The 72089-nt window shown below is 43.2% G+C and overlaps 1 protein-coding gene across 1 annotated transcript; it reads left to right on the top strand.

Annotated features, from left to right (window-relative positions):
* The first annotated feature begins 39719 nt into the window (after positions 1 to 39719).
* On the top strand, positions 39720 to 60647 carry SUCLG1 (succinate-CoA ligase GDP/ADP-forming subunit alpha). The gene is made up of 9 exons (XM_067555206.1): positions 39720 to 39974; positions 48706 to 48809; positions 51110 to 51226; positions 51862 to 52074; positions 52201 to 52258; positions 55295 to 55378; positions 57595 to 57746; positions 58297 to 58485; positions 60416 to 60647. The coding sequence occupies exons 1-9, from the start codon at positions 39926 to 39928 to the stop codon at positions 60440 to 60442; spliced, it is 993 nt and encodes a 330-aa protein (XP_067411307.1). The 5' UTR covers positions 39720 to 39925; the 3' UTR covers positions 60443 to 60647.
* Positions 60648 to 72089: the final 11442 nt, after the last annotated feature.

Raw genomic sequence — 72089 nt, 5'->3', positions numbered from 1 at the left:
AAAGTGATTGAGCTGTTTAAACTGCCTCTGAGTTTCAGGGAAACATCTGGAAATATCAAGGCTTCCAGAAGCTCATGTTGCCGGGTGCTGGTGCTGACAGGTCTATGTCAAAAGGACCCTTAGCAGTGACACTGAAGAACCATCACAGCTTTTCATGAAATTGATCCTGGGAGGTGCTGACTGACCTCGACCCCCATTGCTGCAGTTGCTTAGCACTTCACAAGACCAGGCTGCACATGTCCAGCACATGAAATCCTTCTACAACAAGCCACATCCTCAACTTATTGTTCATAGTAAGAAACAGCCTCAGTTATTGGTACAGTTTTTAGCGTACTGTAATTCGTCTTAGATAAGTGAGGGTGTTTACCTTCCCAGTACAGACACAAATGCATAAAAATGATAGCAAACAGCAGTACAAAAGACCTGAGGCAGCTAGCCTAATTCAGCATGTGCTTCATTGCTTTACAGAATAGGGACTGGATTACTCAGAGGCTTACAGTTAAGCACATGTTAAGTGCTTTGCTGAATTGGGCCCCAAATTCAGTTGTTCAGGCACGCGCTTTCTCTTCTTTCCAAATGTGGTCACCTATCTGTGTTACAAAAATAAAAACACACCAACCTGCTGCAAGACCAAATCTGCTTGTGAGTTTCTCAGGGTATTAAATATTGACAATCTATCTGGAATGCAAAGCAGCTCAGAACACGGACCACGTCTTCTCTCTTGTATTGGACAGCCAAACAGTCCTGATGCTTAACAAGTACAATGATAGCACCATTTCTCTTCCCGTTGTCATTGCACGGTGGACATCTTGGCTGGTTCTCTCTGCTGGTGTTCTGATGATCTTCAAAGCATGTGTGAAGAACCCCAGTACATCTAGGTCCCACTTGCCCAATGAAGGGACGGGTTGTGTGTATTGACCTTGGATTTTCCTTGCAAAGAATGTAGGATCATCCACGTAAACCCTGAAAATTACAAGGAGATAAATATGAGCCAATAGAAATAACCTCCCTGCTCTTCTAGCCATGGAAGTGGATAAGGAAACCAGTGAGTGATGAGACTTTCCCTCAGTCTGTGGGTCCTTTCATGATCAATTTTAATGAAACTGCTTCCACCTACGCTCCTAGCTTCCAAACTTCCTATTACCAGAGGGAGCCCGGGACTGAATTTTTAAAGGGCTCACTAGGGCCGTGATCCAGCAAACACTGACGTATCTACCTTGAAATGAGTAGTCTCATTGATTGAAATTAAGTGTGTGTTTAAGTGCTTTACTGAATCAGGGCCTGACATGGATCTATCACGCTACACTTGGCTGGCAGCAGATCCAAACACATTGTTCCTCAACAGCCCTTTCTCTCAGGTCCTGAAGGAAGGGCCTAGGAAATTTAGGTTATACAGTCCAGGAACGCCTTACCATTCATCTCCCCCTACCCCCTGTTTTACAGCCCCACTTTTCTCTAACACTAATGCATTTTAATGACAAAAGATTCCCTGCCCACCTCCTTGAGGGGTGAATCTTGGTGAGTGCTGCAGGCTCTGACACAGTGTTGTATTTAAATATTTTGGTATGTTTGGAAGCTGCAAGGTGGCTGGTGTGATGTTTTTGACCAGCCTAGAAGATGAAGAGAGAAAATGAACCCTGTATAGGGAAGGCTGGGGACAGGCTATCCCTCCGCATGAAAAGGAATAGCAACCTGCTGTCTGGTCCAATCAGGTGCAAATTAAATCATTATTGAGGCAAACTGGGCCTAAATTCTGTGGCTTGGTTCCTGCATACTGCAACATGATGGTGCTGTACTCTGGAGATTCTGCAACAGCGTCTTTAAAATAAATATATCTCACACACTACAGTTTTGCAGTTTGATCAGTTCAGTATAATACCACTCTGTATTTAGACCCATGTATCTTAGTAGAACAAACAACTGCATATAAAAATAACCATCATCACTTTCTGGTAGATCTGTAAATAAAAATGTTGGGTTTTTTAAATAGACAATCTGGAGTTCTTTGTAACACTGACTTATCTAATATACTATTAACTTTAAAAAATGCAGAAATAAATTACAGACTTGGCTTCTCGGCATGGCTGCTCAGGGAATAAACCACAAGCTACCATATATCGAACACAATGGACCTGTAGACACAGGAGCTATGACTAGGGTAAATGCTGATCATTTCTTGTCCAATTGCACCACTTAGTGTTTCTTTGGTTTGAGTGAACCCGGCAGCAATGCTATTTACTTCCTATGTGTCTGGCTTTTTCAGTTATGTACAGTATGTACTAGCTCAGTTTCTAATAACACACCATGGCACACCTGGGATTGTTTCCTCAGTCAAGACAATAACAAAAATAACCTAATTTTGATTAATTTTGCAATCTGGGGGGGAGGAGGGGGGAAGGAGGGATTATAACAAGCGAGAACAAAATCTTGTTTGGTTCCTAAACAAGCTTGTTTCAAACTTCTCTGAAAATGAGATGATGAATTATGTCTTAGAGGTCATATAATAAGATGGGTGCACTACCCACCTACAAACATTGGAGAGAGGCGTCACATCAAATGCATTCATAAAATAATTTTGCTTCTATATTAGTTGCACTGATGCTAATTATTAAAATGAAGCAAAGATTTATAACCGCTCAGAAAGATTGTGCAACTTACTTATTGTTACATATGGAAAGATATGAAAATGTGAGACTCGCCTGAATGATGGTCAACAGGCTTCCTGTTTGCTTCACAGCTATCCCATGCACTGCTACAGACTGGGGACCGACTGGCTAGGCAGCAGTTCTGCAGAAAAGGCCTCAGGGTTACATTGGACAAGAAGCTGGATATGAATCAACAGTGTGCCCTTGTTGCCAGGAAGGCTAAGAGTATATTGGGCTGCATTAATAGGAGCATTGCCAGCATATGGAAAGAAGTGATTATTCCCCTCTATTCGGCATTGGTGAGGTCACATCTGTAGTACTATGTCCAATTTTGGGCCCCCCACTACAGAAAGGATGTGGACAAATTGAAGAGAGTCCAGTGGAGGGCAACAAAAATGATTAGAGGGCTGGAGCACATGACTTATAAGGAGAGACTGAGGGAACTGGGCTTGTTTAATCTGCAGAAGAAAAGAGTGAGGGAGGATTTGATAGCAGCCTTCAACTACCTGAAAGGGGATTCCAAAGAGGATGCAGTTGGGCTATTCTCAGTGATAGTAGATGACAGAACAAGGAGCAATGGTCTCAAGTTGCAGTGGGGGAGGTCTAGATTGGATTTTAGGAAAACCATTTTCACTAGGAGGGTGGTGAAGCACTGGGCTGGGTTACCTAGGGATGTGATGGAATCTCCATCTTTAGAGGTTTTTAAGGTGTGGCTTGACAAAGCCCTGGCTGGGATGATTTAGTTGGGGTTGGACCTGCTTTGAGCAGGGCGTTGGATTAGATGACCTTCCGAGGTCCCTTCCAACCCTAATCTCCTATGATTCGATGATCAAGAGGAAGCAGATGCATCTGAGTCCCATCCAGCATAAGAGCTCAAGAGCATTTGTAATTCTATGGGAATACTTTCATAGGTAGGTGACTCTGGCTTTGTACTATTGACATATTCTGTTATGTCTACAAGAAAATACATAAGGGTTTTAATACACCATGTATGAATAGTGGGCACTGTTTTGTCATAATTAGCTAGTTTCTGTCATTTGTTTGAATTTATTAGAAAAAAATTCAAGTTCTGATGAGCTACACCAAAACAGCAACGCAATGTATTTCCAAGTTCTATCAGTCTGTCTGCCATTATAAGTGTAACATATACCCCCAAACACACCCCAAAATTTAATACTATTTGTGTTTTTGCCTAGACATTAAAGATTGTGTGGCTGACTTTCAAAAAGACGTGCCTAAAGATACACTTCTAAACCCATATTTAGGTACCTAAATAAGTGGCTTGATTTTTCAAAACTGTTGAGCAGCCAGCAGTTCCTGTTCAATTCCATGGGTACTGCCAGTTGATTAGGACTTTTATAAATCAGGCTACTTACTTACATGCCTAAAACGGGATTTAGGAATTTAACTGTAGTCACCTTTGTTAAAAAAAAATCCTGGCCTTGGTTATGCATTTCTCTGCATACAGAAAAATTATTCTATTTTCAAAGTACCTCACCCTGAAGTCCTGGTTTAGGCAAGCACCCATTGATGTATTGTGTTTTGTTTGTTTAAGTTGCACTGTATGCACAGAGTGGAGTCATGCGATTCATGGTTTCAACAGGAAACCGGGTAGAGACTGAACCTGAATGCCAAAGCAGAACTCTTCCAAAACCGTGAGCTTGCACATCGCTTTTCTACTTGGATTACATTTTTCCTTGGATAGAGATGATGGACCAATGGAAGCATTGACCCTTCCTTAACTACAGGGCTATTAATGGAAGCTACTGAGCAGTAAGTGCAATTCTGCTCTTTTTGTTTCTCAGACCAGGAATGCTTTTTAGTTCATGGATATAGGTAAACTTACTGTTGATGTCTCTGAATCAGCACTTAATGATGTACCTGTTTCCTGATCAGCTGGGGCTTGGCATGTCTGGGTCTTGTTTGTCTTTTCAAGGCTGACAGTAATAGTCTCTAATATTGTCAGCTTCAACCCTGTTGACTGTGAGAATGAAATTCTTCCCGGAGAGATTCCCACTGAACTAGTCTGCAGCCCCAGAGGGAGGAGTAGAAGCAACATAAATAAGAAGCTTAGGTGATTCTCCTGATTTCTGCTGGTACCAAGCTACATAGGTGAGAAGATCCGAACCGGCTTTGCAGTTTATTGTGATTTTGTCTCCTGCAGACGGTCAGAGGTTCCGGTGACTGAGTTATCACGATCTGCCTGCTGGGGCCTGGAGGAAGGAAGACAGTGAAAATAGAAAGGCAATTTAATTGTGTATATTGTTTGTGTTAGGAAGCATCACAATACTCTCTACAGAGGTGTAAAGAGTAAGAGAGAGTAATTTATAGACAATTTGTACGACAGAAAGTGATTTACAGAGTTGGATACAGTGACTAATGCAGGGAGAAAGTTTTCATACAGGGAGTCATTTGTCTCTCTCTATTGCCCAGGGAATTCAGTATTATACTATTGTTATTCATTACACATTTTCAGTTACTTTAAGGAGCTGAGATTTCAGGGAAAAGGACTTTGTGTGCAGTCTTTGTAACTAAACAGTGTTGCACCAAAGAATGCACCTGTCCCGTATCATCAATTTATCTTCTTAATAGAAATAACCAAGCAAAGTGCCAAACATTGTCTAATTACTTGGGCCAAAAGGGGCAGCAATAATAATAATAATTAATAATTAATAAATTAATAATTCCCTCAAAGCCGAGAATCTGTCTATCCCCACCCTCTTCCCCAGCTCATATGAAGCCAGTTTACATGTCACAGAGCTCAGCCAATAGCAAACCTGTACAGATCTAGTCATGATGATGATGCTTGGGATGGGCAGGAGCAGAGGAGCATAAATAAAGAGACCCACATGGCATCTAGTTAGGATCCCAAGGGCTGGTGCTCCCTTACTGGGCAAGCAATTCAGACTGAGCCCTTGGCCCGTCTGTGGAGTCTCCTCCCCAATCCGTGACATCCCATGATCCTGGGAAGGAGAGAATGATTCATTACAAACAGAACTCTCCAAGCTGCACACTGGGTGAATGCTCCCTCCAGGTGATTTTTATACAGTAGGGGATCCCAGATGCCTTAGGGCCCAGTCCTTCCAGGTGCTGGGAACGAAGGGCCCTGAGCACCTGAAGACTAGGCTCTTGGTCAATAAAATGAAGAATACTTTGAACGCGTAGGAGCAGCTCGGCCCCGTGGCTCTAAGACCATATTCACCTCAGGGGCAGCTGAGCTAATATGTCTTTTGGAGCACAGATGGTTGCCCGCGCAGCTGAGACTGTGAGTGGAGGCTGTCTCTGTCTTGAATGGCTGGTAGTTCAATGCATTGGGCAAGACACATTGGGATCTATCAGAATCATGCCCCAAGTGTTTTAGCTCCAAAGTACAATGCCTGCCTCTGCCTTCACAGCCAGTCAGGCTCACATGGCAGTGAAACTGGAAGGTTCCACTGTTCCAAGGGGGCAGGTGGGTTGGAGGTTCAGGGGGCTCCAGCTGGGGGCTGAGGCATGGTATTGGCTGTTATGTGCCCTACTACCATGTGCTGAAGTAGCTGAGGTAGACTCCAAGGAAAAGCTTTGTAGTAGCTCCTCAGTCTTGTGGGGGGGAGGATGGTGCCAACCTTGTCCCCCGTTTGTCTGCCCAACGTCCAACCTCGCCACTTGGTGTCGGTGTCACACTTTGGACCTAATTCTTCTGTGTCTCAGACTCAGCTGTAGGGTGTGGTTATGAGAAACCAGAGATTTGATACTTATTCTGCAAGAGATTTGATGGAATGTAACGCCACAAATAAAACAATTGCACCCCTCGTCAAATTAGAATATGGAACTACAACCCACCCTATGATGTCCATCCCTCAACATGGAAGAAAACTAAATTTCTGAACACAATAATTCATACCAATCATAAATAGTTTCTTATAAGAAAGCAATTGCAGGAAGGTTTTTGTGCTGGTCTATCACTGTGTGACAGAGATGCAGCTATACAGCTGACAATACTGCTCCAGCATCATCTGCTTCCACCCTGCTGACTGTGAATGTGAAGTCAATGCTAGCCCCACTGCCACTGAACTGGTCTGGGATCCCAGACAGACGGAAGGAATTGATGTAGACAAGGAGCTTAGGAGTTTCTCCTGATTTCTGTTGGTATCAGGTTATGGCATCGCAAGGCTTGAACTGACTGTCCCCTGGAGACTATGACAGGGATCCTGGAGTCCAAGTCATCACTTTTCTGCCCACTGGAGCCTAGATATATAGAGAGAATGCTTAGATACAAGTAAAATATGAAGGGGAAAGCTCTGTTAAATTCATTGACCCACAAATGTAAAGGATAGATCATGTTTTCTGACTAGGGCTAGAAAGCGCTTTTGGAGCAAGTTTTAATCTTAATCAATGAGTAATTTTTTTCTTAACCTGAGCCCAGAGCAGCAGTAACCAGATATAATGTTTCCCACTCCCTGTATTGGAGGATCTTCATTGATAGATCCTTGCGATGTGAGTCTAAAGTCCAAAATTAAGTATTTATGGCTGGCTAGGACAATAAGGGACTGTCAGGTGGTTTGTAAATATGTAAAGTAATAGCTCAATATAATCAGTGCTCGCTGTGTCATGGTGCATATCCCCTTTGATCTGATTTGGGTGTATAGTTTTAGTAACATCTCATATTCCCAGTAGTGGTCAGCCCTGTATACGTTGACTGCTGAGCATTCACATGGTGCCCTCTAGCAATGGCCGGGATAATCAGATTATTCAGCAAAAGTGTTGCAAAACTCCCCTTTGAAAGGAAGTGACATCAGAAAGGGCATATTGCATATTGGAGGAAAATTAAAAATGGAGGATTTATTAAAAACGCTGGTGCAGATTACAATAGCATAATGACACACACACAACAATCTTACATGCTCCCAGGGACGTTTGTTTCTCCTTTCTGTGCCACTTGTCCTAACGTGTTATGGAAAGAGTTTTATTTTTTTCCTTGTACGCTTTTTAATCAGTTCTTTCTCCCTCACCTCCAGGACGATGAATGTCACAAAGCCAAGAAGAAAGAACATGTTATCCAGAGATAAAGTATTCTTGGTTGAGGGGACCTAGCTGTGGAATAAGTATCCAGAGGAGCTGAGGTAATCCACAGATCACCTTTAGGTCACACACCTAAAAACCTTCCTCTCTGATAAAGCTTCCCCACCATAACTCCTAAGGCAAAGCCCCCCACCACAGCCAGAGAAGGGGAGCAGACAAAAATTCCATGAAACACACCAGGGATCTCCGTACGCCAATCTGTTAATCTGGTAGGTACTGAGATACTGCAGCGATGGGTGCCAGTACAAAATAGATTAGATTAGATAGGACTGATTGCGGGAGAGCATTGACAAAGACAGTCTGACTCAGTAGTGTCCAAAGGCAAGGATGGAGGTGTAGTAGAGTATCAGCAAATGGATAATGTATTCCCAAGTGCAGAGTGGGAGGAATCATCTGGGTGCACAAAGCATTTTTCATAAATTCAATATCTGCATGGACAATATCTGGATGATTTAAAGCCCCTGTGTTATGCTTGTAAAAGAAAAGACTAGCAGGATCTTATTCAGGAGGACAAGGCAATATGCCACGTTTATTGTATATGTAAGAATATCAAAAAGCATTCACATACACATTCATAAAGTTCTGCAAGCCGGTGTGACATAATGGATCCCATGCATTGCCCAGGGGAGTAAAATGAAAACCTTGCATTGACCTAAATGGGCTTAAATCAGCCTTAATGTTTATCTTCTTATACAGTGCAACATTTCTGAAGGTGCTCAGATACCATGGGGAAAAGTGTCATGGAAGAACTTAGATAGTCAGACTGTTGTTCTTTATATAGCAGCCGTAGACTGAAAGATATTTTATAGAATAAATAGCAAGAGATGGTCCATGCCTTGAACAGTTTACAATCTCCTGGACAAAGGATGGGCATGGAAACTAGTTGTTCTATTTAGAAAGGGTCCCCTCTTCCAGCTGGGTCTCAGGCAAATATCCCAATGATTTCAATGAGCTTTGGTTGAGCCAAGTGTTGCACGTGTGAGTTAATGATTCAAAACTGTCAAATAACAGGTTCAATTGGAGTGATTTAATCAAAGATTACCAATCAGAGATTAGTACAGCACTATACAGAATACAGAAGAAATAGATACATTGCCTCCCTTTGCTGTGATTGACAAAGAGCTGGCTCTGTGTCTCTCCTTCACTGTATCTGGAGGCACACATAGTTTTCATTCCCCAGCTAAGTTCCCATACCAATGTCATTACTTGGAGTTTTAGCCAAAAAAACCCTCTTTGCCAAAGTAACGTATTGTGACGGCATGCAGAACCCCTTGGGTGCTGCCTGGAAGCTGGGATACCACAACCTCACACTGACTGGAAGAGATGCAGTTGCTACAGTGGTTCACAGTGTGCTTATACAAGAATGAAAATATGATAAATATTAATAATTTATGTTGGAAATCATGTTTAAAAATAAACTTCTGTCTACTCCAATTTTCTAGCTAGGGCCCCACATAATGCCACTGCAATGTATGGAAAAAACATCATCCTTCATAATAATATTAAGATCTTTAAAGGGCAACATTCCAGAGGGTTAGAATTGGGATCCAGGGTAGAAATGAGTGAGTAAACGCTTGTACTCTGCTTTGAAGTTGTAAAGTAGGTGGGTTTTCTTTTAAATATGACTGCTGATTCACTGGATATTCAACACATTATTCTTTAATGTATAACCCTATCATTATTAGAACTGTTGAGCAGTGTCAATCATTGATTAGTTTATTGGGAGTCCTGCACCTAGAATGCTGTAGCAAGGGGAGAGACCTGGGTAATAGCTCCAAAAGCAGCTAAGGGTACATCTACACTGCAATAAAAAACCTGCAGCTCTGAGTCTCAGAGTCCAGGGCAACTGACTTGGGTTTGCAGGGCTCACGTTGGGGTGTTAAAATTGCAGTGTAGGCCTTCCTGCATGAGTTGGAGCCATGGCTATGAGATCTACCGTCTTCCCGGAGTTTCAGAGCCTGGGCTCCAGCCTGAGTCCAAATGGTTATTTTTAGCCACACCGCCAGATTCAGTTGACCCAGGCCAGCCACGGCTGCTTCGTGGGTTTTCATTGTAATGTAGATGTATCCTAAATGGCTTAGGAGCTGACTTTCAATGGGACATTGTCTTCTAAGGACCAGATCTTGAAAGGTGTTTAGGTGCCTAACTCCCAATGGTCCTAAGTCACTTAGGTGCTTTGGGAACATTCCCTGTGAGATCCAGACAGGTATAGTGAGGCTGGTTTTGCAGCCTCAGACTTGAACAGGCCATTTTGCTGAGGGTCCTAGATTCATGAAACTCCTGACAGAATGTCACACTGTAAATAGAGCCTGCGGTTTTGGTTCTTTCTACCTAAGGCTTCTTGGCCCTTGAAATCTGGCCTGAGTTCTCTGGCAAATCAGGCCTTATGTCTGCTTGTCCCCAGGGCACAGAATCAGCCACTCTGACAGAAGCAGCCCTGCTCAATGGCAGAGATCTTGTTTTTACAGATGCCAGCTGGGGTTTCCACAGGAAACATGGTTCAATGTCAGCAACAGCACAAAAATCTATTTGGAAAGTCTATTGAAGGGGAGTGCAGGGTGAGTAAGGAAAGGAAAGACAGGGAGGGAGGGAGGATATGAGAGAGGAAAAGACAGGAGACATTAGAGGTGTCTTTCATGCAGCGGTTACAGCAGGGGTTACCTGAGCCACATTCCATGGATTAGAGGGGAATGCCCTATGTGGGCTCAGTACTGTTTTCTTTTAAGGCTTAGTGAGGGAGTTGATGGAAACAGCCCTTGCAAATGAACATGGAGAAAATCTATCTGAGGCTTGGCTCATGACAGAAATGGGCAGTGAGACAGGGAAATAGGAAGCAGGGTAAAGCATCTTTTTAATACCTACACTGGGAGAGATTGCAATGGAGAATAATTACCATGCTCCACCTGAGATAAAAAGAATTTAAAACATGTTTAAAATATTGATCTTTTATATTGCAAATCATTTTTAAAAATGGGTTCTGAATGTTTATTTCTTAGCAAGGGTGCTCATGTGATGCTGCTCTGTAAATGGAAAGAATAAAATAGTTCAGAAAAACATTCAGTGCTTAAAAGGGCAACACTTCAGGGGGTTAGAATTGAGATCCACTTGAAGTATTGGATTCTATTGTTTCTACTCTGATTTGAAGCTCAGAAGTGCCAGATGAAATTATGTTACCAAAGGACATTTGCTTTCCTTGTTCTGTGCAGAGAATTGCCATGGCGATGAGGAGGATTTCCCTCTGCCAGAGGAGTGAAGGGGATACGTCAAACCCCCTCGTAGAAGTCAGAAACTCAAGTAAAGTTAGTTTTTTGGGTTAACTGTTTCTCAGCCCAGAGCTGCCAGGGGCACCGAGGAAATTAATTTTGTGAGAATCATTGAGCCTTGATTCTGAGTCAACCCCATTAATCTCACCCAAACGCCCCCCACTCCTCCTTCACATGACTCTCCCCCACCAGAAGCCTCTACTGTCTACTACACACAACTCCCTTTTACCTCTGATACAGGCTCTGGCTCCATCTCTTAGTCCCCTTCCCTCACCCACTTCTGACAGGACTTTAGCAGCTGAATGTGGGACCTTGGTAGCTATGGAAATGGAGGCTGGATTTGAATCTAGATGAGAAAAAAGACCTTGTCAGTGGTAATATAAAGCAGATCTCTCATGTCTATTTCAGAGGTCACTCCTGAGTGAAGAAGATTGATGGAGTGAAATGCTGGAGAGTTGGTTCTGGGTTAGCTTCCTTCTTCACAGGCAGGGGGAGCACAGCCCCTTAGGTAATCTATAGCTGATATTCCAGTTCTGATGCTGTAAAAAGGGCTGTAAACCCACCACACACCCTCTACATGGGATTGTAGCCACTTGATTTATGTTATCATGGCCCCACTTCCAACCCAACCTGGCTCCAATTCCCCCCATGTAAACACCTGCTCTGCAGGTGACCTTCTCCATGAAGTGGAATCATGAAGAGGAGGGAAGTAAGGGCTGGGGAAAGGAAGTTTTTAAATGAATGGATTAAAAAATCTGAGCAGCCAATACAATTACGACATTCTAATGTGTCCTCTCAGTTTCAGTTTTCCATGAGTAACTAGTTTAGAATTTAGACACAGCCACAACTGCTGCCATCTGCTTCACACTAAGAGACCTGATGCACTGAATTGTTTTTTGCACTGAGAGGTGTTGTGCTGGCTACAGTGGTATTCATCTGCATCGTCAGGCTGCATCTCACTAATGGTAAAAATGATCCCAGTGCTGCTCTTCGGGGACCCCAGTGGGCCTCAGTGCAGGGGACTGAATTAAATGATCTATTGAGGTCCCTTCCAGTCCTACATTTCTACGATTCTGTGATAGGGTTTCAGCATATGGGACCCCAGTCCAGCAACCTGGTGACTGTCCAGCAGGGGAAGCATATTTAGGGCTGTAACAATAGGATTTTTTACCCGTTTTCAGTTTCTTCTTTGTGAAACCCATTAAGAAGCAAAAAGCCACTTGAGACCAAATTTACAAGGGCTCAGACCAAAGTAGCTCAGATTATTGGCTTCCTTGATCAGTATCAGGCACTTTCTTGTCACACCCACAATTTACATTCTCAATTCTCAGCTCTGCCACAGACTCATTCAGCTCTGCGAGTCACTTGATCTAATTATCCCTTCTGGATTTAAAAAAGCTATTAATTTCTCTATGCATTAGTTCCCATCTGTATAACAGGGATAACAATGCTTCCTTTATTTGTTGGGTGGATTTAGATTATAAACTGTTTGGGGCAGGGGCTGACTCATACCTTACTATCTGCAGGTACAGCACCTAGCACGGTGGGGCCTCTAAGTGCTACCATCATAAAACAAGGTAAGAATCCTTTTGTAATGTTTTAGACTTCATGCTGTGGAAAGCTGGGCAAGGGAGGGAATCTAGCTCTCAATGGACAGGCAGGGTGTGCACAGTTCTGCAGCCAATCTGCTAGTCTTGCAAATCTAGCCTTGCTGCTTTCAAAGGAAGTGGAATAACAGCAGAAAACCTTTGCAGGGATGGTATTCAATGGAATCATGTAATGAACGTTCCATCTCCAAATCCCTTCTCTTTTCCACCCACCCCCATACACACACACGCATTGGCTTCACAGTTCCTCAAACCCTTGTGGTGGAATAATGTGGTTCTGTGCTTTTGTGGATTTTCCAGCAACTCAGTAGGAATGTCCAAGGAACTTCAGTGACAAGAAGGTACAGAACCTATAAATGGCATAGGATTGTTTGTGTCTCAGGAATATGTTACACATGTGTACGTGCAGAGGGAATTGCTTGGGATGCTTCTGAAAAATTCATTGAAAATTATTTTTCTTTAAAAAGTCTCTGACATCCTGGTTAAAGACTCTGTTGATTGTGTAATACTGGGATTGGCTTGTGCATTTCAGCTACTGCCTTGAGAACCCCTGAGCATATGAAGTGAGTTACTGAAAAATAACTTTACCCGTAAATACCATAACTGGAGTGAAGTTAAAAAATCTGAGAGCCAGTTAAACAATTACATTTTAAAGCTTATTCTCCAATAAAACTCTCCAACCAAACTGATAAATACAGAGCTGCTTCCTTCTGCTTTACACTACATTGTGTGAGCAGTGGAACCGAACAGGTTTTTGTATTGAACTGTATCACTGTGAGAGGAAGGCTGTTATCTTGCTCACAATAGTATTCTCCTTCATCTTCAGTTTGCACGTTGCTGATGGTGAATGTGAAGTCAGTGCCACTGTATGTACCACTGAATCGATCGGGAACTCCAGTGAAAGGGCTGGTTGCATCATACATGAGGAGTTTGGGAATTTGTCCCGATTTAAACAGATATAATTGCATGTCATTACTAATAGAACTGGAAGTCTTGCATTGAATGTTGACTGTCTGTCCTGGAACCACTGTTACAGAAGCAGGTGTCTGAGTGATAACAACCTGCCCACTGGATTCTGGAAAAGAGAGAAATAAGCAGCCTTTTAGTGAATCTCTTTTAGAAGGTTCTACATCAGAGTTCAAAACAGAAGATGACTGCGCCACCTACCTCCCAACATGGAAAAGAGAAGCCAGATCAAATATATGTGCAAAACCATGGTCCTTCTTGATTGTTTTCTCTGTTGCTGTTAAAATTCACCAAAGGGTTATAACTAGTGGGATGACTTTTAGAACTTCTTAAATAGCACGCATGGCAAGATATGTAAATCTGAGGTTGGATTTAATTATGCTCCACTAGCTTCCTGTCTACACCATGCTATATTATCAAGGAGAAAAAGAGGTGTGTTTCCTCACTAGCAGCACGTATAAGAGACCATAATGAGAGACATGTCCACATGTTCCTAAATGCAGCTGATAGGTAACTATCTCCATAATACTGAAATATATTGAGAAAGCCACAAAAATTCATGTGGGGATTTTAATGCAATTGAAATTATGAAGAGAGAGAGGTCTGTCTGTGTGATCACTGGGGATTTTCAATAATTTGATGGTTTACATCCGAATCATCTGAATCCTGAAGTGATATAATAAATTGAGGTTTATATTCCAAAATAGAAATTATACGAGAGCAAATGAGTGCAGAGTCTGCCTCTCAAAAGAGAGAAATAATAACATTTGTTCTTGGGCAGAACATTGGGCCAAGCGCATTATAGATAATGTGTAAACCGAGATATACATAGAGATGGAAGGTGCTCAGATACCATGGTGATTGGCACCATGGAAGGACCTACCTAGATAGAGATTCATATCGATTCATTTCACAGCATCCAAAGTGTGTTAAGTGCTTTACAGAGTAACTGGAAAGAGGTTATGATTCTTTATTGTTTGTATTTTGGCAGCCCCTAGCAGCTGCAGTCAAGGAGCAGGACTCTGCTGGGCTGGGTACTACACAACAGTGTACAAACACTGTACACAAATGTGCGGTGAAATCCTGGCTCTACTGAAGTCAATGGCAAAACTCTCATTGACGGGAATGGGGCCAAGATTTTGCCCAGAGCTCTAGCCCAAAGAGATTATAACTGAATGTGTAAGAGTTGCATAGAAGTTTGTGCATGAGAATAAGTTGCTTTACTTTCAGAGGATCTGATCGTGCAGCTGTGACACTGTTTAGTGGGAAACGTGCCGGAGTCAAGGCAGGAGGGCTTGTAATGTTCCGTTCTGAATTTAGCCAGAGGAGAAGGTGCATATTTGCACATGCATTGGTATAGCCATCACAAGGAATGTGATTTGTCTGATTTTGGATTCACATTGTCTCAGCTCTTGAGTGTGCTTCTCTTATATGAAACCCAGTCTATGGCAGCCTGATCCCTTTTCCAAAGTGCTTTGCATTCTGCACCTCTTGGATCAAATTCCATTGCTCAGTAAGCACCTGTGCCTTTTCCTATCAAACCCAATGGTAAAACTCCCATACAGGCCCAAGAACATGACATAAATAACCGACACTATTTGAAAAGAAGCTGTCCTGTGTGTTGCTCTGCAATAGCAGCCCTGTCGGTGTTTAGCACACACTGTAACTTGAAGGCATTGCACATTTGAATGTAAGTCCTGGCTCCACTTTATATGTCTTGAAATCATGCCTGAAAATCAGAGGGCCACTTTTTGAGCAAGCTCATCTGGCAGTAGTGGCTGAACAGCTGGCAAGGTCCCTCTTTGTCAATAAAATGAGGACTATTTCCAACTCCTGGGAGAAGCCCTGTCCTATATGGGGGAACTTGAGCAGTTGTGTCCTCTCTGGGAATTCTATAAAACCATGTGCATTAAACATATGTCTCTGCTCCAATGTGATATTTGGAGGAGACAGGGTCTCAGCCCAAGTAGATGTTTGGGTGGAGGCTGCTCCTGCCCCAGATGAATATGTAGTTCCAGGTCTTGGTGCCAAACACGTGCAGCCTGAGATCAGAATCAAAATACACACTTTAGTTCTAAGGCATCAACCTGCCTTTGTCCTGGACAGTGAAACTTGTGCAGTTCTGCTCCTCAATGGGGCAAGTGAAAGTGAATGTGGGTGGGCAGGGGAAGAGAGAGGGCCCAGGGAATCCACTGCCATGCAGAGCCTCGAAAGTCTACCCTCATTTGCCAAAGCATCCCTGTGGAAAGGCTCCACGGCCAATCCCTATGCTCAGGAGATTGCTTTTTCCCATGCTTTTGTCCAGTCCCTGGTCTGGCTACTTAGATTGGGTGCTGGGCTCTGGATTGGGGTCCCCGATAGTTTTTTTTTTCCGTACATTCAGCTTCATGGTGTCACTGGAACACAAGGGGGGTTGTGAATGGGCCCTGCATACGCAGGGCCCCTGGATAGAATGTAAAGCTAAAAATAAAACATTTCACCCTTGAGTTAATTAGATTTTAAAAGGCTCCTCCCCTTCTCCGCCCTGCCAGCCCCAGCCCTCACACCTTTTGGTAACAGTGACTTTTAAAGAACACTAGCACTTAAATAAATAATCAAAATTCCCAGTTTCTACAGATCTTAAACAGCTGCAGGGAGGTTTTTGTGCTGCTCTGTATCACTGTGTGGGAGGGGAGGTGTTATGCTGCTGGCAATAATAGTCTCCAGCATCCTCAGCTTCAACCCTGCTGATTGTGAATGTGTAGTCAGGGCCAGACCCACTGCCACTGAACTGGTCTGGGATCCCAGGTAAGAACATCAGAATGGCCATACTGGGTGAAACCAATAGTCCATCTAGCACAGTATCCTGTCGTCCAACAGTGGCCAATGCCAGACGCTTCAGAGGGAATAAACAGGACAAGGCAATTTCATATGGTCCATTCTCTGTCTTCTGGCAATTGGAAGTTTATGGACACCTGGAAGATAGGGTGTGTCCATGACCATCTCGGCTAATATGTAAAATGAATAAGCTCTAATCTCAAAAAGACCCATAAAATTGTTCTATAATAATTATTCTCAAGTTCAAATTTCCATATAAACTGGTGTAGTCCCATACACAGATACTCCCCACCTTTCACACCATGAGCTCTCTGGCGGTTTAACAGGTTTTTGTATTGCACTGTATCACTGTGAGCGGGATGCTATTTTGCTGTCCACAGTAGTATTCGCCTGCATCATCAGCCTGTACCCCGCCAATGGTGAATGTGAAGTCAGTGCCGCTGTATCTACCACTGAAACGATCAGGGACCCCAGTGAAACGGCTGTTTCCATTTTGAATGAGGAGCTTGGGAGCACGTCCTGCTTTGAATTGATAGAATTCCATATCATCACTCATGGAACTGGAAGCCTTGCACTGAATGGTGACCGTCTCTCCTACAGGTACCGTCACAGAAGCAGGTGTCTGAGTGATAACAATCTGTCTGCTGGATTCTAGAACAAGGAAAAAAAGAGGAATATTTACATGGTCATCTTTTCTGAGCCTTGGAACTCAAAGTATCCTGAGAAAAGAAGAATCATGGACCACTGACCTTCAAACCAGGCAAAGAGGAGCCACATCAAATGTATCAGCACAATTATGTCGCTGCTTTTTTGCTTCGTTGCCACTGGATGTTAAAAGAAGAGGAAGATTTAGAACTGATCTTGGAAAAATTTTAGCAACATAATAAACCCTCTGTATGGAAAAAAATGTAAATCTGAGGCTGACCTAATGATGCTGCACAAAACTTCCTGTATGCTTCATGGCTATATTAGCAAGAGGAAACAGATGCCCATGAGCATAGCGCCATCAACCATGAGTAATGATGGTAATAGAATAAATGGCATGTGACAATGGTAAAGAATCACAGAAAAGGTTAGTTTCTTCAAACACTGAACAAGGAACTTACACTAAGGAAAACTGATCTTCATCATATTGCTTAATGCATTAATGGAAGGTGCTCAGATACTACAGTGATGGGTGTGGTATAAAAGCCTACATAGAAGAGTACATGGAAACAGAATATCCCTAAAGTTACTCTGCCTTTCTCTCTGACTCACTATAGAGTTTCTGCCGAGAAGCTTTCCAAACCCTAGAATCCTCCCTTGCTTCCTGTTACAGTTTAAAATAATGAAAAGGAATAATTTGGCCCTAATTTCTCTTTTGCTGAACTATAAGATGTCTTTATAATAAGAAACAGTCCTTCATTGGAAGCCTTTTCTCTGCTCTCTTTGGATCAATGCCCTTCAGTTTAGATCTCTATTCCATACTGTAAAGCCCTATATCATAAAGGTCGCACACATTTGTATTTTAGCAGGTTGAAGGCTATATCAGTCTTGAAACATTAGGGCTTCAATTCATTCAAATAGTGAAGTAATGCTGACATCTAGTGGAACTTAATTGTATTTCAGTAAACAGGAATAGAAGGGATAAGAGAAATAATTATTTAGAAATTCACAGACTATGAGGCCAGAAGAGATCATTGTGATCATCTACTCTGAGCTCCTGTATAAAACAGCCCATAGGCCTTCCCTGACTTAACTGATGTTTGAACTAGAGCATATCTTTTAGAAAAATATCCAATCTTGAGTTTAAAATGACCAGTGATTAACATAAAAGTCTGAATTTCATCAAATTCTATGGGTTTTCCCCAGTGCCAGTGTTATCATCTGAATGACTCATTGACTAGAGAATAAAAGCCTTATAAACCAATGCTTTGGATAAAAAAAAAGACTAAGATCAAATAATAAGATAGCTCTTTTCAGAAGTGGGTTGATTTAAATTACACTTCTTTCGTTAAAGTATAAGCAAAGTGGTCTGAAGTTATCTAGATTGTTTCATTTGAGATATATGAATTTCTCAAAATACCCTCTGCATTAATTTTGTATTCAGTAGAGGGAAATATATACATACCTAACACAACTTGATTTGTTTTTGGAAAGGTTATTGAAAGGAATTTTCCCCTATGGAAAAATCCTGTGTGTGATATCCTAGCCCCATTAAAGTCCATGGGAGTTTTGCCATGGTCTTCAGTGGAGCTAAGAGTTCACTCCACTTATTTAATAGAAAATATCATTTCCACAGATTTTTTTAAAAACCATCCCACAGAATAAAATAACTATAGCTTTAATATAAGATAGTTCATAAAATCTATGGAAAAAAATTCATCCTCTATTAAATTTGATAGTGTTTTAGAGTAATTTCTAAAGAATCTGATTATATTTATATAGATCCCAATAGATTTTCTCCAATTATTTCCCATTAAGGAGGAAGAAAAATATTACACTTAATGAAAGCTTAAATTAGTTTGACACGCCACAAAACAAACAATGGGCTAGAATTAGACTGCAGTTATATGGCTGTAAATCCAGAGTAATTGCTGTGAAGGTCACAGAAGCTGAGCTGGTGAATTAGAGTAATTTCAATGAAGTTGTTCTGGCTTTAACTGAGATCAGAATTCAGGCCAGTGTATTTAACTTAGAGAAACTATACATGTATTCAATTTTAGGGCCCGATTCTGTAGCCAGGAATTCCAGAGGTAAGTTAACTGTAGGACTGAGTTCTGGAGGATCATATTTCTGGGTGACACATCACAGATTTCTGAGAGAAAAAAAAAATCTCATTTTAGCATTACAAAGGCAGCAAAGCATTTTTTGTTGTTGTCTCGAATATTTTTGCAAATACAAAAAGGTGGTTCCTTTGCATGTAGAAAACTGTCATTTGTCATTTAAGGTAGAAAACTGTCCAGGCTGATTTTGTTGTGAAAAAGGCAAATTTCTGTAAGGGGCAAGACTGCAGTTTTATTCACATGATTAAGTATTGTTGTTTTCCCCACAATGCTTCCATCCAATGAGAAGGCAAAACTTCCACGCTGGATCATATTTGCAGGTGGACATATACATGGAAGCATTCAACTCAGCAGTTGGGAAGGTGTTGCATTCAACTGTGGGATCCCAGAACACTTTCACAAATACCTGGTGGGTGTTTGAACACTCTCAAACAACTAATCTCACCCCATAGTGAATGAGGCTCAGCCCTTAAAGATACATCAGAGCCATGGGAAATAGTGAGCTGATGCATGAAAATCCAGGGCAAACTGATAGTTTCAATTGAGTATTCATATGCAAAGTGAACCTCAGGGGTAGGGAAAGTAAGCTTGGGTGCATCAAAACCAGAGAATGCTACCATGAGGCTTCCAGGGTAAAACTGATGCGTTTCGCACAGCTGGGATATTTACTGCTTGTATTATCTCTGTGTGTAATCTCGGTTCCATTTCCATATAGACTGTCTCGTAAAATATGCAGATTAAAAAGGAGAAAGTTTTAAAACTCAGCTATGTTTCTGCGTGGCATGCCCCCAGAAGCCTCATTACTGGGGCTATTCAACATATATTTCAGGAGTTACTTCTGGTTTGCTTTCAGTTTTGCAATTCACCTGTAAGTAATGAGCTGGCATTTGCCACCCGAGTTAGACAAATGAGCTAATCTGCCCTTGACGTGAGAGGGGAAATTTCCCATCTGATTTGCACCACACAGAACCCTCCTGTGACTCTGATAGCGTCGCACAGGATGTAAGTCAAGTAAGTCAAGAATTTGGTCCTATGTATGGCTTGGATACAGCCTCTGGGTCATATCTGAGGACAGGCTATTCTATTCGTGATGCATCTTAGGAGAGGGGACAAAAGGGTGGCATTAAAACCATTTTTCCACCACCCAGATCGTGGGGCTGCCCACCAGCATAATTCAGAGAATCCTCAAGGCTGCTCAAAGTTGTGCTCATCTGTTCACAGCCCCAAAGAGCTGGTTTGGCAGCTGGGAATCACTACAATGCAAGGATTCTGTGGTCACACCCCCTTTCTCTCAGCCACACCCTCTTCACCGGGGCCAGGACGGATTGGTGCAGAGCTGGCTGTAGTGCTTCTACTCCCTCTGAGTTAGGAATGTCTAGGTAGTGGGTTAAACCACTTTTCTGGTTGGTTTGTGCTGTGGGGGCTGTGATTGGGGGCAGAGGATCTGGCACTCTGGCATTTAAGTACAGCTCAAAGCAGAGCATAACTCATGCTACTCAGCTGGCTTCTGGGTACTAGCATGTTGGAAACAGTGAGCTTATTTTGACCTCTTTGATAGATGAATCACTAGGGTATTAAGGGTATGAGGCAGGAGCTAGCCTTTGCGCTTATCTTCAACAGTGGTATTCTCTTAGGAACTGTGCTCTGCATGGCAATTTTCCTCCTGTCTCTCAATGTGACTTTGTTACAAGCCTCTCAAATTATCTTTTCCCATCACATCCCCCATCCAGGGCTCAGTCTCCCCCAAATGACAGAGCTGCCACTCATGCTTTTACATGGTATCATAGAATTTGTTGCGTGGAAACATAGGAGCCGCCTACAGTGCATGGTGTCATGGGAATGCAGCTCTGCCTGCATGGAGAAGTACTGGTTTCCGTGAGTAGCTCTTCCTTCTCCTCCACATTTGACTCTGCTCCTTTCACACTGTGCTGTCTACCCTCGCAGCCCTACTACCCCTTGGCTTTCCACCTGCATTTGGTACCTCGATTCCTGTTCAAAGTGAACAGGAGCTTGATGCTCCTTTTTTATTTCTTACTATTATTATTTATTATTAATCATTATTCTTATTCGGCATTTGTGTGTGTGGCGGCAGGGCCCAGAGTCCCCATTCAAGAGCAGGGCCCAATTGTGCTCGGAGCTATACAAACACAGAGGTAGACATCATTCTCTTCTCTGAAAACTTCAAGGCCTGGTGCTTATTTGCTTTGGCAGTGTAATGGAGCTTTTAAGAGGGTGCCAATGTACAGCCAGAGTGTTGTAAAGGGGCCTTGGTGTGTAAATGAGAATCAGCCCATTTGTGATCAAGTGTATTCATACCCTACATCAGAGGTCCTCAAAGTGTGGGGCGCTCCCCCCTAGGGGAGCATTGAGAAACATTTGGGGGGAGGTGGCAGGGCTTGGGCTGGAGCCCTACCCAGCTCTGCTCTGCCCTGAGCTCTATTCTGGCCCTGCCCCCCAGTCACGGCTTTGGTACCCGGCCCCCAGTTGTGGTGCCCAGCCTGGGAGTCTGGTCATGGCCCCCGGCTCCCAGTTGTAGCCCCTGTGCCTGGGGCCCCAGCTGGCTGGAGCCTCAGCCCCCACCTCAGCCCCTGGCATCTGGGCCATGGCTCCCGGCCACAGCCTTGGCCGCTGGGGCCCACTGCAGGCCCCGGGACCCCTGGCCATCACAGTCCCATTCCCAGCCTCGGCCCCCGACCGCCATGGCCCCTCTCCCAGTCTTGGCCCCCAGCTCCAACTGCAACCCTCCGACCGTGGCCCCACTCCCAGCTGCAGCCCCTGGTCCCAATCCAGCCCCAGCTGGGGGCAGAGAGCATAGACAGTGGTAGGGAGGGTGAAGAGCAAAAAGTTTGGGGACCACTGCCCTACACACTATTTTAATAATCTTTGTGCAAAATATGCCTTGTGAGGTAACATTTGAAAACTAATAACTCATCGATCAATGATATCATGGTGAAACGTGTGTAGCAAAATTATATGTAAAGTTATGAACACAAGCTGAAATTATAACTGAAATGTGTTCACCAGACAAGTCTAGTAATGGGATAAACCTGTTCCTCAAAGACAAACGACAAGCTAACGCCTCTAGGCAGGTGTCATCAAAGTTAATTGGCAATCATTGGTCAAGTGGCCATTCTTTGGCAATGGAGGGGAGCAGGAACAGATCCATCTATGATTCTATGATTTTAACAAACAACAACATGGAGCCTCTTTCACCACGAGACACCATGTCTCCATCCTCACAGCTGGAAGGAACTTTACCTAGGGCAAACCTCAAGAAAATGCATTTGAAAGGGTGACTGGACTATAAAAGTGAGGGGCAAAAACACTCCAGGTATTCTCTCTCTCTCTCTCTCTAGTTTGTTTTTGGTTACTAGAAAGTGTTTTATCTTTATTTCCTTTGTAACCATTTCTGACTTCAATGCCCTGTACTTGTACTCACTTAAAATCTGTCTCTTGGTATTTGAATAAACTTGTTTTATTCTTTAATCAAAACTAATCTGATGTTGCGATTAAACTGAACTTTTTGGGTAACGCCAGTTGAAATAGCAAACTGTTGCATGTTGACCCCTTAATGGTCAACGGACCTTTGATATCTGAACTGTCCAGCAGAGGGGGAACAGTGTGGGGGAGAAAATTCTGGATTGGGAGTGTGTTGGGGTCATCCTGCATGTAGCAACCAAAGCTGCTGAAAGCCAGAAGTGTGGCTAGTGTCTCACTGACAGGCTGCTGGGGTCAGAGTTGCTGGACCAGGGCTGTGGCTATATTCAGGGTGTGACCTGCATGCTGATGGGCTGATTGTGAGCAAGCTAAATTGGGAGCTACATCAGCAAAGCATTGTGAGGCACCCAAGGAACTGGATTGCATCCCAGAATGTGTAAAGGGGCTTTTAAGCGGGTGTCAATGTACAGCCAGTGTGGTGTAAAGGGGCCGTGGCGTGTAATTGAGTATCAAGCCCCTTAAAATCTAAAATCACAAGTGAATGTAACAAACAATAGGAGGGAGGAGGAGGAGGAGGAGGAGAGGAGAAGGTTCCTGCTATTTACATCCACCAATAATGTGCACAACAAGGCAGTTCCCAATCAGGAATATAGAACTTTAAATGATCTCTTTAAAAAATCCCCTTTCAGACCATTAACATTCTGTGCTTTCTCCTCCCAGAGGCCAATTTGGGGGGGCCCGAACTGAGATACCTTGGAGCAGCTTTTCATTGCTGCCGAACAGCCAAAGCTCCTCTTTGATTTCAGCTCGTTACTCAGCAAAACTGGGGCTGAGTTGGGAAGAGCAGCCGGGAGTCCTGACTTCCAGGCACTTTCACTAACTGCTGGATGATGGCGCGGGGGAGGAGTTGTTTTACTTCAGAGCAAGTGCGAGAGCTCCACTCCTGCTGGGGAAAGTTGCGTGGGAGCTGCTTACGCCAAGCTCCGCTCCCAGGCTCGGCACCTACTGCTCTTGCTGGGGGAACTCAGGTCTCACTGACTCTGAACTCCGTGCCAGGACTCGGCTCCTTTGAGCTCCTACGGAGAAGATCAACTCCGGCTCTCTCTGAGCCTGGTTTTAGAAGTGGCCACAGCCCCTGTTCTTTTAGCTAACATGGGAAGAGCTGGGGAAACCACATTGTTATGAGACCAGACTACAGCAGCCCATGCAAGTACTTCTACTGCGTTTCTCTCAGTAATTTAATGATTCAGGACACATGGCCACTGACCACTTTGTGCAGGGGTGGTGGGAGGATGGGTTGTGTTTGTTCCTCTCAAGACAGCTCGCTTGGGAGCTCTGAGGCTCTCATAATTCTTCTGCCGTCACTAAAAATCCCTCCTGGGCCTGGGGATCGAAGTGCAAACACCCACATAAAGCTGGGAGGAGTATGAAATGTTATCCAAAGTACAGCACATATAGGCAGTAAAAGAGGCCCTTTGGTTAGCCATTAACTAGCGTGGGGAGCAAACTCAGGTCATTTACCAGATCCCATTATCCACGCTGTGAATCGTCCGCCCGCTCCCGTCCAGCCAGGCCGCGCACGTGGGATTTGCTGAATTACACAAGGACTTTATAAACATGGGTGATGAGAGCGATGTGGGACTGGGAAGGCATGGCAGTGGGTTCAAGGTTCACTTTGGGGCTGTGTCTGCATGGTTAATGAGAAGGTACCATATGTCAGCCAACACCTAGGAACCACAGGTTTGGGTCCTTCTATGGCATTTTGTCAGCTCTACTTCTGATCCAAGTCAGAGTCCAGACCTGGGAATAGATTAGCTGAACATTAAGAAAGGTTCAGAGCTAGACGAGGAGTAAAGTAAGACGGAGTAGATGGGGGGGAAGAATGGCACATCCTTTTTTCCCTAAAAGCAGAAGGAGAGTTCACTCCTTTCCCTGGCCTAGATATGCAGTGCTGCCCCTTAGCAACCTCTCCTTCTCCGTGGATGGTGCGGTGAGAGTTCTGCATCTATTTTAGTTATCGTTTCCATTTCAATAGCTCCTAGATACCTCAGCTGAGATAAGGGTGCATTACGCTAGGCGCTGTACAAACACAAAGCAAAACACACACCCTGCCTCAAAAGACAACACGTCTAAATTGCTTAGACAGACAATGGGTAGGAGGGGAGACAGGGGAAGAGGCTTGCCCCCTTGCACAGCAGGGCTGTGAAAGAGCTGAGAACGGAACCCAACCCCTGAGTCCCAGCCCAGCTTTCTAGTTTATGTTAACACTGGTTCTAAAAATGGTGTACTGGTTCATTTCCCACTGGGGTGACGTGGGGTGTAATTCAGGGCTGAATTTACCCTGTCCTGTTGCTTTCTTCCCTGACCCTATCCCATTTTGAGACATGAACCTTCTGCTTGTTCTGAATGTGACTGGCCTGGCAACTGAGTAATGTCTGGAAAACTGGGTTGCATCGATTGCCAAGGGGAACACTTCTTGAGGTGTCCCATGGCCTGCCACCTGCATTTATAATAAACTGGACACTTGTGCCTGCCTGAAATGTCACTGGAACATGTGAGATTCTTCTCGCTCCAGACTACAGAACTGCTACCAAAGCCCATCAAAAGTCAAGATCCTCTTTAAGAGTGACTGAAGGCCTCCCTGGCGAAATTCACTGAATAAATCGAGTCAGCTCTGATAAGCCCTGATGAGTGACAGAGCCAGCCCTGCCTCAAACTGAGCAGCCAACTGAGAGAAAATCAGCAGAGAAAAACAGGGTAGAAAGCAGCTGTGTAGCACCATGTCATTCAGCCTGCTGAAGAACAATATGGGAACCACAGTGATGGGCCAGATCACACTCCATGGAGTGAAGCCAGCCACTGGCTGTGATCTATCTAGGGTGTTTGTGGGGTGTCAGTCACTGTGGTGTATAGACAGGGGTTAAGGTAATGAGGAGGAGGGGGAAGCAGGTCCCATCCTCTCCCTGATTTGGATAAGCAGCTTCCTTGGCTGATATGATGAGAGCATCCCATTCCTGTTTGAATGTGAGGGTTCTGGTCTTGTTCTGTGCCCTCACAGAGTGACTGGTATCCTGTGGGTAGGGTCAATCCCCCATCTGGGCTGGCCACGAAGTGTCTGTGTGGTCACCAGGTCCCACCCCTGCTCAGGGGATGGAGCCTATGGCTCGGCGAGATCTTTTGTGGGACTACGCAGGAAGCAATAGAATTGTCAGCCAGGAGAGGAACGGACCATCGGGCTGATCAGCTGGGACACGGAGAAGACAATCAAAAGGCTCAGCAGCCCCCAGGGACTCCGCCCACTACTACCAAGACTTTTTCTTTTTCATTTGAGGACTGAACCTCAGGGGATGCAGCTTGGTCCCTCTCTCTCCCCCGGGCAGATCCCTAAGGTGACAGAGAGGGACGCAAGGATCCAGGAGGGTAGCCAGTGACCTAGCTCCATTTAACTTACCTCAGAATAGGCACAGAGCCCATCCATACCAGTCAGCTCAGGGTTATCCACAGCAAACAAGGAGCTATTGCATCAGCGTCCCCTGAGTTCAGCCTCACGACATCCCTAGACAGAACAGAAGGGTTATTAATTGGGGTGGGGACAGGAAAGGGGGGAGCTAATGAGGAGCCAGAAGCCTCCATTCCCCCAGGATAAAGTGCTGTATAGGAGTCTAGTGCTCTAAAGTGTCATTCCTAAGGATCAAAGCACTAGAGAGAGGTCCTGTTATAACATCAACGATACGGGTACGTCTACACTGCAATTGGAAGTCAGCGCCCAACCTGGGCAGACAGACCTGCACTAGCTCTGCTTGAGTTGGGATGCTAAAAATAGCAGTGTGGACATGGTGGCACAGGCTAGCCACCCAAATACAAGCCCACCCCAGCCCCACAGAGCTGTACTCAGGTTGCTAACCCATTGCACCACATCTACACTACTCTTTTAGCAACCTCACTCGAGAACAGCTAGTGAGGGTCCGTTTACCCTGGCTACAAGGCTCATGCTCAGCTGCAGTGTAGACAGACCCTGAGGGACCAAACACACTATCAGTTTAAGAAGGTGACAGTACGACGGAGGTCCTTTGCCATCATGATGCAACACAACAAGCTTGCTTCTCGGACAAAACTCAGACCCAGCACAGGTGCTTGAAAAGCTCCAGCACAGAGTCGGCAATGGCAAGCAGGGGATCTTCTGAGGAAGTTTGCAGGAAAGCTGCAAACAAACTGCAGAGGTGCTTTGATTAGCATCTGGAGAGCGAAGCCTAAACCTGCTGCCTGGATTGGAAAACCCCTCAATCAAATGCTCCCAACACTTGGAAAAAATTGTATGCAAAACTAGGGCTAATGGGGAGTTTGCATGCAATGGGAAATGTGTGCACTGACAGCACTAAGGCCCCAATCCTGCAAATGCTTCCACATGCTTAACTTTACTGTGGCATGCAGCCTCACTGAAGTTACAAATTAGCACGGAGATTTGTATTCGTTTCTCCGAAGGCAGGGTGGGGGTATTGTCACACTCTCCCTCCCATGTCCCTTGCCCTGGTCAGATGCGGTATGGCAAAAGTTATGCTCCAATTAGAGAAGATTAGACAAAGCTAACATATGCCAGGAATTCAGTTCCCTGGGGCTCTGCTGTCTATATTTTTCTATACTCTGCTAGGGAATGGCCACTGCTCCCTACAGTACATCATTGCACTGTTAGATGAGGGGAATCAGTAGGTGGGAGAGAATAGGGACCTCCTGCTGTCTGGGACTAACTCCACACTGTCACATGTTAGAATGAGTAATGCTCATGGACAGTGTGTGATGGCTCCATTGCCATTTCAGCCTACGGACTATATGCCGCAGCTTGTTTTGCAATTTGTTTATGCTCAGCTATGTTGTGTCCTTGTTGTGATGATAACTGCTACTCTAAACTGGTAGCAAAACGTATGCCTGATGCAAAATTGCTGTAGGATTTAGGTAAACATTGCCCTAGAATGCAATAAACTCAGATGGCTGAGGAATAAAGTGAATGTTAAAACAAAAGCAAAGTCAAAGACTTTGACCCTATTAAACGGCTATCTGCATCACAGCAGAAAGAAGAATTCTCAGTGGTCTTGAGAGAAAACATTTTTTCCTAGCGTTTGGCATGTACTGAGATATCTCTCAGCACACTAACACAGGATTAGATATTCAAAGACTTTTCGGAGGTATCAAAACCTGGAATTAAGTATCAATCACATCTCCGGTATAAATCCTGGAGCGTATTCTAAATGTGCAGAGTATTCACAGTGCAGTTACAACAGTGGAAAAACAGAGACAACGAAGACACCGATACTGTAAGCACACTAATGACTTTACGTGAATGGAGTCCTACTGAACCCAGTTAGACTATATACGTGCATAAAGTCACTCACATGCACGTTTTAAGTGTTTGCAGGAGTGAGGTCTAGGACTGCAAATGAATATTTACCCTTACATAGCCCACTGCTATATGAGCTGTAGAACTAGGCTGCAGCAATTGTGCCGGCAACTTTTTTATTTGCATTTTACTGGCATTTGATTAGAAACCAACAGAAATAGCGCTGAGAATTCTGCCCACTCATTCTTTGTATGCATTTTGGAGGTGCACCTGATGACTCCGAGTGATCATAGGATCACTCTTAAATACCCAGACCTGTGTGCATTTTCTTACTAGCAACTTTTTTTTCCCTTTCTTTTCTTAAGTCTAACCATAACTTTTAATTTCCAAGCTAATTTTTTTGGGGGGGTGGGAGTTGGTTTTTTGAGAGAAACTATACATCCCTCAAAAAGGTTTATTCCCTTTAGTGACAAATAAATACTTGTAACCTTTTCACTTGGGAACTGTTAATTTCTTAGCTGGATCATCAACCTGTGTAAATCAGCATAGCTGCAGCTAAGTCGATGGAGTTGTGTCAATTTTCACCAGTTAAAAATCTGGCTCTCCATTTGTGCAACACATGCTGAAAAATGTGGAGCACCACAGACATACTACGGATCATTCTTTTCATATTTTGGTATCAGTAAATGTACCTCTCCCTTGCTTATTAATAATAAACAACAACAGCACAGCAGTGTAATTAATTAATTAATATAAGCTTTGGATAATCATCCAGATGGTAGGAATTCATAGAATCATAGAGTTGGAAGGGATCTCAGGAGGTCATCTCATCCAACCCCCTGCTAACCTCAGCTAAATAATCCCAGCGAGGGTTTTGTCAAGCCGCAGCTTAAAAACCTCTAAAGATGGAGATTCCACCACCTCCCTAGGTAACCCATTCCAGTGCTTCACCACCCTCCTAGTGAAAAAGTTTTTCCTAATGTCCAACCTAGACCTCCCCACTGAAACTTGAGACCGTTGCTCCTTGTTCTGTCATCTGCCACCACTGACAACAGCCTAGCTCCATCCTCCCTGGAGCCCTCTTTCAGGTAGTTAAAGGCTGCTATCAAATTCCCCCTCATTCTTCTCTTCTGCAAACTAAACAAGCCTAGTTCCTTCAGCCTCTCCTCATAAGTCTTGTGCTCCAGCCCCCTAATCATTTTTGTTGCCCTCCGCTGGACTCTCTCTAACTTCTCCACATCCTTGTTGTAGTGGGGGGCCCAAAACTGGACACAATACTCCAAATGCGGCCTCACCAATGCCAAATAGAGGGGAATGATCACTTCCGTGATCACTTCCTGTGATCTGCTGGCAATGCTCCTACTAATGCAGCCCAATATGCTATTAGCCTTCTTGGCAACCAGGACACACTGCTGACTCATATCCAGCTTCTTATCCACTGTTACCCCCAGGTCCTTTTCTGCAGAACTGCTGCCTAGCTCGTCGGTCCCCAGTCTGTAGCTGTGCATGGGATTCTTCCGTCCTAGGTGCAGGACTCTGCACTTGTCCTTGTTGAACCTCATCAGATTTCTTTTGGCCCAATCCTCCAGTTTGTTTAGGTCCTATCCCTACCTTCCAGGGTATCGACCACTCCCCCCAGCTTAGTGTCATCTGCAAACTTGCTGAGGGTGCAATCTACCCCATCCTCCAGATCATTGATGATTACGAATCTTTAGACGTTTGGCCATTGGTAACTATAACTTGAATTAAACAGACAGAAAACAATGACCAGATCACAAGCATTATCATGCTGTATCTCGCTCTCTTTGGGTTTATACCGTGCTCAATACAGCGGCATCCAAACACATCCATAGTATCTCAGTGCTCTTATATTGCTAGCTATCTCTGTAGCCATAGCTGCTCTGGTTCCAGCTTATTCTTTAGCAAGCGCTCTCAACCATAGCTTTGTCATCCTTCCCACAGCATATTGCTGCAGGAAAAATCAAGCAGTTTAAACCACGGGGCACTGCAAGAAAAAAGGAATCCTTATGTGTGATTTTCTGTGTTATTTACTGGTGGAAGACAAGAACAAAGCTGACGTTTCAGCCCTTCTGGGCTATTCTCAAAGGGCTGAGATGTTGCGATTATATTTTGGCCTACCATCTGAAAATAAAACAGAGAAAAACACAAACAAATCTTAATGGAAATTATTTCTTTGTAAAGGGCTTTAGCTCTCCTCACCAAATCATTGCTTTGGAGTTTATCCTGTTTAATGCATGCACACATCTGCAGGTTTTTACATTTAACCTGGGCTGTATCTTAATGGTAATGGGCTGCTCAGACTGTTGGCTCTTTAAACTGTAGCTGGATGAAAAGTGGCATCATGGTGCTCTCAAATGGTCCTCGCCTCTGAAAAGCCTGCTTCCCTTGCTGTTGCACCACAACCTGAGGTTGCCTAGTTTAAGTCTTATCTGCTCACTTAGGCCTTCAACTAGCAGCAGTTTAGAATGGGTGTCTATGGCACGGAAGGGTCAGTATCTCAGTTAGATCATCCATATGAGTGATTTGATCATTTGTTTGTTCTTAACGTGTGAGGCACCCAGATACAAGCACTCAGATGTTGGGAACTACAGAGATAATGAAATAAATATATATTTCGTCTTCTCGTATAAAACTGATACAGGGTCAGATCCCCAGCTGGTGTAAATGGATGTAGCGCCAGTGAATTCAGGGACACAATTGTGAAGTATTTTGAGAACTAGTGAAGAAAAGTGCTCTATAAGATCGAAGTTATTACTTATTAATTATTTGGTGATTTATACCAGCTGAGTACCTGGGCCTCCATCTCAGGCCATCCTTAAAAAGATTGGGATTTTTCTCTGTAAAATCGGCTAAAATTAGACCCTAACTCTGGCTGATGCATTCATCAAAGGACTCCTATTCTACGGTAGGAGGACTGCAGGTCTGGAGTGTACATAACAATGTGTTATGAATGGAAGAAAGGTCTCTTTGCCATGGCCAATGCTAGGAGACAAACTCATTTGAAGTTCTAAATCGGAGGCCCATAGTCGGTCCATGGGTTTAAATCTTTGGTAGCTACAAAGGCTGTTTTCCCTTTGCTGCTCTGCAAACTGTGTTGCATATATGGCCACTGACATGAATAAAATCTACCGATTTTTTTTTTAAATATCCCTTTTATTTAACATGTGGACCATGCCTACTATCTCCTGGCCTCATCCCAACATCCTCCCTCATGGATCTTGCTGTTGTTATTATCTGTTTGCATTACAGTAGCATCTAGCAGATGCAACCAAGATTAAGCCCCATTGGGCTAGGTGCTGTGTAAACACACAGCAAAAAATGGTCCCCAACTCATCTAAACAGACCTGATGGACAAAGGCTGGGAGAAAGAAAGTACTATTTTACAGGTAGAAAATGGAAACACGGTGTAATTAAGGTCAGATTTTCAAAAAGACATTTGAGTGTCTAATGAGGCAAATCGGCACCTGTTAGGATTTTTAAAAGGCCTATCCAGGTTAGCCAAGTAAGTCCCACTAACTCTACTGGGTGTTAGGTGCTTAACCTTCCTAGATGCTTTTGAAAATCCTAGCAGACAAGTATCTCCATTTATAGGTGCCTAAATACCTTTGAAAATCTGGCACATGGTGACTTTTCCAGTCAAGCAGGAAGTCTCTGGCAGAACTAGGGATGAAATCTAGATTTCATAAGCCCCAGGATATAACCCTTCCTTCCTTTCCTCCTTCATTGCTAGGTAGAAGTGAGGTCCCAACATTTTTTTTCTGTTGAAACGTGAGGTCACAGCATGGAAAATGTTGAAAACTGCTGCTCTATATTATTTGTACAGCACTCAGTGTGCATGACGCATAACAGACATGCTATATGAAGAAAAGATCCCTGGCCTGCAGATGTTACAGTTTAGAGATAAGAATTTACAATTCAGATGAGCTCAACTGTTGGAAAATGGGAGAAAGTTCATAAATGTTACAATCACCGCTAACAATGAATGCTGATAGAAAATGATAGAAAAGGGAGACAGGGATTACTCCAAATAAAAAGGTCTACTGATACCACACAAGGATTGTGCTGAAATCATGACAGGTAAACGAGAGGAGATTGGGAAAGGAAATTATTGGACCAAAATTGATGTATTGGAAATTAGGCCTAATTGGTGGAAAAAATAACAAGGGGATGGGCTTTTCTGCCCCTCCACCATTGCTTTTTGGGGTCCTTAAAAAGAGGGACTTTCAGGATTAAATAGCATGTCTGGAACTAACTAAAGTAGAACTCTCTGGGAAAAGGCTGATAGGCTTCTGCTTTGCACCGGAAACTGTCCTGTGTTGAAAAGGCAGAAAAGGTTACTTCTGCTGTTGAATTTTGAGTTGACTGCTGTGAATAATGGTTACTTTTCCTGCTTTTGACAAGACAGACGAGACAGACACAAGAAGGAGAAAAGAGAAGGTAATCAAGGTGTGGGAAACACAGCTTTTGTGGGGGGTTCTTGAGAAACAAAGTGGCTGGTCAGCCATGGATGGCTACGAGAGAACTGAATGTTTATGAAGTCCCCATTAGGAACAGTTCTCTCTGTCTTCGTACTACATATGTTTGAACTGATTCTGATCTCAGTTACACTGAGTTATATCAAGAACAAATCTGTGGCATTACTCTGGATTTACACTGGGGCTGCTGACAGCAGAATTTGGCCTGTTGTTTTCTGTATCCTTCTGTCTGTCTAATCATTTATACCATGCTCATCAATAGAGATGGTCCAGATCCAGAAAGCCCATTTTGTGGGAAATTCCAATTTTTTTCCCCCTTCCAAATCAGAATCATAAAAAGAAATTTTGAAATTTCCTATGGACCAAATCCTGAATTCTTTGGAACTGAATGTCTTATTGACTTCATTGAAACATTATGTTTTGACTTTATTGACATGACTTTATGATATAATATATAGTTAATATTATATAAATAAAGGTTTCAGCTATTATGTCATGTCATTGTTATTTTGATTGGTTTGGTAATTGGAACTTGATCTGCTCAACTGGTATTCTAACTAATCATTTGTAAATGCTGTTCTAAGTGGTAACTGGTATTGCTTTAGTAACTGGTTTCATAATGGTTATTTCCTATTGTAATTGGTATAATGTAAAATATAAAAACAGAACAATAAAATGACAATATAAAATACAAAAATAATATAAATGACTTGAAAACAAAATGAAAATATAACCACAAAATAAAAACATAAATATAAGGTAATATAAAATGCATTTTAAAAAAACAGGAAGCTGGGGAGCTGTGCAGCTGGCAAGCCATCTGGTTAGCCTGCCCACTTACTACGCCACCCGGGGAGCTGCCCCCACCCACCCAGGTAGCAAAGGGATCTGGGAATTCAGCCATCCTGGTTTGGTGCCAGTCTATTGGCAGGCGGGCAGCGGGAAGGAAGGCTGGCCAGATTGTTTGGTTTCCATCAAAAGTTTCAACAGAATTGTTATGTTTCTGCAGAACATTTCATTTCTGTCAAATCTGCATTTTCAGATGGAAAACTGTTTCATGGGAAAATTTTTCAGCCAGCTCTACTTGTCATGGGGGGGAAGGGAAGAGAGACTGGACTACATAACCTCTCAAGGTCCTTTCCCTGATTCTACCTTTTGCTAATGAATGTGCAGGCCCAAAGCCCTTTGGGCACCCTAACAAAAATAAATAAAAATGTAATTTTCAATAAGTGAGTAATAAATCCAATTAGAGTTCAAAACTGGAACCAAAGCACCTGAGTTTCTTCTCCTTTGTGTTGGAGTCCATTCAGAGTAACTAAACTGAAGTCAATGGGCCCTGTTCATAGGGAGTAGAATCAGACCCAAATTCCAAAAAGCTCAGCATAAAATACAAAACCACCCAATGCATAAAGGCAGCAGAAACAAGTAAGCAGCAATCAAAAAACTGCAGTGCTTTAAAATGTTACTCTATTTTGACAGCATACTGTTTGAAAATGACATGATGAGTTTGATTCCATGTTTATTGTCTTCCAGGAACAATTTGCTCAGTTTACAAGTGGAAAGACTATTTTTTTTAAACTACCAGCCATGCAAATTAAACTTGAAGAGAAAATGACTTGTAGTGTTTGCTCAGACTCACTCTACCAGAGTCAAAAAAGGAAATAGAGTAAAAAGGCACCATCTTGACACTCACTTTTTTGGCCACAATGACACTTTAATTCACTATTGTAAGAAGAATCTGAAAATAAAGGAGGAGTTTTGTATTGCTTCAAGGAGCCGTTCTGGAAAACCAAAAAGGTAAAATCAGGAAAGGGTGCAAAGGAGACCGATATTTCATTCATCCCTCTGTCCTGGGCTAGAGAAAGGTGTTGAGGACTGTTTCAGTGCTGGTGATATCAAGTGCATATTTATGAAATAAATAAAAAGGAAACTGAGACTTCAAGACAAAAGTGTGTCACGCTGTCTTCTTTATTTTGGTGAAATTAATACTGTGTTCCTCTATAGCATCTTCCATCTGAAGATCTCACAGAACTTTACAAACATAAATTTAGCTTCACAACACTTTTTATTATTCATATTTTATAGATAGGCCAATTATTCAGGAATCTACATGTGGATTTTGATGCCTAGTTTTAAACTGCAGTTTCTGAAAAGTTTGGGCTAAATTACTAGCCCCAAGGACACACAGCAAGTTCATAGCAGAATCAGGAATGAAACTCAGGAGCTGCTGACTCCCACCCCTCCTGTCATTGCAAACAGTCACATTGCTCCTCATGGATTACGTAGCACCCACTGTTATTTTTATTACTTGTGCCACAGTAGCACCTGGATGCCTTGACCAAGACTGAAGCCCCATAGTGCTAGGTGTACATATACATAGAAATAGACAGTCCCTACCCTGAGGAGCTTGCAGACAAAATAGACAAGCCAGCATTATTATCCTCATATTACTGATGGGAAACTGAGGCACAGAGAGATGAAATTACTTGCCTAAGGTCACGCAGGAGGTGTGTGACAGAGCCAAGATTTGAACCCAGATCTCTTAAGTCTCAGTCTAGTATTTTCAAAATTGATCTATCTAGCTATAGTGTATAAATAAGCATGGCATCTAAGTGCAGACATTGTAATATCTTTTCCCAGAAGACCCAGCATAGGAATCTCTCCAGTAATATTTTCTGTTGGCTTTATACTGAACTGCAGAATTTTCTTCCAAAATATCTCAGGGCTTGGTTCTAAGCCAGTTTGTCATTTTGATGGGCTTTGGATAAGGCCCTTAATTACTTAGTAGTTCCAAATTCAAGGAAGCATCAGATGAGTGGCATTTAGAGCATTGAATGGGGCTACTCATCTTCATATAATTAGCTGTTATTGCGGAAGTCATAGTTGAACTTGCCTTAGCTCTTACTGATGAAATTTTCATGTAGAAAAAGTTCAGGATATTGTTCCAATTGTCTTCCACTATCTAAGAGACAAATTCCCGGCCCCATCCTGTGCTTAATATCATGAATATCTGCTTTCTAATGAGGTTAAAAACAAGCCACAGGCAAGAGAGAGAAATTGTTTGCAGCTTTAAGTGGTATCCAGCTGTGTCTCCAAATGGGCTTTTTTTTCCATAAGGTTCAGTTCCAAGCTTCATATTGCTTTTAAAATGAAGTTTCCTACTTGTAGATACATTATAAAACAAAACAAAAGAAGAAAAATCTACTCGTTATCGGTCATATATATTTCTTGCAATGATTGGAAAGACAGAAATACATTGTATACATAGTAGTCCCCACAATTTTTCTTAACCCTTTGGCTCATCATTCCTTAAAATACTAACACACCTCTGGTATTTCTAAATATTTTAGATGGCAATTTCCTTACTCAAAAAGCATTGCATCGAACACGGGGGAATTCTGTATCAGACCTCATCTTGACAGATAAAGAGGAACTGATCACATTACTAAAAATTAATGGGAACATAGGTACACGTGATCATGACTTGATCACATTTGTAATTTGCAAGCAGAATAAAGTTTGCATCAGTGATATATATACTTGGAGCTTTAAAAGGACCAATTTAAAAAAGCTGAAAACAATTATGAGTCATATCAGTGGAAGGAAGAATTTAATAAGAAAAATGTGAATGATAATTGGGAATTGTTTAAGAACACTTTACTAATTAACTACTGGAAAAAATTAACAAGGATTGTGGTGGATTTTCCACCACTGACACTTTTTAAATCAAGATTGGCTGTTTTTTAAAAGATCTGCTCTATAAATTATTTTGGGGGAAGTTCTATGGTTGATATTATGCAGGTCAGACTAGATGGTCACAATGGTGCTTTCTGGCCTTGAAATTTCTGACATATCATGTTGTTCTTTCCTTGGTTGAATTGACCTCCTGTTGTATTTTGTGGGGGTTCATTTGCTATGTTGTATATCTAGAAGTTCCTGATCCTATACCACTTTATGAAGCTGTTGGTAACTGCTATATTATTCTTACCTAGACAGAACAAGTTCTTTCATGGCAATTTACCTAAGCAGTAAATTTAAGTGGGGTATCTTAAAAATGTGGAATTTTTCCCACCTTCACACATATATACCCAATTATATATTTTCTTGCTGTGGATGATCTGGCTTCTGTACCTTAATCTTTTCTGATGTAATGATGATAAAAACCTCCATGTATATGAGGAGCCTGAAATGGACTTTTGCATTCAAAACCAACTTTCAGGTTTTGAATGATTAAAGGCCAATTTCAACTTTGGGGTTTGGGAGTGGAAACTAAACCGTGTCTGTGGTGCTTTCCCCCCAGAAATACTCCAAAACTGAATACTTCTTGCTTTTTCCATACTATTTTTTTTTTTTTTGTATGCATGGATGTCCTTTCCATTTTGAAATCCTGCAAGGTATTCATGGATGGTGTTCTTTTTTAGACCAAATATTTTAATCTAGGATAAAAGGCACTATATAATCTAGAAATGGTCTAATTCTTTAGATCTGGATACTGCAAAAATTAGAATTCAGGGTTTGGATTACCCAGTCCCTAATAATGGTATAGATTTGAATTTGGCTCCAACACATGAACGAAAATGAGGGAAATCTCTTGAGAACAGCTGTTTGTTTATTCTCCCATTTTATTTTCTTTATTCTCCTAGTTTCATTCTTTCCCCTTGTCTCCACTTCATTTTCTGTCTTTGTTTTCTCCTTTCTGGCTTTCTTGTGGGCTGGGCAGTTTCTATAGAAATGGCTAACAGCAAAGATCTGCTACACACGATGATAATACAATGGCTTCTCAACTAAAACTGCATAATCATCCCAGGAGTGTCAGTGAAAGGCAGGAAATTAGGTTTTCAGATGGACAGAGGCATAACTCTCATGGCAGTCAATGTACTTCTACAGCTAATGTGAGATGGTTGGGTATGTAATCCAAGGGCAAAATTTCACTTCATTGGAAATTGAGCATCTGAAGGCTCAATTTAGCATTTAAGACTTCATTCTGGTTTTAGAAACACTGGCATAAAGTGAGCAGATTAAATTAAGATGTGCTTATGTAAAATCAGTGTGTTTATTTTTACCTTGAAAAGGGTGCTTTCTCTCTCTCTCTCTCTCTCTCAATCTGTATTGAGGGAGCAGTTGTCAGACCCCTGTGACTGATCATTGTTCTTGCCACCTTCTTATCAAGTCCACTGTCACCTTCCTCTGCCTCCCTAAATTATTCTGTCAAATTGGTAAGCATGGAAAATCAGCTGTGGGTGGGAGCAAATTCCTCCAAGTTATAGTTCAATAGTAATTTTTAACACAGAAATGTAGTCATTACGGGCATAAAGTTCATCTATATAGTGTGTGCATGGGATATTCAAAACTGTCTATGTAATATAGGTGTACAAGTCCTACTGACAACCAATAGGACTTGTGCTCCTAAATCATTTAGGTGTCTTTAAAAATCTCATTCTCGTTGCCTAGAGAGATTCTGAACCAGATCCTCATCTGGTATTCATTGGTGTAGATCCATTGACTGCAGCTGAACTAAAGCATAATTCCAGTTATCCTAATTCCCTTTATCTGAAAATCCTATTTATCTGAATCCACAGTGTACCCATAGTCTTGTTAATCACCCACTATTAATTTACCAATTAGCCTCTTACTGTCTGTTTGCCCTAATCAGTGGCTTTGTATTTGTATAGCAGTTATGACCTGTTACTTTAAATTACTGAGACTTAATATCAGCTGCTTTTTCACTCTTTAATAAAGCACAGAGTATTAAGCAAACATCAGCATCACTCTCTTTGTTCCCCATACTTCTGTATTAGTGACACTGCTGCTCACAATAGCACTTCCATTTATCTGAAAGCCCAGTTATTCAAAAGTTTTGAGTGTCCCCTGGGCCACTGGGATAAATGGGCATGTACTGTATGTTGAGTTACTCCCGTTGAGAATCTGGCAGGTATGTCAACAAGTGATGGATGGATGAACCTTCAGAGGTTTAGACTCTAAACTTTAGAGGTTTTGATGAGAATTTAGAAGTTTAGATGCTCATCTGGACATTACTCAAACTTCTTCAGAGTACAAAAATTGGGCTGCCTGCAAATCTCATAAGAACAGCCTTTCTTGTGGTTATTTAAGCATTTCCTCTTTCATTACTGGCCACAATAAGTGCAGAGGTGCATGAAACTTGGGAGAAAAACCTCAACCTTTAGGAATCCTCACAAAAAATTCAGTTTGAATTTTGGTTGAAGATTCAGGTCATTACTTAATTTATCCAAACATGTTCACTCACCCTTAAAGTCAGCCAGTGGTATATGAGGAATAGGATTAGCAATTATTTCTCAATTCATTTCAAAATCATTTAATCTCCAACCCTTTTGACAATGATTATGCAGCTGGTGTGTTGTGGCTGTTGCTGATTATGCTGACCATAATCATCTCACTGTTACCTTGTGTTGCATCCATCTGTTTGTTGTATCCAACTGTTGTCTCTTGTTTTATATTTATGTAGTCTCTACCCCAAAGAATGCAATTTTTTTTTTTTTTTTTGGTATATTTGTGTAGTGCCTAACACACTGGACCCTGATTCCTGACCGGGGCCATCATGCCCTACTACAATACACATAAAAATACATCATCTTTGCTAGTTAAATGTCTCAGATGAAGACTTTTTTTTTGCTTTTGGGAGTTCTAATCTTTTCATCATCTTTCCTTTGAGGTGGTTGTTATTGTTTTTTATTTCCATAAAATTATGGATGGCAGAGCCTGGCATAATATAGGGGAACGCCTAACTACAGATCCATCCAAACTAAGGCCTCAATCCAGCAAGGCTCTCCAGATGTCACTTAAACTTGACTTGAAGGGCTCTTCTCAGAAGCTTAAAGTTTGGCAAGGACTTAAGAGTTTTGCTGGATCCGGGCCAGACTGCACGGCAGCTTGTAGGACTGAGCCCTATAAAACTGCAAGCGTTGGTACCCCTGTCATTTATGATGCTTTCTGACAGCGGCACCAGACAACGGCAGCCCGTAGCCCTGTTCACACCGAGGCTCCCCGCTTTGCAAAATGGGGCTGGGCTGAATTGAGGGGGAACTGGGAACACAGCGTTGGTGGCAGAGTCCCCTGAGCTATATGGAGCCTTGCACCTGATTGGCCCTGGGTTGGTCTGAGCCTGGGATGAAAATCCCCTCTCTGCCCTTTCTCCTTTGGCCCTTCCCCCATTCTTAATCAGTCTTTGACCTTCTTCTGCCTCCTTGCCCTCAGCCAAGGAACTACAATCCCCACAACCCCCCGCGCGGCCGGGGTCCTCCTTCCCTCAGCCCTCGAGGCCGCCTCCCCGCCGGAGCCGCCACGCAGGGCCGGGTTGGCGACGGGGGGCCGGGCCCCAGGTCCCCGTGGCAGGGCGGGGCTGTCCTGTCCTGTCCTGTCCTGCCAGAGCCGGGGCTTTTCCGGGGGTGCTTTCGCCTCCGGCGTTCTCCCTGGCCGCCTCAGGCTGCTTGGACGCCGGGGAGCGGAGCGGCGCGGCGCGGTGAGACCGGGGACGCCATCGGCGGAGGAGACGCGCGATGTCTCAGTGCAGCGGCGCCTCCCGCCTGCTGGGCCGCTTCCTGCTCCGTGAGTGTCGGGCCGGGCGGCGGCCACTCGCTGACAGGGGGCCGGGGACTCCCCAGCGCCTCGCTACTAGGCCGGGGGGCAGTGTCAGGGCCCTGCCCGCTCTGTGCAGGAGCCTGGGCTGGCCTGGGGCGGGGAGCCCCCTTCCTCCCCCGCCGTATCCCGGCCCTTCCCCGCTGGCCCGGCTGTCTCGGCTCCTCGCACCCGCGGTGCCCGGGCTGGGCCCGGCCAGGCCGTGCTCGCGGCCCGCCCTCGGCTGTGTGTGCGGCTGCCAAGCCGTGTTACCCGCCCCTCTTCCAGCGGGGGTCGGGCCTGGCTCTCCCCAGGGCCGGGGTCACGCGTGTGTGTAGCCGCCGCGGTGGGGTCTGGGGTGACAGGCGGGTGTGACGGGTTACGGCGATGGACGTTACACCACGCTCCTGCACAGCGGTGTCAGGTTTCATCCAGCGATCTCCAAGGGCTTTGCACGGGAGGTTGAGATCAGCATGGCCCTAGGACAGAGGGGGGAACCGGAGTGGGGAAGCGCCTGGCTGGAGGTTAGCAGCAGAGGCCAGAAAAGAGCCCAGGTTTCCTGTGTCCCAGTCCAGTGCTCTAGTCGCTAAATTGTCTCTCTGGGTCAGAGGGGAGCTGCAAGGTGGGTGAGGTAATATCTTTTATTGGACCAGCCTCTCTTGGTGAAAGAGACAAGCAACACAGAGCACTTTTTCAGATCTGGAAAGGTATTCAAGGTCATATGTCCCTTTGCCTTGTCCGGGAGTCTCACGTGAGTTTGCAACTCTCAGTGGGCACTTCAGATGGTGCAGGTGAGGGTGTCTTTTAGCAAAGTGGTGTATGTGCTCAAAATGAGTTGGGTGCCATTGGTCTGCATACTTTTCTTTCTGACACGTAACACCTGTTGCTGACCGCCTTTATATATTAAAAAGAAAAAAAAAAAAAAGCGTAATCTGTGAGAGTTATAAAATTCAGTAAACATGTACTATATAAAACATCCATTTTAGGATATAATTTTTTTTATAGTACTGTAAATGGTGAGCGAAGTGTAAACATAAAGGCCTAGCTGTTGAGGATGATGGGTGGAGCTATGTCAGCCAGCAAAACTGCAGGTGGTCATCTGTTACTTTTTCTTAAAATAACTTTAATTTTCCTTTCTTCTGGTAGCTTAGAGCCCTGTATTTCATTAATATCTTTACTCATCTGTCATGGAGGTCATGTAGCTGTTGGAGGTCAGCCCCTGACAGCACTATGACTATTGTCTCCTTCCTCCCCCCTGGCATTATTAGTAAAAGTCAGGGACGGTTGTGGGCTTCCGTGAATTTTTGCCTGTAACCAGTCTCAAACTTTTAGTAAAAATACCCATGGCAGAATAATCTTAACATTAGTTATAAGGCCAGGTCTGACAGAGGGGAGTTTCTAGAAAGAATAACATATTTTTTTAGTTATTAGACCTTAAAGAAATATCATATGAAGTTTAAATACAATTGAAAATCACAATTCTTCCTGAAAGCTTTATGTGCTTGTAATAGTTACAAGTAACACCTAAGATTACTATAAATGAAACAGATTATCTAAACCATTATCTTTATCATTCCAGTTTGTTTACTTTGTGCAGTTGGCAGTGCAGTGTATATAGCAAGTTTCACTGTATCCCTGTGTAATAAGTTAGACCTGGATCCTGCAATGAGCTCTGAATGGATAGATTGAAGTCAGTGGAGATCTGCACAGGGATCTGCTCTTGTGCAATCCATTGAAGAAACGGTGCCTTAGGCTTCTATCCTACAACTGATAGCATATGGACAGATTGCAGAGCCCCACCGAATTCTTTGGAACTCCATGCAGTTGCAATAATCTGCCTGTGCACTTTAAATTACAGGATTGGAGCCTAAATCAGTTTCCATTCTTGCTGAAACAGACATCCCTTTCTGTCCTCTTTACAAACTTCAGCAGGGCATCAGGAAAAAAAATTCACAGAAGTTAATTTAAGGAATTTTTGCAAAGAGATTTAGGACATACTGGTTAACAGCTACTCTGTTGGAAACAGCATTAAAAAAAAAAAAAAAAAGGTAAAAAACAAACTGCCAGTTGACAAATTCAAATACTTAAACTTCCAAATGGGAAGTCTAGATGAAACTTCCATTCAGGAGTTCAAGCCTCTGTGCATCCAACAGCGTATGTTATTTTAGGCTTCATCCAACAACATACTACATCATACAATTCCACTTAACAACACTTATAACATCTCTTGTCAAAGTTTCACATTAACATAATTCCTTTTCCACAGGGACTTTGAAACTGAACATAGTTTTTTGTATAAAAACACAATTAATAAATCTACTCTGCACAGTGATGCAAGAATGATTTTAATCACAAGTCTCTGATTTTGATTGTAAAACAGGTTCTTGTTTGTGCTTGATAATCTTGCAACATGCCCTTGGTTGTATTAATTGTAGTGATTCAGCATTTAAATCATGGAGTTGTGAAATAATTTCTGTAAAATACTAATGAATGACGAGCATCAAAATGAAGCATCACTTATATATCAGGGCTCGACAAACCCTGGGCGCCAGGTCACCATGGCACCTAGGAATTTAATTCCGGTGCCTAGTATTTCTTTCAGTGAAAGACTGGGTCCTGGAGGGAGCGGCTGCCATGCTCCGGCCAAGGTGCCACTGCGTCCATGCGGTGGCGGTGCCGGGAGGAAGGAGCGCTGCGGCTGTTGCGCTCCAGCCAGGGCGCCCCACCGCTGGGCCCACATTGTCTGGCTCTAAGTTTTGGGCTGGCTCCTAGCTACGAAGCAAATTTGTCAAGCCCTGTTATATATGAACTGTTGAGGCATTAGGGATTCCTCTCATATATATGTACACAAACCCACTCTATATTGGAAGTGAAGGTATTGTGTGACTGAATTGAAATTAGTCAGGATTCTAGTGGGTGAGGGAATCATAGGGAATATTCTGAGTTCTTTTAAAAAAAAACACTGCCTTTAAAAATTAAATAAATAAATAAATAAAAAAGGTTAGACCTTCCTGGAATAGTTGGGGGTGGGTAGGGAGACTTTTCATATTTTACTGTAAATTATATTAGTTTATAACCTTGCTGTTTCAGCTATTAGGTTACCTTGAACAATGTAGTTTAGTCTTTATAATATATAGATGAATATATTCAGGGTTTGGTGTGTCTAGCACAACTGGTTAACAATGGTCATCATTGGGATGCATTTCTCTTAGCTTGAAGGGGAATGATTATGTGAGATGGCTACCGGATATAGACTGAGCTGGTCAGTCCTATCATAGCTAAAGCACGTACTCTTGAAGTGCTTCACTTCAGTGTCTCAGGGTTTTGGTTCCTCCCCACCCTCTTCAAATTTGGAGCAGCTTCCCTTTTGGCTGCCATAGCTGGTCCATTTCAATGCATATGAATCAACCATATGATTCATCTGTGGCCAGAAATGTATGTTAATGCTGGACTTTTTGATATAGGAGAAGATGGGGAGGTTGCTAGAGTCTGAGGTTTTGCTAGACGTTCATGCAGGTGGCGATTAATATTGGCTTCATTGGATATGGTAAGTATAGCACTGTCATAACATTCAATTTATTCCTTCAAGAGTGGCCTGTCTATCTCCTAAACTCTTGTCAAGTTTATTCCTGTGAATTTCCATGTCTGTAGGAAACTTTTAGTAAAAGTTGAGAGGAAACACTTCATCTTTAGAACATAATCTTCAATTGAAATTAGAAGTAAATGTAGAATGAAAACTGTTTTAAAGCAGCTCCTTAAAGGACCGACAACTTATTTCTTAATTGAGATGGCTTTCAGATAAATGTGTGAGGAGAGGGAAACACTCAAGATAGGTACCCAGTAAATACCCTTGGGCAGGCAGGGCTTGAAAAATGCACCCAGCAAATATTAGCTTGGGAATTAAGACCAGCTACTAAACAGGATGGAAAAATAGCTATATTGCTAGGCTTCTCTGTTGCTGCACTCTGAAATTTGAAGGAGTGAAAGGGTTGGGTACTGTCTGGGCAGATGGGGGTTGTTTGCTATGGTAGGCAGTCCTCCTAGAAGAAGAGAATCAAGTTTCAAACAAGAACATCAGTCCTGACCAGCCAGTTTGTAGAAGCAGTCACACATAACCTATGGATCTTTGTCTTCCGGGAGGTTATCAGTACGTTAGGACGTCCCCCTGGAAGTGAAGTGCAATCACTTTGCATGACTGCTGTGGAAAGGGCCAGAGAGTACAAGAGCTAGTAGTCCTGGGACAAAAAACACAAAGAATACCTGGAAGAAAGTGGTTTGAGACTCTGAAGCAGGATATCAAGGATCTATATGCTCCTTCTGAGGTCCAGAAGCAGGTGAGAGGTGGACTAGTTGAAAGTCTTTGGGGAAATATGAAAGGACAGAAAGTAGGGGTGACCTCATGGTAGGGGTCTATTATAGACCACCAAATCAGGAAGAGGAGGCAGATGAAGCATTTCTAGAACAAATAACAGAAATATCCAAAACACAAGACCAGGTAGTAATGGAGGGCTTTACCCAGACATCTTTGGAAAAGTGATATGGCAAAACACACTGAAAATTTTAAGTTCTTTGAATGTATTAGATAACTTTTTGTTTCAGAAAGTGGAGGAAGGAACTGGGAGGAAGGAACAATCATTTTAGATTTGGTTCTGTCCACCGGGGAGGAATTGGGTGCAAACCTGAAGGTGGTGGACAATTTGGGTGAAAGTGGTCATGAAATGATAGATTTCATGATTTTTAAGGAGAGGAAGGAAGGAGGTGAGAGCTGTAGAATGATGACAATGGGCTTCCAAAAACAGACTTTAACAAACTTAGAACTGGTAGGTCAGATCCAATGGGAAGAAAATATAAGGGAAAAAGTAGTTCAGGAGAGCTAGCAGTTTCTCCAGGAGATGATATTAAAGGCACAACTGCATACTCTCCTGATGCAAAGAAAATATAAGAAGAATAATATGAGGCCAATATGGCTCCATCAGGAGCTCTTTAATGACCTGATAATCAAAAAGGAATCCTACAAAAAGAGGAAACATGGATGAATTGCTAAGGAGGAGTAGAAAAGACTAGCACAAGCATGTAGGGAGAAAAATCAGAAAGTCTTAGGCACAAAGCGAGTTACACCTAGCAAGGAACATAAATAATCTCTTCTTATTTCCTTTTAAATACATAGGAGTAAAAGAAGGATAAAGGAAAGCATAGGTCCTCTACCTAGCAAGGAAGGAGAGCTAATAACTCTTGACTTCAAGAAGGCTGAGGTGTTTAATGCCTATTTTGCTTCAGTCTTCACTAAAAAGGTTAATGGTGATGAGATACTCAATACAATTAATATTAAACAAGGAGGAAGGAACATAATCCAAAATAGGGAAAGGACAGGTTAAAGAATATTTAGATATGTGAGCTATATTTAAGTCATCAGAGCCTGATTAAATTTGTCCTAGGGTACTTAAGGGGCCAGCTGAAGCAATCTCAGAACCTTTAGCAATTATCTTTGAGAACTCCTGGAGGATGGGTGGGGTTCATGAAGACTGGAGGAGGACAAATGTAGCACCTATCTTTAAAAGGGAGAACAAAGAGGGCCTAGGGAATTATAGATCAGTCAGCCTGACTTGGATACCTGGAAAGATACTGGAACAAATTATTAAATCAGTTTGTAAGTGCCTAGAGGATATTAGGATTGTAAAGAATAGACAGCACAGATCTGAAGAAATAATCCCAAACCAACCTAATTTTCGGTTTTGACAAGGTTACTGACCTTGAGGATGGGGGCAAGCAGTAGATGTGATATTAGTAAAGTTTTTGGCACAGCCTCATGTAATTCTCATAAGCAAACTAGGGAAATGTGGTCTCGATGAAATTATTATAAGGTAAGTGCACAACTAGTCGAAAGATTGTACTCAGTATTTATCAATGATTCACTGTCAAACCAGGAGGATATATCAAGTGGGGTTCCACAGGGGTCAGTCCTGGGTCCAGTACTAAACAATATTTTCATCAATTACTTGGATAATGGAGTGGAGAGTGTGCTTGCAACCCTTTGCAGGTTTGGTGTCATCTGCAAATTTTATAAATTCTTTGGTGGATAGGATTAGAATTCAAAACTACCTTGACAAGTAAGAGAATTAGTCTGCACTTATTACTGAATTTCATCTTGTTGATTTCAAATTGTGTTATTTAGGAAGGCAAAATCAAATACACAACTAAAAAATGGGGAATAACTGGGTAGGCAGTAGTACTGCTGAAAAAGATCTGGGAATTACAATGGATCACACATTGAGTACGAGTTGACAGTGTGATGCAGTTTCAAGAAGGCTAATATTCTGGGGTGTATCCACTGGAGCGTTGTATGTAAGACATGGGCGGTAATTATCCTGTGCTACTCGACACTGGTGAGGCCTCAGCTGAAATATCGTGTCTAATTCTGGGCACCACCCTTTGGAAAAATGTGGGTAAAGTGGAGAGAGTCCAGAGGAAAGCAACAAAAATAACACAAGGTTTAGAAAACTTGATCTATGAGGAAATGTTCTTAAAAAAACAAAACAAAACAAAAAAACTCGGGCTGTTAAGTCTTGAGAAAACTGAGGAGCATCTGATAACGTGTGATGAATCTTGAGGGCTGCTATAAGGGAGGACTGTGATCAATTTTTTCCATGTGTGCTGAAGATAGGACAAGAAGTGATTGGCTTAATCTGCATCAAGGAATGTTTAAGTTAGATATTAGGAAAAACGTTTCAAACTATAAGTATAGCTATGTACTGTGTCGTGTGAGGGCTTTTATATAGCCTTATTACCAAGTCATTGTTATACAGCAAAATGCATTAAGCATGCGTAAAAAGAGTGAGTTTGCACAATCAGTGTCATGTATACAAGGAACTTTCCGTATTTGGTTACAAAGGAAGGCATGCGCGTAGCTTATTGTTAAATGGAAAAATACAACTTCAGTTAAAAGAAAGAGACAGTCGGACAGTTTACTTATCTCATTTAGCTTCAGAGAAAACTTTTTTGCCCATGCCTTGCTGACCATGCTTATCGGTCAGCGCATTCCTAACTGCCTCACTACATGCTCAAACTGTCTTTGTGACAAACTTCATGTTTCCACAAATGCCAGCTGGGGAAATCAGATTTGAGTTAATAGGAGTTTAAACGTCTTTTGACATTGGTTTAGCCTTGCTTCTCAGTGAGGCTGAATGGAGGTAAAGCCTATGTGTAAGTATATTTTTATAAAGTTCTTTGCAAAGAAATCTCAATAGGATTACTGCCTGTTAAGCCTCTGTGGAAAAAACATATAACTGCTTGGGTTTTAAATATTGTGTAAAGAAAACCTTGACTAATAAGCTTTACATAATTGCTCAAAGCAATTTCTATACAGTAACCTGTAGTGGCAAGTAGACAAATACATATATCTAGCCATAAGAGCCTGTGTTTAAGTACAGGATTATTTTTCTTTTTTATTTCTTGTTTTTTCTAGCCAGGATTCTGCATAGGGTGGTCTTTTCTTCTTTTTTTTAAATGATGTGGCTTCCCTACAGGCAAACTTGAGTATGTACCTGTTTAAACCTAAAAGACAGTCTAGATAGGATCCCTTTATTTTAGCTTCTACTTATTCCCTTTGTCTTAAAGTTCATCCTTTAATATTTTTTCCCTTTTAAGATTTTAGGTACCTGAACAGCACCACATCTCTTGTAACATACACTAATGTTGCCTGTGCTAGGAATGTACAATTCCCTGTTTAGAATAAGTGTAATAAAATACATCCCAGTAGGGGAGGATTTCTGAACTATTCCAGGCCTGTTATAGGAGTGAAATTCTTCACCAAATTGATTTTTTTGCAAATAGTTTTATGAAGAATCTGTCCCTCTTTTCTTTAGTCAACTCTCACTTTTCACACTCAAGTAAATTAAAGATAACTGCCTTGCCATCTATCCAGTGATGAAACGATAAAATGTCGTAACTGTTCAATAGGAAGGCAGTGAGTCCCATTTCATTTTAGTAGGCATGCTCTTACTCTTTAGTTTTCTTCAGCTTTATATCTTTAGGTTGTTGGAAGCCGAGAGAAGACACATGCAATCTCTTTTGCTGAATTAGATGGAAAGTGGTGGTGACGGTGTTGATGGAGAGCCTGCCTTTTCCACAGGAGTTCAAGCATGATTTTTAGTTTGTGATTTCTAAGCCCCAGCAGCTAGGAAATTATTGGCAAAATAGTTTCTCTCACTGGACCTTCAGCCTGGCAGTGTGCTTCACTTTTGCTGAAGATGTTAGATGTTTCAAACTGGCCAAAGTATACTCGGCTCTTGGGAGTGAGGAGTTGGCTGTATTCCCAGTTCTGATAGTGCCTTGATCTGTGGCCATGGATAAGTCTTAGGCCACATTTTGAAAAGGGACCTCTGTTGTTGGATGCACATTTTGAGAAAGTTAGGGCCTGACTCTTTGGATGCTGAGCAGCCACGCTCCAGACAAAGTCAATGGGAGCTATAGGTGTTCAGCATCCCTGAAAACCGGCCTAAGATACATAAGTAGAGTGCCCAAAATTAAAGCTTTCTGAAAATCTGAGCCTCAGACTCTGTCCTTCCTTTATGCAACTGTAAAATGGATTCTTGTCTGTTTCATGCGGTATTGAATGGCTTAGTTCAGTAATATTTGTAAGGCCATATAGAAGGGTAAAGTAAGATTCTGGAAACACAAGTGATTAACTTTTTTTTTTTTTTTTTTTTTTTTTTTTTTTTTTTAGTGCAGCAGAATGGAGTACGTCACTGTTCCTATTCAGCCACACGAAAAAATCTTAATATCAATAAAAATACAAAGGTTATCTGCCAGGGTTTTACTGGCAAACAGGTGCGTATCTTTGGTATAGATGAAACACTTAATTATAACCTTTAAATTCAAAAAATTGACCAGCCAAGAGATTTAACAGGGGTGTTCAGTGTCTTTGATTTAATTTGTTGTGTATGCAGTATATATGTCTATCTAGCAAATACCGACTTTTAAAAAAATGGGTTGTCTTATTAGATCACTGTTTGCATTATTTAGCCTTGTCATCTAGTACAATATAAGGTATTTCTTTAAAATGTTCTGTGGAAAATATATATTTCTGTAGAAATAACTTTCCTGTTTTCAGCTTTGATTTTTTTCTACTGAATTATCTTCTGGATAAAGGGAAATTTTCTTCATTGCTGAAGCAATTTGCTTCAAGCATTGTATGTTGCTATGCTGCAAAACCGTATTAAGTGTTTGACACCAAGACTTTCATCCTTATTTTGTTTAGAACCAATCCTCCATGATATGTGTTAATTGAACCTTTGCGTCTTCTGAATAAGAGGTTGCCTTGTGTAGTCACTTTATTCTTTGTATTTTCAATTTCTGACAGCAACCTGGAATCCCACAGTTTCCAATCCAGTTCATGCTCAAATTCAGCAACTGGGCTCTTTAGCTTCTCTGGTTAGTGTTTGTTCATTCAAATGCTGTTATCATTGAGATAATGTTTTTAGTTTTAAATTTAGTTTATTTTCTACAGGGAATCTGTATAATTTCTTGTTGTCGTCTCAATTCATTTAATCTTTTTTCACATTCTCTCATTGTTACACATTTGAATGAGGAAAAAACGCATTGATATGAATTAGTAGCAGCTGCCAACGTTGATTTCTTGTACTTGATTATCATGTGACTGATCTGTTAAAGCTGATTAGGAAAATAAAATGTATTGGCAGGGGAGAACCAACTTAGTCTCCAAATCACAAGGTAGTAGGTAACTGCTCTGATATAAAAGAGAAAAGCCATGCTGTATTCTGAAGGTCATTGAAACTTTAATGTGAATTGTAAAATATCTATTCATTATGTTCACATGTCACATTACATACTGCTGGAGCGGCCAGACCGTGGCTCATGAGCTGCATGCCGCTCTTTTACAGTTAAAGAGCAGCTTGCAGAGCCTCTTATTGCCCCTTCCCCCGCCCCCATTTTTTGCCTACCAGACTGGGGTGGGGCGCTTGGAGCTTCTGCCCTGTGGTAGAGTGGTGGGGCTAGAGGATTCTGCCCTGTGGAAAGGGGGATCTTGGGTGTCAGTAATTTTGGCCATCCTTAATATATTTTATATCTATAATGCAAATGACCTCTAATTGTAGTCTTACTTTCTATCTGAATACCCAGAATTCCTTTTTCTGTTTATATAGTAATGAATTTTGTTTGAATTCTGGGAGCAAAGGGAAAGGTTTGCTTGCACGTTGCTAGTGCATTAGCTTTGTGGTCCTCATACATGTCCAATTGGAATTTATGACCTGAGTTTTGGGCCCTTAATCTCAAACCCTTTTTATGTTGATTACACTGATCCAGCTTTTTTAAATGTATATTGTATTTTACCATTTACTTTGTAACTCCTTTGCTTGGTAACTAATTTCTTTATTTTAACAAAGCTTAACTCCAAAGGGTACAGAATTCTGTAGGCAGACTACTGTCTTTCTTCAGAAAGTGAGATCATATCTTCCTCATTCTGTGCTGCTTTTCCACATACACCAGTTTCCCTCTTGACTTTCAGATCTCTCCAGGAATTTACTCCTCTCTCCCCCTCTGGTCACCCACCTTTCCATTCATATGCTCCTCTGTCCTCACTTATGCTGCCTTATTTATCTAGAAAACTTGCAGCTCTTTATTTCCCTTCAAGGCATCAAGTCACTCCTTTTCTTTTAAATCTCATCCCAAAGCTTTTCTTTTCTCCTCCGTTTACAACTGTAAAGTTGCTTGGATTCTACGTATGAGATTATATAAACCCATGAACATGTATTTGTATTCTAACAGTTTTAATAGCGAATGATCAGTTGGGTTTCCTTTTTTTAAATAATATTTTGATTAAGAAGATTAGCCTTCTTTAGAATGTTTGACAAAACTTGCTGCAAATTAGCATATATTGAAATGAGCCTTTTCGATGACATACCTGAAACTTGTGGTTCATATTTTGAGTTTGACATGCTGTTAATTGTTACTTTCTCTTGTTGGCCTATATTTTATCTTAATTTCAGTTTCATAACTTGCCTTCAATAGGGCAGACACCCTGGAAGCATTTTTAAATGTTTTATGTGAAGATATATAGAAGTGTTTTTTCTGGTTTGCATCTTCTGAAGATTTCTATGTATCTTTTATAGGGCACCTTTCATAGCCAACAGGCATTAGAATATGGCACCAAACTAGTAGGAGGAATTTCCCCAGGGAAGGGGGGCAAAACTCATCTCGGCTTGCCAGTCTTTAACTCAGTGAAAGAGGTAATCTTATATTAGTTGATGGACTTCTCAACAGTAAATGTGGAGGTGGGAAGATTCTTAAAGTTGAACTTGCTAGAACTTATCTAGCATCCAGAGTTGAAGAGAGACAGAATCTGAGAGTGGAGACATGGTTACGTTTCTGGTTTAAATATATGTGAGAAATAAAACCAAGGTGGTCTGTGGTCAGTGTCTGTATAATAGTGGGCACAACCACTGAGTCAAGTTAGAGTTCAGTTTCAATTTAAAAGTCACTTGTTTTCATTTGTGCATATAAATAAGAGCCTAGATTTCTTTTGGTGTCAACTTACCTTTATTTTATATGGAGAAATCCTTCATAACTTTGGCTCTTGATAAATAGATCATTAAAACTGAATGAATAAATGGATTGAAGAGGAGACTTAGCTATATAAGGTGGAAGGTGAACCTATTTTAGGGATCAGTTCTGCAGCTAATCCATTTATCTTCCGTTAACATGAATGAAATTGATGTGCAGAGAACTGTGACCATAGACCTTGAAACTTCTCATTTATTTCTTTCATAAATCTTTAAATAGATATACGTAAAGAGTTTAGTTGCCCATGTACTCTTAAGATTTATTGAATGTTTAATATGCTTTTTGTTAATGCATGTTTCAGGCTAAAGAACAAACAGGCGCCACTGCCTCTGTTATATATGTGCCTCCTCCATTTGCTGCTGCTGCAATTAACGAAGCTGTTGATGCAGAAATCCCCCTAATTGTGTGCATTACAGAAGGTATTCCACAGCAGGATATGGTTCGGGTTAAACATAGACTAATCCGCCAGGATAAGACTCGACTGGTGGGCCCAAATTGCCCCGGAGTCATCAACGTAAGTGTCTCAAATAAACATTAGTTTTAATGTTTTGGAGACTAAACAGTCTTCCATTAATTTTCAAAAATATTTTCATCGTGACTTTTTAGAAGTATTTGATATTTCTATTTTTTTTTTTTTTAGCCTGGAGAATGCAAAATTGGTATCATGCCAGGCCACATTCACAAGAAAGGAAGAATTGGTAAGTTTTTTCATATTCATGCGTCAGCTGAAACTGAAATGTTGCTTTATCGTTTCATGTCATGACATTTTGCTAAGTGAATTCAGTGATGGTCAGTAGAGCCAGATAGACAGTTCTGCAGACTGAAACCCCTTATTTTGCCACAGGCGTTTCTTAAGCAGTAGTAATGCAAGCAAGGGGTTAGAAAGGATTCTTGAGGCAATGTGAGACACTTCTTTTCTTAAAAGTTTCTTTTTTTCCTATACAAAGCATTATCTGAGGATTTTAAAGAACCAAATTCCTGAACACTTATCCTCTCAACATTCTGGTGACAGTTTTAAAAGAAAGGAACTTATACCCAGAGGGAATTTGTTGTTATATAGGGAGAGGGAGGAAAATTGGCTTCTGCCTGAATGAATGTTGATTTGTGTGCACCTATATTCTATGGTGATGATGTGATAAATACCTGGATAGGATACATATTTCAGATAGGTGGCAGGGGGATAGACTGAATTGGCTGCAACATGCCCAGTGTAACATATTGGGTCCATGACACAGCCAGGAATAGATCTGGAGTCTTAATTCCTACTTCCTTCTCAAAACACTAGACAATTTTTTTTGTTAAAGCTACAATGTACAGTATGCCATGTAAAGTAGGCACTATTCCACATAGAGCTTCTAAAGCTTCTCCTGTAGACAAAGTACACTTGGCTTGACTTGAAAATTGTGCACCATCATTCTTCACAAGACTTTTTACATGTGAGATGGTGCTTCCTAACTGACCTTTGGGATATGCTGAGTCAAAATCAGAAGGAGAGGAGCATGCTAGCTAAGCTACAAAACTCTCTTGCGGTTGGTATCACTGCAGTGCAAATTACCTTTGCCACTTACGAAGGTGAAAGCGGAAGCTGGATGCAGCTGTAAGTATTAGCATTCGGGTCATATGTCTGGTTTCAAAAGTAGCCATAAACCTGAAACTGAAAAAATCAAAGATGAGTGCAGTTATGCCTTTTGTAGATACATTCTTTTAATAGTCATAAAGCATTGGTTTGATGATACAATTATCTGAAGTTGTCTTGCATTCCCTTCTGAATCAAACCTCTTCTAAATGTCTGGTACTCATAAAATGTTTGAGAGAGAGTGTAGTGCAAGGCCCATGAAGTACAATTTAATCTTCTTAATCCTCTCATATCTGCATTGTCTACCATCAATGCAAGCACTGCCAGCAGTGGTCCAAGGATCCTGCGAATGCAAATGTGAGCTTTATGGCACCTTTGCTTCCCTCTCCCTGACTTTTTGTGCTGTGTGCTTCTTGGCTTTTGGGTCTCTTTCATGCTCCCCTCCCACTTTCTCAATCACTTCTGAAGAATTTTTGGATACTTTCATACTAATATTTTAGTAAAGCTCTAAGGAAAGACGGAATAAAATATAAAAAGTAGTCCATTTTCTAATCTCCAGTTACTTGATCTCAATTAAAAAAAAATCACCTTTTTCTCTCAGATTGAGTGAATCTCTTCGCTATCCAACAACACATTTCAGCTTAAAAGAACTAGATTTAAATTAGTAAATATTGATATACTATCAGTTTCCATCCACTTGATTACTTCTCTCTGGCTTCTCTAAAGCTCTGCCCATTCAAGTACATACAAAATGCAGATGCTGTCTTTCTTGCCCTGGAAAACTTCAGATGTATCAATTTGAAGTGTAATACAGATGTGATTGTACTTCTCTTTCTACCTTGCCTTTTGTATATTACATGTCCTCTTAGATTTTAAGCTATTTTAGGAAGGGACATTCTTGTGTGTTTGTACAGTCTCTAGCACAATGAGGCCTCAGTAAGGTTTGAGTTATACAAGAGTTAAAGAAGAAAATACACTAGGTGAGCTGTTACATTTATGCAGTGCTTTCCATTCCAGAGGATCCTTAAAATGCTTTGAAATACTGCACGTATGCTTTTTGAAAAAGTGTAGCTCCTTTCATGGAACACTGAATTGCAACCACGTTCAGCAAGGAGTGCATCAGCTATTCACGTGGACAACAGTAAAATATATTTAGGACAAGAAACAAATAAAATGCTGGTCTAACATGTTTTGGCAACCCAATTCTGAGTCACGACCAAAGGGTCATGCGGGAAGCCCTGGGAGAGGGGGTTAAGTCTTGAAAGTGGGGGGGAGGAGTTGGGTCCTGCCTCCTACCCCCTGTTCACCTGATAGCAGCTGCTCCTGTGGCTCCAGTCCTGTGAATCTGGATGGACTGAGCTTGGCTTGGCTCCCGGCTCTGGGCATTATAATCTGCAGTACATGGTCACACTGGTGCTCAAGTTTGGCCCAGCTGCCCCTTTGTCATGATGACAGTGTGGGACCAGCCACACTAAATTTGAATGAGTGGCACTGCAACCTCCTATATCAAGGCGCAAGATCACTCCATAGATTTGGTCCAGCTGGCCCCCCATCTAGGGGCCTGGGTCAGACTTCAATGGCACTTCTGCCCCAGAGCTTGCAATCCCCCAATCACTGAGTCAAATCCAGTCAGTCCTGCGGGACTGCATTTGCAGGAGCCGCCACTGTGGTGCACATGGTATGCTTATTACATTAATGTGTATATTATATATTGTGGGTAAGAAATATTTAATAAGCCTTTTTTTTGCACTTAATCTATTAACTGGGTTGTGACAAGCCATCAAGATTTTTAGGCTCAGGACCCATTTGTAAAAGTTGAGAACCACTGTCCTAGTCAGTTTGCCTTTGTAGTTGGCTCCATGCATAAAGCTCTACTGTGAGGAGTGCTATTTTGGGCAGTGCGACTGGCTTATTGGACAGCTTTAGATAATTGACAACTGAGTGGCAGGAAAGCTGATCAGAAAGCAATGGGGGAGTGCAAATCTAATCTTAAACACTACGTAGTATTAATCTTCATGTGTCTGCAAGGATAACTGGGAAGTATTGAATACTCTCTGTAATCTTCTACGGTCATATCCATGAACACGTGAACTAATGCATATCCAGAAGCCAGCTCATTACATACAATGCTATCAACCTTGTTTTCTTCCTTTTTAAGGTATTGTGTCAAGATCTGGCACCCTGACATATGAAGCTGTACATCAGACGACGCAAGTTGGATTGGGACAGTCCTTCTGTGTTGGTGGGTTTCTTCCACCGAACCTCTTCTGTTAAAGAGTGACAAGCTTAGTCAGTGTGTAAGAACCACAATACATTAGATTGTAAAAACTATTGAAAAATATTGAATCCCTTTTAATTTTGGTTAGAAATGTTGCATCTTTTTAACCAACTTAACTCAGGCACTTTGCATCAATAACAATTGCAGTTCAGCGGAGTATAACAACCCCTTTTTGTTAACTGACTCTCCTGTTCTGAGTTAATCAAAAACCTACGCAAAGCAGTCTTGCATGGACAACTGTCAATACGTGGGAACTTGCTGTGGTTTTAGTTTTAAGGCACAACATAGAAAATATAACTTCTTAGCTTAGACCTAGTCTACACTTACCTGGAAATTCATGGCAGTCGACAGGAGTTACACAACCTACACAGAGTAGCTTGCGTAATTCCTGTTGACTTCATAAATTCCCTTTAGCGCACTGTCTTCCCTTTCGTGCACTGCGCCAACGGGAAATGCGTTCCCAGCTATGCAGCGCTGTGCCTTTTGAGGAGGTGGTTTAATTAAATTGACTTCCGGATTGATTGAGCGGGTCTTCATTTCTGCTCAGTAGATTCAGATAGATCGATCTGGCGGTGGTGAGTTTACCGCTATCAGTGTGTACATAGCTTTAGTAAACTTCTTGGGCCAAATTTTCTATTGGTGTTAATGGAGTTTCATCCATTTACACTATTGGAGAATGTAGCCCATACTTGTAATGTCTGCTTATAATACAGTGGCACCTTCAGGCCTTGTTCAGGATTGGGTCCTATTGTGGTAGGTTTTCTACCAAGTCCGTTCCCCGAAGACATCATGTGTTCACAGAATAAAAATCAAGATGTGGCACTCAGCCAAGAGTGCAAAAAGAAACTGTTTTGAGAGGTCAGAGTTGCTTTGAGTATTTTGTTTTTAAATTATATAAATCTTATGTCTACTTTTGAGCTGGGAGGTGTGATTCCTGCAGTAGCTCTGCTTGAGCTAATGTCTAGAAATAGCAGTGTCTCCACAGTGGCTCAGGCTAACTGCCAGAGTACATACCTAGAGGCTTGGGTGGGTTTGTACCCCAGGGGGCTGGGCTTTGGTGCCACAACAGCCACGCAGCTATTTAGGAGGAAAAGTTATATCTGTAAGTCTCCACACCTTCCTTTATCTCAAGCGAAGCACGGGTACATCTACGCAAGTTAGGAATCACGCCTGCTGGCTCAAATTTAGGTGTATCCTTAGCATTTAGACTGAGCTAATCCCTTTCATTTGTATATCACGATATTAGTTTAGTGCTTGCTAGTAGCAGATTGTCAGAGTTATTTTTGGCTTGGAAGTACAGTGTGGGAACAAAGGTGGTAAAGACAGGCTTTCTTTGGGCTGGTAGTGTCAGATTGGCTGCCGGAGTTGTCATGTCCATTAAATTCTTATTCTTTTTGCGGAGGCTGGGACACAAAGATGTTAGTTGACCTAAAATTTTTAAAAGCCCTGACTTAGCTGTACTGAGCCTCCAGACTTGGTGAGCTCTTCATTTTCGGCTATTTTTCCCTGCCCCCCAAAAAATATTAATAATCTCACTGTAAAAACGTAAGTCGTTATCTTGCTGTAAAATCCTACAAGATGTCGTTAGTCACATTCATTATGCCCTCCAACTAAGGCTGACCTCGCCTAGCTGCATGGAGGTAAAAACTACCTGTGCCTTATCTGAACTAGGAGGGACAGTGAATTAACTTACATTCATTTACTATTGCATTATAAAACCATACCTTTCTTGGCGGTGAAGACCTAGCTTTATTCTATTTACAGCCAGTGTTGGAAATTCCTGCCACTACTTGTTTGGTGGTTGGATTTTTTAAACCAGTATTTTGATTCGATTGGAAAGTGGATTGGGATTGAGAGAATCCCAGCTCTACCACAGACATCTTGTATGATTTTGGGTAAATTGCTTAATCTGTCTATGCCTCAATTTCCCATCTGTAAAATGGGAGTAATAATCTTTCCTTTCCCCCTCACTCTGTGCACTTTTTATCTATTTAGATTGTAAGAATTTTGGGCAGTTATTGTCTAGTACAGTGGGTGCAGTGCCTTGCAGAGAGAGGCTCAGATCTTGGGGACCTATAGGTGCCAATGTAATACAAATAATAATAGACTGAAATTTAGATTTGTTTGTCGTGGTTATTCATGTTCACATTTATGTATGTTTGTGTTTTAATTCCTTTCAGGGATTGGGGGAGATCCCTTCAATGGAACTAATTTTATTGACTGTCTTGATGTCTTCCTGAAGGATCCCCATACAGAGGGGATTATATTGATTGGTGAAATTGGAGGTAATGCTGAAGAAGATGCAGCAGCCTTCTTGAAGGAAAATAATTCCGTAAGTTTAAGAGAAGACCATATTAATTGTGCACCTTGTTTTAAACATTTACCACTTTAGAGAAACTTACTTACTTCTGTGTTTAGTTCTCAATTGATAAAAAGCCATTACTAGAAAGTGTGGAAGATGTAATTAAAGACTTTCTTGAGAGTAACTTTTGATTCCAATTCTACAGTGCTGTGTGCTACAAGTAGAGCTCTGTGTAGCTTGAAAGCTTGTCTCTCACCAACACAAGTTGGTCCAAAACATCACCCACGTTGTCTCTCTAATATTTTGGGAGCATCACAGTTAATATTTGATTGTTTTGTGACCCACATATGGCTTCTCTGTAGAAAAACTATTTTATATTCATGACTGCTGTTTACATGCACACTTCTGAGAGAAGCCATTCTAAGCATCCCAGGCCAGTGTTTCCATGTCACTTACCTGTGCAGGTTACCTGAATATAGATATCTAGTTCTTGCCTCCCTCCCCCCTCCCACTCTTATGAGTACTTGGCTGGAAGTGGTACATCTCTTTCATGTTAACAATGTCTCTTCTTTCACCACAGGGTGCAAATGCCAAGCCAGTAGTGTCATTCATAGCTGGTCTGACTGCTCCTCCTGGCAGAAGAATGGGTCATGCTGGGGCAATCATTGCTGGAGGAAAAGGTGGCGCTAAAGAGAAAATTGCTGCTCTTCAAAATGCTGGCGTTGTTGTCAGTATGTCTCCTGCTCAGCTGGGAAGCACTATACACAAGGTTAGTTACATGGATGTCATAAGTGCTTTGAAATAATGGAATTGAACCGTGTGTAACCAGAACAACAAACATTTGAAAGCTGCGTTTTGCTGTTATAATCGGTTTTGCTTCTTCCAGGTGAACAGTTCTGTTACACTGTTCCCTCATTTAAGTCTGTTAAAACTGCATCTCAACATGTAATGGCTCTACTGAACAAAAAAAGGCATTAAATAACAGTTGCAGCTGAGTTTTTATTCATGCAAGCAGCTTTATGTATCACGTTCTCCTTTGTCAAAGCCATACAGCAAAATTCAGAGAATTACATTTGGCTTAGTAACAGACCAACACAACTCCTACTTTACAGAAGCTAAATGTCATAGGAACCTAAATTGATTCTAGATCAGAAAACACCCTTTACTTTTTTCACCTTATAAGTACTAGATAATTTTGTAACAATGCATGGACTATCTTATCTTTTTTTCCGCAACTATCTATTGATGTCCTTTTAAGGAAAACTTATTTTGACTTTTTAAAAGAAGACTAATTCACATCTCTGGGCATATGCATGCAATTGATAACAATCATGTATCTCATACAGAAGATTAACTCCTTCCTGATTTCTCCCACACAGATTTACAAATTGATTTCAGCATTGCAATTTGCTGAGAGTTGCAATGCTAACTTCTAGGCATCTTGTCATCTAATGGAAACCACAGCCCTGAGTTAGGGCCTAAGTTATCTATACAACTCCTGGAGAGAGTTAGGAGCCTACAAATGGGATCCATGAAAGCCAATTCACTCAGTATGGAGCTTCCTAAGATAGCCAGTAGAAATGTTGAGAAGAAGGCAGGCATTTCCCCTAACCACTGGACTATGGGGTATTCTGGTGTGTTGAAGCTGTCCCTTTGTGTATAAATTAAATATTCATTAGGCCAGAGAAAATGAGTGACTCTAGCCCAGTGGTTTGGGCACTCACCTGGGAGATGAGAAACCCAAGTTCAAATGTGTTCTCCGCATTGGGCAGACTGGGCAACTGAACTTAGATCTTACTCTAACCAGAAGGCTGAAGGTTATCAGGGAGCACCCCCTCCCCTGACGGTCTTAGGCATGCTTAGAACACACATACTGGTTTGGGTCCTGCAGATGAGATAAGTGAGGTAATGCCTATTTTGATAATCCCCTGAGGGCTTAGGTGTGAGTTAGGGGTCCAAACTGGCTGTGCACATGCTCACTGGTAGAAAAGTAGGATGCTTAGGGGACTTGAATGGTGGAAGTTTAGGTGCTTAGGGACTTTAGATGTCTCCAGGATTCGGTGACAGCTGAGCGGGGGATTTGAAGATCTCTGCCTCGCCTAAAGCTGCAGTTGCTAAGTCCTCTTCTGGGTCTAGCCCTGATTGAAACTTGAGCCGTGTTGCTAGTAGTGGGTGGGAAGGGTCGACTTAGAAATCTCAGTTTAATGACTGAAAGAAGTGGATATATAGTTTGCTGTTACCATCTTTTTCCAAAATTTGGCAGCAAAATTCTTCAGTGTCTTTAATTACAGAAATCAGCTTCGCTTGAGATAAAGGAAGGTGTGGAGACTTATAGATATAACTTTTCCCCCTAAATATGAACTCTGATTTTTGGTAGAGGCAGATGCATTTAATAATAAAAGGAGGATATAAGACTGTCAATATTTTCACTGCTCTATAATATGCAACTTGGTTTTTGTTGACAGTTTCTTAACTAAGTTGCAGTGTGAAAATAAGGGTATGAATGACTCTTGAAATGGGAAGATAAAGCCCAGCATATGGCTTAGTGAAATTTTAAACAGACCTAAACAAGGGTGATTTTGAATAGCATTTCTTTGGTGTATTTTTGCCTGTGTTTTAGAAAGATACTGATACTAAAGAGCCTTTTAGAAAACTCTTGTCAAAACTGTAATATATCTACATTTTTGCTTTTTCTGAAGGAGTTTGAGAAGAGGAAACTGCTGTAAAACCCCTGGAACATGGTCTCAGAAATATCAACACAGCACCTTGTCTATATATCTGTCGTCCAATAATCTTCAGCTGCCTGAATGTGACTGACACTTGGTTTGAATGTGACTTTAAAGCCATAAACTTTATTTCAATATCTCTTGTTCAGAAATGGTCACCTGATTGTACATCATAGCAAATTAATAAATCTACCACTAAATTTGATTTTTGAATTCCTGAAGCTCAGTGATTTTTTGTCATTGCAAGACAGCAGTTTTTTTAAAAAGTCAATTTTAAAAAAATGAGGGAACTAGCACAACTATATATGGGCATTTGAGAGCATTTTTATAGCTTTAGAATGACCTACTCATTGCACTCCTGAGTTAATGTAGCTTATACAAAGATGCATTAGTGGGGTAGGATACCCACTTGGCGAGCGCACACATTTTTAAAAACAAAGCAGTCTTATTTGCTCATTACTGACTAGTAAATAGTTTATCTGAGCTTTAAGCAAAAGTTGATGCCATCCACTGAATTATGCTGCTGGGTCCACAGGGTGTGTCGTGCTGATCCTTGCAGCTGGATATGTTGATTTACGTCCAAATGTTCTGTTCAAAGCTGCTGAACAGTCCAGAGCATAGCCCCACGTTAGTGAGGGGTTTGTTATTTTGTGTAATTGCTGGGGGAGTTTGAGTGTTTGTCTTCCTTTTTAATGACGAGGATTTCACTTGAAACAATTGTCAAGAGTGGAGTGATGCCTCTTACGTGCTTCAATTGATATTTCAGAGTTATATTTATGTTCATAAGAGTTTAAATCATAGTTTCCCATGAAAATGCATTTTCATACTGTGTATAACTTGAAAATCAAGTTCTTTTTTCTGTTTATATTACCTTAAACTTTTCCTCTTTTAATCTTAGACAGATGGTCCTTTGCTTTGAATAGTTTGAAATACTAATAATGTTAGGACTCGCTGCAGTGTTTAAAAAAACAAAAACTGAAAACAACCTTTCTGAGGTTTATTTCTTGTAAAAGATTAACCTGTGCTACATGTGAAAGGCCTATCTTCCTGTGGGAATAGATCAAATGGGGTGGTTGCAAATGAACATTACAAGTTCTAATAAGAACTGATTGAATTTAGGATTGGTTTCATTTATAAACAAAATCAGGAAGGGAAACCACAATTAGCTTCTTATGTAACATGAAATTTCTTTTACAAAATATATGCCCTAATGATTCTATTTCAAAACTCATGTCGTCATTACTTAAACCTGTAGTTGTGGTTTTCACCAGCAAACAATGCAATTTGTCTTGCTACTCCCTGGTCAGTGGTGAACAGGTTTTCTAATGCTGCTGTTTCAGGTCTAGGAAACCAATCCTGAAGCACTGGAAACATACTCTGTCCCAGTGTGTATATATTGCCCTGGTATTTACAAAGTGGGTTGTTAATCAAGTACAAATACAATATCCATCTCCGTTTAGTTTAGAAAAGTAACTTGTCCTAAGATTGTCTGTGGATAGTTGAAGACGGTATGAGTCATATAAATACCACATTTGCACAAGACTTTCAGAAAGACTTTGACAAGGTCTCTCACTGAAAGCTCTTAAGCAAAGTAAGCAGTCATAAGAAAAGAGGGGAGGTCCTCTCATGGATCAGTAACTGGTTAAAAGATAAGAAATGAAGGGTAGGAATAAATCATCTGTTTTCACAGTGGAGAGAGGTAACTGTGTTCCCCGAGCATGTGTCCTGGGACCAGTGCAGTTCAACATATTCATAAATAATCGGGGGGGGAGAGGTAAACCGCGAGATGGCAAAGTTGCAGACAATACAAAATTACTCAGGATTTTTAACTCCAAACTAGACTGCAACAAGTTACTGGATAAGTGGGCAAACAAAAATGGCAGATGAAATTCAAAGTTGGTAAATGCAAAGTAATGCACATTAGAAAACACCATCCCAACTATCCATACAAAATGATGGGGCCTAATTGGCTGTTACCACTCAAGAAACAGATCTTGGAGTTACTGTGGAGAGTTCTCTGAAACCATGTGCTCCAGGTGTAGCAGGAGACAAGCTAACAGAATATTAGTAACCATGAGGAAAGGTATAGATAAGACAGACCATGTGATAATATCATTATATTAAATCGATGCAATGTGACTACACCTCGAATACCATGTGCAGTTTTGATCTCCCCATCTCAAAAATAAATTTAAAAAATCTTAATGGCAAAAAGCCCAGAGAAGGGGAACACCAATGATTTGGTTATGGAATATCTTCCATATGAGGTGAGATTAAAAAGACTGGGACTGCTAAATTTAGAAAAGAGATGAATAAGGTGGGTGTAATAGAAGTCTATAAAATCATGAATGGTGTGGAGAAGGTGAATAAGGAAGTGTTATTTACCCCATCATGTAACACAAGAACCTGGGATCACCCAGTGAAAATAGACAGCAGGTTTAAAATCAACATGAGGAAGTACTTCTTCATACAGCATACAGTTAACCTGTGGAACTCATTGCCATGGGATATTGTGAAAGCCAAAGGTATAGCTGGGTTAAAAAAACTGGATAATTTTACAGAGGATAAGTTCATCAATGGCTATTAATCAAGATGGTCAGGGACGCAACCCTATGCTCTGGGTGTCCCTAAACCACTGAGTGCCAGAAACTGGAACTGGAGTGGTGGGAGGGGATCACTCAATGAATTGTCCTGTTTTGCTCATTTCCTCTGAGGCACTGACCGAAGATGGGATATTGGGTTAGATGGACCACTGGTCTGTTCAAGTATGGCCGTTCTTATGTTACTTTATAATAGTCACTTCTTAACTATTCTTGCTAGAGATGCTGAGGTTGCAATCTATGCATGGTTTAATCTGGAATATTTGCTTAAAGGGGACAGATATTACAGCTATAAAGCTTAATTTGTGAGAGTAACCAATTAGCTGTGAGAGCAGTGAGACCAGTGATCCCCTATTAATAGTTGTTACCTTCAGTGATATGCTGGTGCTTCCTCTTGGACAATTCTGAGGTGAGCAACTACCACTCAAGTTGCCTGAACTTCTACATCATTAGAAGTGTGACATGCAACGTAACAGCCCCCCTTTAATGTAATAAGTGACCTATTGGAGACAGCTTCATGAAAGCTGTTTTAGGGGCACAGGCTACCCTAAAAGACTTCTCTCTAAAACCAATGGCAGTTATCCTGTGACAGAATGTCACCTTTACTTCTGAAAATTGGCATTGTTTTAGAATGTGACCTGCTTTAACAATTACAACACTTCACAAATGCTACTCACTCGCCAGCCAGCTAGATGTTCTTCTACACAGTAGAACAGCTTTTGCTAGCCTAGAACTCTGCAGTGCTTATGGAAGTGGGGGAAGTATATCCTTACCTTCGTACGAAGCTTAATTTGTTCAATTGCCTCTGAAGTGAGAGTATAACTCTGTTAACAAACACAGGTTGTCAGCTATAGATTGCCTATGAAAATTATTTTTTAAAAATTGCTTCAGGACTGCGAGTGTTTTGATGTTTCATGTGTTTGTGAATAAATACTTTAAAGAATCAAAAGGCTGGAGTGGAAATGTTAGTTCCCCAAAAAGACAAATGCCTTCTACCATGAAGTCTTGTTACACTTTTGGTTCACTGACCTGCTTCCTGTAACTTAATTCTTGATGGAAAAAGAGAGAATGCTGCGTGCAGGTAATGTCAGGCTCACTCTCAAGACTTACTAAATTTAATAATTTTCCACGAGGCCAATCTTCCTACATTTTAAGGGCCTGATTTTAGTTGTCTGCCAGGCTGTATAAGTCACTCATGCCTCCTAAGGAAGAGTAATAGTGGATGCTTCATTTAAGACAAGCTAAGGGTATGTCTACATGTGAAGTGAAGTCGATTTAATTTCAGTCGACATTCACCTGCCGAACTAATGAAGCTGGTTGAGTGTGATCACACCATGCTCGTTGCGTTGGGGGATTGCGTCCTTACTAGCCGTGCTTGCATTGATAAGCAAAGGAGTGCACCATGGGTATCTATCCCACAGTGCAACTAGCTGCAGGGGTTTTTGGGAAGGTCTTCAACCTCCCATGATGCAAAGTCCTCCCTCCCGACCCTTGCTGTCATCAACAAACTGAACAATTTTTTGTGACATTTTTTTAAACCCTGTCTCTGCTGTGTGTACGCCATTGCTGGAGAGGCATGGAGCCCGCTCACTTCTGCATTATCGTTGTGAGCATCACAAACACCTCCTGACTTATCCTGCAGTATTTCCAAGGCCGAGAGAGGAGCCGCAGCATGGAAAATTGTGATGTTACTCAAGCCACCCTGCTACAAGCCATAAAACAAAACGATTCCTAGTTGCTGCTGGCTGTCACGCAGCAGCTGCACTCAGTGGAGCACCATCTCTGGTGCCGTGAAACAAGCGGTGACTGGTGAGATCGCATCATTATGAAGGTGGGGATGATGACCAGTGGCTGCAGAACTTTTGTGTGTGAAAGGCCACTTTCCTTGAAGTTTGTGCAGAGCTGGCCCCAGACCTGAAGTGCAGGAATACTCAGTTGAGACCTGCTCTGATGGTGGAGAAGTGAGTGGCCATCGCTCTGTGGAAGCTAGCAATGCCAGACTGCTACCAGTCAGTCGGCAATCAATTCAGAGTCAGTAAATCTGCCGTGGGACTACCTCTGATTCAAGAGTGTAGGGCCATTTACAGACTTCTGCTAAGAAGGGTAGTGAGTGTGGGAAAAGTGCAGGACACAGTGGATGGGTTGCCGTGATGATGTTCCCAGACTGTGGTGGGGAAATAGATGGCACGCATATCCCTATCTTAGCACCAGACCACCTTGCCACAGAGTACATAAAGTGAAAGGGATATTTTCCATGGTGGTGCAAGCCCTTGTGGATCACAGGAGATGCTTGACTGACATCAACATGGGGTGGTCTAGAAAGGTGCATGACTCGCATCTTTAGGAACTCAGGTCTGTTCAGAAAGATGCAAGCAGGGACTTTCTTTCCAGACCAAACAAAAACTATTAATGATGTTGAAATGCCAATAGTGATCTTGGGAGACCCAGCCTATCCCTTGCTCCCATGGCTCATGAAGCCATACACCGGACACCTGGACAGCTATAAGGAGCGGTTCAATAATAGGCTGAGCAAGTGCAAAACGGTGGTGGAATGTGCCTTTGGATGTTTAAAGGCTTACTGGTGCATATTGCTCACTAGGTTAGACCTCAGTCTTTCCACTGTAAGGTAAGCATTGATATGCCTGCCTCAGTTCTTTGATTTTAACACGGCACTGCTGCATGTCCCTGGTGTGCTCCTTCTCCAAGATGCCACATGATACATTTTCATAGATATCAACATTTCTTTTGCTGGATTGGAGCTGAGCCTGAACAGATTATTCTCCCTACAGAACAAGGAGATCCATCACCTCAACACCTCCAGGCTGGTGCATGTTTGGGGCGTGCAGTCGCCATGATCAGTTGTGTTGGTGAGCTCTCCACGCTGACCAAACAGGAAATGGGAAATCAAAATTTCCTGGGTCTTGACCAGGGAAGGAGCTGTTTCCTGTGTACATGGCCATGGTGCAGCAGAGTGCAAACAATGACAATTTAGCTCTTCCTGATTTATACTGTTGTGAGGAGAGTACTAGGCTCAGCAAGTGAATATTGTGTATATACAAATCTGTGTATGGATTGGCCTGTCAGTCTAAGTCTGTGCAGTAATTCTAAAAATAATATTTTCTAGTGTGTATTCTGTATGGCTTACATGGTTTCTGAGGTCAGCCATTTGCTTCCTTATGGAATGTTAGGGAGATGACTTTTTGGCTGGTCTCCCAACCTGGAATTTACCTTCTGTATTTAAAAGACGTTATGAATCAAAGACTCTTAAGTTCAATAAAATGAATTCCCAGGAACACAGGCTAATAAACGGTAATGACATCAACCTCTATCAAATGGGTTAATTTGAAAGTGGAATATAAGGACATCAGAGCATTTAAAACATAAATCTGTAGGACTTTTAAAACACATGTCTCAGCTGAGATTCGGTCCATCTTCGTTTACTGTACTGGTTTTGAAAAGCGCCTTATGGAATGTTAGGGAGATATGAAGTTCTCTCTTCGATGCATTCCAATTAGGTGTGTGCAATAAAATGCACAGGCTTTAAAACATAAATCTGCCCCGTGCACAGATTCCCGGAACCTTTTTCCTTAGCACACCCGCAGGGCCATGGGTACGGCGCCCCCTGGAGTACCGCGCTCATGTCGCGGTATATAGGGCACCGCCGGCCCCGCGGGTCCCCAGTTCCTTCTTTCCGCCTCTGACGGTTGCTGGAACTTCTGCCCCTTGCTAGTGCAAGTCGCAGTCCTTAGCTTACCTACCAATCTAGTCGAATTAGTACTTTTTGTTATTCAAAAAGAAACATCTATAGTAGTCATCTGCCCTTTCAGGGCCCCTGTGGGGTCATGCCTGGCTCCACAGGTTTCAAAAGCTGCACTCTGTGCTCTAAGCAGTTTCCCGTGAGCGACCCTCACGACCGCTGCCTCCGTTGCCTCGGGGAGCAGCACCGGAAAGATAAGTGCAGAATCTGTAAATCGTTCAAACCTCGCACCCAGAAAGAACGGGACGCGAGGCTGAAGGCTCTACTGATGGAGTCCGCTCTGCACCCGGCCTCCGAGCCATCGCGGTCCCCCGCACCGAGCGTCTCTTCGGTGCAGAGCGCACCACCGGCACCGCTGAAGATCTCGGTGCCGGCTAAAAAGAAGTCAAAGCGGCCAGAGATCCCGTTGACGGACTCCTCCCTGCCTCCTCCTAAGGAGACACCCCAGCCACGTGCCGTGGAGGCTCCTCCGGCACCGGTGTCTCCTCGTAGGGAGCCTCCCCCGACTCGGATGAGTGGGGGTGCGCCCCTACAAGGGCCGTCGACGCCGGAGGCGTTTGATGCGGCAAGGGCCCTCATGGCCTTGCCTACGCCTCCGTCCCCCCCTCGGCCGAGGGACCAGGGACTTGCGTCTCGGGGCAAACCCGCGCTGGGTGGCCCCGGTGGGTGGAGGAAACACCGCTCCCGATCCTCACCCAGACGGTCAAAGAGGGTGGAGAGTCGCTCCCCTCCGAGCTCCGACTCTCGGTCGTCGAGCGCCTCGGCACCGCGGCACCGTGGGCGGTCAAGAGGCCCCAAGAACCGACGCAGCAGCTCTAGCGCCGGTTCCGGCACCGACCACAGCTCGGGCTCGGGCACCCCGGTGCGGGAGGTACCCCGGCACCGTGCTGACTCTCAGGCGGGTAACGCCGCTCATCAGGCACCGAAGGCCATGCCGACATCGGGGGCAGCGGCACCTGAGGCAGCGGTGCCGCTGATGGCACCGGCACCGACCCTAGCAGAGCAGATGATGCCGGCACCGCTTTCCGCAGTGCAGACCATCCCGGCACCGCTCCCCTCGGCACCGCCGATACCGGCACCGCTCCCCTCGGCACCGCCGATACCGGCACCGCTCCCCTCGGCACCGCCGATGCCGGCACCGCTCCCCTCGGCACCACCGATACCGGCACCGCTCCCTGCGGCGCCACTGATGCAGGCACCGCTCCCTGCGGCACCGCCGATGCCGGCACCGCTTCCTTCGGTACTGCAGATACCGGCACCGCTACCCTCGGCACCGCTGATACCGACATCGTGTCCCTCGGCGCCGATGATTCCCGCCTTCCACACATTAGCTCCGGGCACGGTACCCGCCGGTGCAGCGTTGACGGGAAAGCCGCGCTCCCGATCACCTTCCCGGGTGTCTGGCCGCAGGCATCGTCGCTCCCGCTCCAGAGGTGGCAAGCGGCACTACAAGAGGTCATCTCATAGACGTAGGAGATCCAGCTCTTCTAGCTGGTCCTCCTCTAGACGCCGTCATAGGCGTAGACATATTTCCACCTCGTCTTCCTCTCAAAGCCGTTCCCCGCCTAAGGCCCGTAAGAGGCATTCAGCGGGCTCAGGCCACAGGGACATGCAAGGGGAGGCCCTGCAGTATCCCATGCCAGGCTGGGCCCAAGGACCTTGGCAAGGGCCATATTGGGGTCCATGGGGCCCCCGCCCTGTTCACGGGGGAGAATCGCTACACTCTGGGGCGGTTCAGCCACCTCCGTCTCAACCAGCTCCGCATGTCCCTTCAGAAGCGGAGTCTGACCCCGAGGAGGGCCCATCTACAGGGCCTACCCCCTTGTCCTCTTCTTCGTCCCCAGATGAAGGGACCTCAAGGGATCACAAAGCACCCCTTTTTGATTTTAGGGCGCATCAAGACCTCCTTAAGAGAGTGGCCAATAATCTAGGCCTAGCCCTTAAGGAGATGTCAGAGGAGGATGACCCCCTCTTTGGGCCTTCAGGGTCATCGGGTCCTTCTAGAGTGGCACTGCCAATTCATGAGAGTCTCATGAAAATAGTGAGATCTGTCTGGCAGACGCCTTCCTCCGCTCCCCCTACATCCAAGGGTACGGAGAGAAAATATTACGTCCCCAAGGAACATTTTGAGTTCCTTTATACCCACCCTGCTCCAGGTACTCTTGTGGTCGATGCGGCCAACCAAAGGGACCGGCAGGGGTGGCAGGGAAGTACTCCCAAGGACAAAGAAGGGAAGAAATTAGACCTCTTTGGACGTAGGGTTTACTCCACCGCTGCTTTACAGCTAAGGGTGGCTAACCACCAGGCGCTTCTGGGAAAGTATAACCAGAATTTGTGGGCCTCCCTGCACCGCTTAGTAGCGGCGCTTCCCCCAGACCAGGCTACAGACCTTGCCACGGTGGCTCAGGAGGGAGAGGTTGTGGCCAGAGCGGCCTTACAGTCGGCCAGTGATGCCGCAGACACTGCGGGCAGAGCTATGGCTTCGGCAGTAGTTATGCGCCGCTGCTCCTGGTTGCAGGCTTCGGGTCTCTCTAATGAGGTCCAGCAAACTATACAGGACCTGCCTTTTGAAGGATCAGGCCTCTTTTCGGAGAGGACTGACGATAAATTACATGCCCTAAAGGATTCCAGGGCAACCCTTAGATTGCTGGGGCTTTATACCCCCCAGTCAACGGGCAGGCAGTTTCGGGGCCAACCGCAACGTCGCCCACCCCCCCCACCCAGACCACCGCCCAGGCCTTCCCAGCCAAGGAGGGGCCGGGAGCGTTTCAGAGGCCCCAATCGCCGGGACCGGCGGGGCTCTTCGGTGCGGGCGCAGCAGGGTGGAAAAACCGGATCTGGAAACGGTAATAAACGCTTTTGACAGCGATTTTGAGGCTGGCACTCTTCCTTCTATCGGGGAGGGGGACCGGCCCTTTGACAATCGGCTTCGACCATATTATCCGGCCTGGGAAGCAATCACGACTGACCGATGGGTCCTAGGAGTGATTCTTAATGGCTATGCTCTCCAGCTCACGGCCTTTCCCCCTAACACTCCTCCGGCCCTGTCCCCCATAGGGGTTCCGGGTCATGAGGAGCGGCTAGTGCAGGAGGCTCACTCCCTATTGCGCTTAGGCGCGGTAGAGGTTGTGCCCCCGGGTGAAAAAGGAAAAGGTTTTTACTCCAGATATTTCTTAATTCCAAAGGCCAAGGGTGGGCTGAGACCTATACTGGACCTCCGTCGCCTGAATAAGTTTATAAGGCGAATTAAATTCCGTATGCTCTCACTGGCGTCCATAATTCCCGCCTTAGATCCCGGGGACTGGTATGCAGCCCTAGATCTAAAGGATGCATACTTTCATATATCTATCTTCTCAGGTCATAGGAAATTCCTAAGGTTTTGTATTAAGGGAGATCATTATCAATTTACGGCTCTCCCATTCGGCCTATCCTCGGCTCCCAGGGTCTTTACCAAATGCATGGCGGCGGTGGCTGCACACCTCCGTCGTAAAGGGGTACAAATTTTTCCCTACCTGGACGACTGGCTCATCAAGGGCAGGTCCAGGACACACGTCCAGAACAGCCTTGAACTAACTTGCGCCACGTGCACCAGACTTGGATTGCTCATTAATGAGCAGAAGTCCACTCTCACCCCGGTGCAGCGCATAGAATTTATTGGAGCCACCTTAGACGCTCGATGTGCAAGAGCCTTCCTCCCACAGCCCCGTTTCCAAGCTATGGGTTCCATCATTGCAGACCTCTATAGGTCTCCCACGACAACGGCCAGACATTGCCTCCAGCTGTTGGGCCATATGGCAGCTTCCACTTATGTGGTTAAGCTAGCTCGTCTTAAACTAAGACCCATGCAAGCTTGGCTGGCTTCAGTCTATACTCCTTCCAGGCATGTACTGACCAAGGTGGTCACGGTTCCCCCACAGGTGCTGTCCTCCCTGGAGTGGTGGAGGTCTCCGAGGGAGGTGCTCAAGGGAGTCCCGTTCACAGACCTGACCCCGTCAGTGGTCCTTATCACGGACGCTTCGGATTTGGGATGGGGAGCCCACATCAGCAAAGACCTAGGTACCCAGGGATTGTGGTCTCCAGCGGAGAGAGCTCTACATATCAATGTCCGAGAGCTAAGAGCGGTCCGGCTGGCTTGCAGGACCTTCCTCCAGTTCCTCAAGGGCAAAGTAGTGCAAGTCCTCACAGACAACACCGCAGCCATGTTCTACATGAACAGGCAGGGAGGGGCACGTTCCTTGACCTTATGCCAAGAGGCTGTACGCCTATGGGACTTTGCAGTGAGGCACGACTTTCATCTAGTCGCCTCTCACCTCCCGGGGAGCAGGAACGACGAGGCGGATCGCCTCAGCAGATCGTTCTTACCCCGACACGAATGGTCACTGCATCAAGACGTAGTGACTTCAATCTTCCAGCAGTGGGGTACTCCCCAACTGGACCTGTTCGCTTCATCCGCGAACAGGAAATGCCCGAGGTTCTGCTCTCTCCGGGGGCGAGAGCAGGGTTCCTTATCAGACGCCTTTCTGATTCAATGGGTAGGGGGTCTGATGTATGCATTTCCCCCCATTCCGCTTCTCCCTCAAGTCCTGCTCAAAATCAAGAGGGACAAAGCGAACGTCATTCTCATTGCCCCAGCGTGGCCAAGGCAGTACTGGTACAGTACTCTGATCGACCTCTCTATTGCTCCTCCGATCCCACTTCCCAAGAGGTGCGACCTGCTCTCCCAGGACCAAGGGCGCTTGTTGCACCCGGACCTGGACCCCCTCCACCTGACAGCCTGGAGGCTCTCTGGCTGACAGAGGGAGAGAGAGCATGCTCCCTACAGGTTCAGCACATTTTACTAGGTAGTAGAAAACCCTCCACGCAAATTACATACAAGGCTAAGTGGAGGCGATTTACTGGTTGGGCGAGAGACAAAGGATTCTTCCCAGGTAGTTCGCCCATACAGATGGTCTTAGAGTACCTTTTACACCTTAAAACCCAGGGCCTAGCCCTGGCCTCCCTCAAGGTACATCTGGCAGCCATCTCGGCTTTCCATCAGCCATGGGAGGGGCGCTCTCTTTTTCCCACCCCATGTCAGTCAGATTCCTTAAGGGTATCGAAAGAGTATTCCCACAAGTGAGAGATCCTACTCCTCCTTGGGATTTAAACCTAGTACTCTCCATGCTAACAGGTCCCCCCTTTGAGCCTATGGCTACATGCTCTCTATTGGTCCTTTCCTGGAAGGTATCCTTCCTGGTGGCCATTACTTCAGCCAGGAGGGTTTCTGAATTGAGGGCATTGACATCGGAGC

The sequence above is a fragment of the Emydura macquarii genome, unplaced genomic scaffold (genome assembly GCF_026122565.2).
Source record: "Emydura macquarii macquarii isolate MOO-44397 ecotype Brisbane River unplaced genomic scaffold, CSIRO-AGI_Emac_v2 contig_1568, whole genome shotgun sequence".
Lineage (NCBI taxonomy): Eukaryota > Metazoa > Chordata > Testudines > Chelidae > Emydura > Emydura macquarii.
The sequence above is the reverse complement of the archived record's forward strand: the minus strand, read 5'-3'. Positions and strand labels throughout refer to the sequence as shown.

Coding starts and splice junctions, on each gene's coding strand:
- SUCLG1 (XM_067555206.1), top strand. CDS start 39,926: ATGTCTCAGTGCAGCGGCGCCTCCCGCCTGCTGGGCCGCTTCCTGCTC. Junction 48,810..51,109: donor AGGGTTTTACTGGCAAACAG/GTGCGTATCTTT, acceptor TATCTTTTATAG/GGCACCTTTCATAGCCAACA. Junction 52,075..52,200: donor ATTGCCCCGGAGTCATCAAC/GTAAGTGTCTCA, acceptor TTTTTTTTTTAG/CCTGGAGAATGCAAAATTGG.